General features: G+C 49.1%; 2 protein-coding genes across 3 annotated transcripts; both read left to right on the plus strand.

Annotated features, from left to right (window-relative positions):
• The first annotated feature begins 13662 nt into the window (after positions 1-13662).
• On the plus strand, positions 13663-17135 carry LOC131211796 (uncharacterized). 2 transcript variants are annotated; one of them, XM_058205416.1, is made up of 11 exons: positions 13663-13740; positions 13809-14013; positions 14078-14245; positions 14305-14399; positions 14455-14606; positions 14682-14865; positions 14931-15186; positions 15247-15518; positions 15586-16217; positions 16277-16604; positions 16669-17135. In XM_058205416.1, exons 1-11 carry the CDS (start codon positions 13683-13685, stop codon positions 16950-16952), a joined length of 2634 nt encoding a protein of 877 aa, XP_058061399.1. In that variant the 5' UTR covers positions 13663-13682; the 3' UTR covers positions 16953-17135. The 2 variants fall into 2 exon arrangements, with proteins under 2 accessions (XP_058061399.1, XP_058061400.1); XM_058205417.1 differs by lacking the exon at positions 16669-17135 and having other exon boundaries at positions 16263-16493.
• A 611-nt stretch (positions 17136-17746) lies between these two features.
• On the plus strand, positions 17747-21028 carry LOC131208172 (uncharacterized). Its single transcript, XM_058200822.1, has 10 exons — positions 17747-17774; positions 17839-18040; positions 18103-18270; positions 18343-18441; positions 18508-18658; positions 18727-18910; positions 19367-19423; positions 19610-20274; positions 20340-20670; positions 20748-21028. The coding sequence occupies exons 1-10, from the start codon at positions 17747-17749 to the stop codon at positions 21026-21028; spliced, it is 2166 nt and encodes a 721-aa protein (XP_058056805.1).
• The last annotated feature ends 48116 nt before the right edge of the window (positions 21029-69144 follow it).

Here is a 69144-nt window from a genome sequence, read left to right on the forward strand (position 1 = left end):
CCGGTTTTACGATCTGGCGGGCTCGGTCTCACGATTCGTTGTAACAAATTTTGGTGAGCTGCGAGAGGATGTATGAGCTCCGGTCCGTGGGGCTTGCGTGATGCTGCTAATTTTGCATACATGAATGTTTCCGACACCGCCCCCGGGGCGTGGTGGTCGATGAGCTTTCTTCCACGGCCACACAACGACATGCCGTTTTGTATGTTGGAAATGTTTAATTTGCACCCTCCCGTAATGAGCCTTGTTTAGTGGCCGCGCGTGGATTCGGGGGCACCCGGCCGGGTTCGGGGAAGGTATTTCTAATTATTATTTCAATCTTGCCCGTACCATTCCGCCTTCCGGCTGGGCGGCCTTTGTCTGCCACTGGCTCCGGCGTACCGGTTGTCGTATGCAAATGGGCCTGCGGGGAGCTACTGCCGAAAGGAGTGTGTCATAATTTTTAACATGGCATCAAAGGGTGTTGATTGCAGTTTTACTCGATTGAAGTTGTTTGAGGAGATATCCTTTCCTTGCTGTTACAATTTTCGAATGGTTACAACATCGAATGGTTCGCTTGTAAGTGTTTCGAAATCCTGCTCAGAGCGACTCAGTGTTGCAAAATGGCCGTTGCTTAGTTCACTGCATCCAGCTTTCCGTTTCTGTTGCTGTAGCGAAAAAATAACCCTAACTTTGCCATTAGACTCGTAATGGAAGTTATCGCTCAACATAAGCGTCTGCTTTCTACGCGAATGGATTATTTTCCCTTTCCTGGCTAATGGCTGCGTAACGGCCAAAGACGCCTGGTAAGTATCGTCCATGGAGAAAAAGTTAAAAAAAAACTAATTAAAATATTCAAGGTATAGAGCGTCGAGGAAACTCATTTTTTTCAAATAAGGATCTCGTCAGTGAGGTAAAGTAGCAAGAGGAGCGTGTTTTTGACGTAGGTTGATTGAGACGTGTAACTTCCTTTAATAAATTCCAACAGCCATCCGCTCTCCGTACCGTTTCCGTAGCGTTTTGCGTCGATTGAACCCCTGTTTTAGATGCACGAGCACTTTCAGTCGGTTTTAAAATTTTATACTATTTTGCTACCACGTTCCTTCAAGGTTAATTTACAGTCACAAAAATAAATCTTTAGGAGCTATTATGTTTGTGTCCTTCGAGCATGTGCTGTTTGCGTTACCGCGCTCCTGTAGAAACAGTTAATCTTGCAAAGTAACACATCGCCATCCTGCCGCAGTTCCGGAGTTCGAGTGGTCGTATGATTTGTAGCACTGCGACGGATCGGTTATGTTCGAACCCATCTTTCTCCATTTTCGGAATTGCTACCCCAAGCGCTGATCCTGCCGCCTGCCGAAACGCTATATCTTAATTAAACTAAGTCAACCGTTGGCTGCTCTGCTGCCAACGGTGGTGGGGAAACACCAGTTCCGGTTTGTCGGTTGGTGCAAAAATCCAATTTATTTCAACTTCTCAGCTCACTGTCGCTGCGAATTGGACCCTTGAAAACATCCCTCCCCGGGGAGGATTGCACCGGTCCCAGGCACACTCTGGAGCAGGACAATGATGGAAAATAATAGCCATGCAACAGTGGCCCTGCTGCTTCCGGTGGCGCCGGAGCAGTTTGTCTACCTAACGGACCTAGAGGATCGACAGCTTGCAAAACTGCTGAACCACCCTGGGAAAGTACCGACTTCGGGAAAGGACCCAAAGTCCGACAACAGCAAAAAAACTAATCCGACACCCGACGATTATCGTCAACCCTTCCCCGACTTCGATGAGGTCCCTCCAAGAGGTCCTTTCCTTCCTTAAACCTCCTTAACACTGTCTGCCGAGATGAGGGCTTTCCAAAGGTCCACAAAAGTGCATCGGCACTGTTTTGCACTCCCACTGGTACGTGGGTGCCGTGAAATTAAATGTGCTGTTTATTGTTTTTGGCACATCTTGCTGGCTGCCACACGGTCGCCCGGAGGGGTGTCGAATGTGATTTGATTGTTCCGTCGCGTCGTCCTTCGTCTCCCGGGCGAACCTTGGCCCTTGCCGGGGGTTTTGTTTTAGCCAAGGTTAAGGCGACGCATTCGAGTTGCATCGGATTGCAGTCTAACGTCGCCCTAGTTTTTAGCGCTTCAGGCGCCCTCCAGAAAGGCAAGAAGTTTCGCTGAAGGAAAGAATGGGAGAACTGGGAATGAGTGGAAGAAAGAACGGTGATCACGATTTCTGGGAACGACGTTTAATCGCACCGTCTCATCGACGTGATTTTCGTGCCCCGGGGCCCAACTGTGAGCCGTGACGAGGACAGGGGCTCGGAAAGTGCTACATCGATTGAAAACAACCGAAACTATTGACAATGTCGGCCTATCAGGGTCTGACGGTTGGAAAATTCTTTTCGTAGATTGGACATAAACCATTGTAGAAAAATAGTTTTAACTGAAAGGGCCTTCAATGATCTGACGATGATGTGTTACCATATTCCAAAAACATCCTTCAATACTGAAGGATCGCTTATTTTTGTCCCACGAAGTGGAAACGCTGGCAATGCCATGCAGAATTCGAACGCGACAGAGCAGTTATCGGGAAAATGGCGAAACTTTTGCTTTTCAAAAGCGCTCCGCGATTCTTTTGCCCTCCCCTTCGTTTATGATTCCCTGCACCAGAGGCGGTACCGATCGGAGCGGGTTTCTAATTTTCTACCCCTGGGAAAAAATGCTCCACGTTTCTGGCGAAACAAAACTCGAACGTCCCGGCATCGGGGGCCCTGTTCGATCCATGCCCCGGATTCGAATCCGGCAGCCCAATCGGTTAATCGACAAATAATCTTTGCGAATCGCTCGCATAGCTGCCGGCTGGCGGCCGGATTGGTAGGAGTTGTTGCACCGGTTCAGGTGATTCCGGTGGCCGGAAAAGGGGTACGGGAACTTGGGAAAAGTTCGTATTAAGAAAAGATTTTCCCACGCCCTTCGGCCCCGGGGAATCGGGTGGCTCGGATGAGAAAACCGTCATGCTCATCGTCGTCGTCGGAACGAACGTTGGATGCGTTCGGATTGAGTTTTAATTATTTTGTAGCCCACCGCCGGCAGGTACCTTTGCGGTGCTGTGTGCTCCACTATTGATCTAATGCTCACACTCGCCCGCTCGGTGCAACCTGCATGCTGCACTTGCACCGGCCCGGCCCGGAAGGTGCAGATGAAGTAATCAGCACAAAACTAACGATTCACCGGAGGGGATTGCCGGTGCGCTGGATTTAGGACAAACAATTACAGCCCCAGATCTTGGGCAAATCGTTGGCAAGTGCCGGGCCACGAGAAGATGCCCGGAGGTGGCGAAAGAAAAACTCCTGCAAGCGGCAAGTTTTTGGCAGTTTCTGGTGCAGTTTGGTACTTGCAGCCGGCAACAAGCGCCGGAAGTCCTCGGGCTGATGGGAATTGCTTCACGTGCAGCAGTTGTAACTTTTTCGGCACTGGCAAACCAGGGCGGGCCCACAGGGCGTCAGGGCACGCCAGGGTGGGCACCGAGGATACGAACATTCTTACAGCGACCCGGAGTGCACTCGGAGCCGAAGCGAGTGTGCGAGGCGCAATGTTGCGAGTTTTAATTAGAAATTTCCTGTACGCCGAAGCTCCTTTGAAACGTTAGTTTGTTTGTTTTGCGTCACCTCGTTTTGTTTTGGGACGGAGCAGCAAAAATAAAATACTCGACTGCATTTCCCATCGCGTTAATTCGTTGCACCAGCCGGAATGCACTCAGCTCGGGAAGTGGCATTTTCATTACCAAAGCTAACCGGGCCGGAGTCCTCGTACCGCAAAGGGTGACGCTAGACGATGAGAATGAGTAACAAAAGAAGTGATCCTAAAAGTGATGCATTGATTGATGTGTAACCTTCATGTAGCGTTTCAATTCCTTTCTTCACTCATGTACCGCCATTTATTGCGTCATGGTTGCTTGCTGCTGGCAAGCCATGGGATAAAGTGTTGGGAAACGCTTGTGTTAAAAGTGTTTGGAATTGACTGAAACCCGTGATAGTTATCAAACACTACTACGATATTGTAGGCGTGATAATGTTTGATAAACAACATACATTTGAAAAACAAATAAATCATCCAATCATCGTCCGAACTGATCATCCCATGAAAATACTTTATGCATAAATAAAAAAAATGTGTAAAACATGTGGAAATTATTTCTAACTGCGCCTCATGGGTGCCAAATACAATGGGAAGAGGGAATGGTTTTTATTTCGGTGAGTTCCAAATATAACTGAGGCACTTTTACAAAAATAAAAAATAAAAAAAGGACAAATATTTGAACGGATTGGCGGAAAGCTCATAACGCACACCGACCGATTAATGCTATATCCAGGAACGTATTGGGAGCCGGGCCATAATTCTTGCACCATTTACAAACCTGTTGCTTGAGCGAAATGGTGGCAATGTTACTAACACAGGCTGTGAATCTCATTTTATGATTGTCCACATGGAAAGGATTTCGTTCGGGGTATCGAACCGAGGCATTTATCAATTGCATTCCGCATCAATTTCGTGCATCGCTATCGGCTCAGTGTAATAGAGTGCAGCGAACTTGCAGCCCGTTGCAAGCAAATAAACTACCAGAAATAGACAATCCGATCGACTTTTTTATTACTCGCTGAATTCCAGTTGTTCAATCCTGTATTTCATTCCACAAAACCATCCCAATGTCCAGACTTCAGACTTCATTTGTGTCATCGGGAAAATTCCGACCACAAAACGGGCCCGACGTGAGAGCTGCGAGTGTAACAAGAACCTTCGGCCAGAAAGTTCTTCTTCAAAGTCGCACATCAGTCGTCAACGTCTCCGCGAGGAAAAACACATTCGACACCATTTCGGGGAGTTGGACTGTGTTGGACGTTTACGTTGACCCTAGCTACACTAAGATGGCCCCCCGCCGAGAGCAGGACCTGAAATGGCTAAAGCAAAAAGCTTTCGAACGTCGAACAAAACGATGTTTTGAAAGGATCGTCCACGGTGGAAAACTCACTGGACCAATGCTAATCTCAGTGGCCGGCCTGCGGCCAGGCCTTAGAACCTGGTGCTTGATGGTGATGATCGGTGGGGAGCTTGCGTGGCTTCTTGGCCCTTGGCATTAACAAAAAACACCCGCTGTCCGATTTGCACAAAATAGTGTAAAAGCAGACTTTTGCTCGGTCGAGTTAACGACCATCGGCCGGGGCTTCCCGTAGCCTGAGTGCTGGAGAGCCAGCATTAATATTCCTCACAGCGCCGGGGCTATCATCACTCGCTGCCCTTTGGGGATGGGGGTCGGCGCTGGATGTGGAAACCGTCGTGGGCGTTGAAAGACCGAAATCACTTTCGCTTGTTCATCAAAAAGCCTCCGGGGGTCGCCGGCTTCGCCCTGGAATCCTCGCCTCACCGGTGTGATTCGGTTGTTAGACAACTCCCGCTGGCCCACGGCGATGTCCGGTGGCGAAAAACAAAATCCTGCCCACCCGGCCGAACTCACTTTTTACCCGAATTCTTGCAGTCAGCCCGGATCGAATACCGTTGGCCCTGGGATTTGGGCTGCCGGCGTGCCGTCAACCGGTCCGAGTTAATCAATTACATCGAAAAAGGAAAGGAAATGCCCACCGTTGCCCGATTGATGTCGGGCGCCGCACGGGGATCGTTATGGCTCACTGTTGGGAAACTTCATCGCAGCCCCAGCGCCGCCGTCGTCGTGGTCGGCAGTATTTCGGCTGAATTATCCCGCCATTTACCAATCAGCTCATGCGCCGGCGAGTTTTTCCAAAGAGTTTTACACTGTTTACCGGCATTCCCGGCCAGGATCGGCCAGGCCGGGAGCGTTTGAGTAGAAACTTGTCGGCCACCCATTTGTAGGAAACCGGAAGCAACAAAGTTCAGTTCCGGAGCACCCGTTAAAAGTCCTTGCGGGGCTTGTACTTTGGTCGCCCCTGAACTGTTGTGAATCCTTTCGTAAGGGGAGGCGGTAGAAAAACGAAGGAACACAGATTAGGTTAGGGGACAAATTAAATTGATGATCCCGTTATATCCTCGGGCGTGCATCCCTGCCGCTCGTTGGGACCCCGATAAACTTACGGCTCAAGCTCTTTGCCGTATGTTGTTGCTCCGATGAGTGCGAAATCAAGGTGAGAGACGAGCCGAACGTTTCCGGTTTCCCAACTTGCTTTGCACGTGTTCGAGTGCCTTTTTTCGCGTCCCGTTCCGTCGGGCCACGGCACTACTGCTGCAGGCAGGACGGTGGCCGGATCTGACGCTTTCTGCGAATCGGAAGGAACTGATTATAACCTAATACCGGGCCGGTGCATCGTTTCGGGTAGGCTGGCCCCAGATAGCAAACCGCCCGGGGTAAGACAGGCAATAAAATCGTCGTATCCCGTTGCCGTTGTACGAAATTAAATAATGCGCTCCGGAAGGGCTATTTTGGGCTCTTCCGGATGTTTTTATCCCCCTCTTTTCGCTCGGTGTGAGCGGATTTGCATTTGATATTTTTAGGGGGCCGAGCGCTAGTTTTTCTCGGCACTGGCTTAGTGGGTTAACCGCAGGGTAAAGGAAAAACGAAAACCAACAGGGTACCCAACATTTAACTCTGCCTCGGGGATTATGTCTGCCCTGGCTTCCCATAAACAAAACCGGGTTGTTCGGAAACGATGTTGAGGGCCCGGCATGAAATCCGAGCAACAAGAGTTGCCGAGGCTTTCAAACCCTGCCCCTAAGAAGCCAACCTGGTGGGGTTCTCCTAATTTGTCCGACTCCCGGATAGATAAGAGTAGTGGTGTATTATGCAAACAATGCTGCATTTCTGATGTGGCTCGAGTGAGAGAGACAGAGTCTGTGTAGTTTGTTTTTGTTCCGAGAACGGTCCAGCTTAGGTGGGAATGGGAAGCCTGGAAAAACCCAAAAAACCTGACATCTGATATAGGGATGGCGTATCGCCGGGGGGACAGCATATTTCAGCCAGCAAACCTTTCTACTCGGAAGGAACTTCTCGGGAATGATGTATCGCACTCGTCTCAGCCTCTGTTTGAAGGGGCCTTGTTTTGGGCGCGGCACCTTCATTCACAAGAACTCGTGTGCTCCATCATGCGGCAAATTAATGTATCAATTTCTGTAAGTGCCGGTAAGTGATGCTCGAAATTTTTCATCCAAACCTGGGAGGCTTATCGAGGCAGAACACGGATGAAAGAATCATCATTCTGTCAGAATCAAGTTCTATGCTTTTTTGCAAACCCTTTTTCCTTCCTAATGCTATCTGACCCGGTTTTGCAATCATTGTCAGAACGCCGGTTTCACCGGAGACAGATTCTTCCACTCGAACCTAATGGTCCGTGCTGTAGCAATAAAGCTACAATTAATTTCCAATGACTGTCCGCCTTTGGTTACGCCCTAGCGCTGCGGTCTTTCTAGGCCCCCCTAGGCTTTGGGCGTGATTGCGAATTGCCGCAATGTCCAACTGTTTGGTAGGTTGTCCGTAAAACTAATGGCAACCGATTTACGATCCGAGGTCTCAACATTCCAATCTGCCTTCGCTCCAGCGACAGGCTGTGGTAACGCACGCTCCACAGATTGATTTTGATAGGTACATCGGAGCGGAGCGATGGTGCGTCAGGGGTTGAAATTAAGGTGGGTATAACCACGTTCACCTTATCATAAAAACAAACCCTACAGCAACAGCGTGAAGACGAAGCAATTAAGGCAACCGGGACCTAACCCTGCGTAGCCTTCGATCAATAGTGTCCAGCTTTTACTCGCTACAGTGACCGCGTCTCTTCCAATGCCAATGCTAGCTGTTTATTCGACCCAAAATTCAACCCCATTAGATAGCATCCATTTGGTGTAGGTACTACGTTACCATCGAGCAAGCATCTGATGGATGCGGCCATTTCGAGCAACATCGCCAAGATGGGTTTGGAAGTTCATATTTGTACTCGGGTTTCATCCCGAACGCAGCGGTACCGTAGTAAAAGTGATACCGTAAAAGACCGTTCTCGGCGTTGCTGAATGAAACGCGCAAGTATCTGCAGGATGTTTATGATGGACATCGTGGCTCTGTCTCAGTCATCAGGTATCCTGCAACGCACAGCGAGGGGTTAAAAGGTAAATGACTGCTATAAATTTTCATACAAATTAAACGAGACACCCAGACAATATCCCACCAAAACAACGGGCACATCCGGAGGTGACATCAAATCTAGTCGATGGATGCAGTCCTTCCGGGATGCTGCTTGGCGTTCGGGCAGCGAGAACCGAAAGTCCCGAAACTCCCACCGTTGGATCGATCGGTTGGCTGGTCGGTTGGTGACAAGAGCTTCCGAGAATGGATGGCGTTGGTTGCGTCTGCGGAGAACTGCGGAGCGAGAGTAGAAATAAATTGGAAAAAATGGTTTTATTCCACAGAAACGAGGAAGACGGTTCGTAGCCACTCTCACAGCAGCACTCACCGAAGGGTGGAGCATTCATGGCGGTGCCCTATTGCGAGTGCCACCGTTGATTAATTACGTTATGGAAATTTATGAAATATATTTAAATTTTTCATCCGTCAACTTTTACAAGGGAGTGAGTTATTCCGGAGCATTGAAACCACAACCAGTTGCCTGGTTGGCAGCGTTCCGAGTTGTCTGCGCAATAAATGGGTTCAGATTTTGGTTTAATGCAGGTGGCAGTAATCTACTGATAGGTCGGCCTGATTCAGACAAGGCGACGTGAGCTACCAAGTCATCGTTTTAAAAGCTTGGCTTAGCATTTCTGAGAAATTACTTGGCCACCAAACTAAAGTAGTTGAAGGTGGCACGCGAAACGGTAAGTGAAGCTACACCCATTATCGCCCTGGAGCGATTGCTGGATTGCTTACTTAATGGATTAATAATGCGTAACCCGAGCGAAACCGGGTGGCAAGCGTAGCTCATCGTTTGCGGTGAAATATGATGTCAACTCTTTGGCCAACTCTGTCCCCGGAGGCTTTGGACTTCGAAAGAAGTGGCAGCCATCGACGATAACCGCAGCTTCGCCTCTGTACTGCTACCGGCGACAATATAAATGATGCAATCAAGCGAGATTGCAGATGGAAATTAAAGCACCGCAATCAATCGCGATCACATGGATTGTCTTTTAATATCCGGTTTAAAGCGGTGCTTCAGTCGAAATGTATCCAAAGGCGCCGCATCTGGGCCAGTCAAGTATTCATTCATCGAAATATCGACACCAGATGGTGCTTGCGCAACGATCGTTCGTGCCGGCGGATGTTGCTAGCGCTGCCGAACAGCTGCCGAAGTAGTTTGCCTTTTTAATCGAACCAGCGATCGACATTTGCGATTTTATTTATTGCCCAACTTGGCTTGTTTTAGTAGCGCCGTTTCGGGTCACATGATCGCACGCTTGCCGAAACCTCATCCCGACCAGGAACTTTCAGGCGGACACACCGGACGAACGGAAACCGTTTCCCCGAATCTTGGCGGTGAACCCTGACCTGTCGTTTGGCGTGGAACCACCAGCCGGCTGAGGGCGTAAAGTATAAATGACGCAATCAGTGGGGAGCAAAAGTTAACCCTCGCACACACGCCTGGTCATTGCGTATGCAAATGCCGCAAAGTGGCGCTTTTGAGCTTTGACCTGCTCCAAAGCCGGGTCGCCACCCCCCCGGGGGGCTCAGTTCGGAAGTTATCGATGGAAATTTAATTCAGAAATCAATCACCAATATTGTTTCGATCGCTTTGCAGGACTCGCAGGACCCGTCGGGACCCGTCGGTGTCGGGAGGTTAGTTTTTGCGTTCCGTGTCTTCCGGTCGGCTTGGAGAATGAATGAGGCAAGCCACGGCGCGAGAAAAGCGTGCTCCTTGGCGGGCGGTTCGAGTGGAAATGGCCCTAGGAAGTGAAAACAAAGCTAATGGGCCGTCGCTTGCCGTCGGGTGGCTGGGCAATGAGGCTGCAGCGACGGTCTCAGCAGCCGCAGCCAGCCAGCTGGTGCCGGGGTGGCCTCTGGTGGCAGGACAATTTATTTTTCGCTCCATCTTATTGCTTGGCGACGCACAAGCCGTTCGGGACCGTCCGATCTGCCTGCCTCTCATCCCGGGCGATGAGATCAATTTGTTTCCGTTTTGTGGCTCCATCTTCGGGGACATCGATCGATTTTTTGAGTTCAGGGGAAGCATTTGCAGTGGCCACCGTGTGGAAGGTCTTCCCGACTTTTTTGATTGACTTTCTCCGTTCGACCAGGGGCCGGGAATTGGAAACAATTTGTTTTCGACGAAACTTTGGCCCTCCGCCGGGTGGGAGTCACCTCGGACGTGGTCAACGGAATGGAGTTGTCACGATGAAAATATTATTGTTTTCACTTCGCTTGCGCTCCGCTCCGGCCGATTCCGGGAGAGCTTTGATTAACTAAATTTGTCGTTCCGGGCGTACCGACCTGAAAGAGGGTAGCATTTGGGAGGCTTGGGTTTTGGTCATTACTTGCCCAAATTATTTCGAAAAAATTGAATGTAATCTCGTGTCATTCGCGTTTACGATTTCGTTTTGGAAACGTTTCTTGGGATTTTTAATTTGATTAAACTAAAGTGGACACGGAAACGATAATCTTCTTTTATTGCCGACTATTGACAGTTGGATTAAGGAACTTTTACGCTTTACACTTTCACTACATATGGGCTTCGGTTTATTTATATTAATTTCCGATTCCGCATTAGTTGTCCGTTTTAGAAGAAAATGATGAGTTAAGTTTCACCTACGTTTTATGATCAATAGTTGGAAAAATAGAGAGTTTGGTAATAAATATAAAATGTAGTCTTCTAATTTTTTATTTTTCGCCAGCAAAGCTGTCAAAGTATGGTGTCGGTTAAAATCGTGTTGCTTCTGAAGTTTGGATCGACTTCTTTGGGCATTGCTGTCAAAACCGAGTGGCATTGATCCGCAACGTGCGTCTCATTGGCCCACAGAACTAATTGGTCCCTTTTCAAAAGAGAACACATTATGAGATACTCGCTGAAGGATCCAACTTGGTGAACTTTCAAACTGTACTAGCGTTAGTCTACGCGGTGGTCGAAGGGAAGCCGAGCCGAGTATTCAAACTGGCGCCATGGATCGTAGCGAATGGTACGCAATTATTTACTCGCTCTTTGCAACGAGGGTCTCTGGCCGCGGAGGTGCTAGAGACATTTTCGCACCAAACGTCCCAGCGGGAGGGTGAAAGAAATTATGCTCAATGGTACAGATGAAAGCGAAAAATGGAAAATGGAATCTGGAAACTGTCGCGCCGGAAACTAGGGAGCCGGTTGGACTGCGTCCTGACGATGCCTTTTGGTGCCGAGGCGTGACTTTTCCCGAGCTTACCAGGAACCTAGCCGGGGCGGGGTGAAAGTTTTTCAACAATGTTTCTGGAAAAACAAGGCAAAGAAATTAATTGGCCAGCTTAGCGTCCATACTTTGTAGGGAGTAAGACATTTCTTTTTCTCCGGACCGGAAATGCGCAACTTATACTTCGGGCGAGGCACGTGATGATGGGAAGCTTTCGACCGTGGCACCGAACCATCAGCTCCATCAGTTTCTTCTGATGCTCATTAACCATTAAACGGTAACACGCTTCTTACGCTGGTCTGTCGTGGCTTACGGGGGCCCTCTTCGGTCCCTCTTCACTGTTTCATGGCCCCCTTGCTGCCACCGGGGCGCAGTGCGAGTGACAAAAGGATATCGTGATACGACCGAAGGACGGTTTGCTAGCTACGGTCCTGTGCTGTCGACCGAATGGTGGAACTGAAAGGGCGAGAAACGCAACGGAGCGCATCCGGTCCACAGAGTTCGTTCGGACACAGCATAGTGACTCCGGAGGTCAAATTGTGACCGCTTAGCATTTCATCAACTATCAAGTGCTGCTTGGGACGTTCTTGACTTGCGTGCTGACTGCAGAACACTTCCGGTCGGTTTGAAGTGCCACCGTGGGGCTTTTGAAGCCGATCGGCCATCCGAGCCCATGAATGTCGTTGTTTCTTCCAGTGTAGTTGCTTAATTCATGCCGTTTGTTTTACATTTAATTAGTTTAGCCTTAGTTTGTGATATTTTCTTGGTTTAATAAAACAACATGTTATACAGAAACTAGAACATTGGCAAAATTCTTGGCGTGGCTAAGAACTTTCCACCTCGGTTGACAGGACAACTATTCAAGTTCCATCGGGATTTTATTACAAATTAGTGTCTACAATTACCATACAGGAGATAACGATGTACTTGTGGTGTCGATCATCGAGACTCTTGTACCAAGAGATTTTACGGAATACACCGCCCTAAGTCTGTGAGGTTTCATTATTTAATCAAATCAATTATTTGTATTACATGTTATCGTTCCACTTTTCGAAATCTGCCGTACGGCAATCGATCGGAATCCAGTAAATCCAGTAAACCTTTCCATCTTACCAGCCAGCGCTTTGTGCAGCGACATCAATATCGATTCGTGCCTTCACCCAGATGGATTTGTTGTGGGTACCAAACGGATAATTGAGAAAGCCTATCGATTACTACTCGATATAGGGAACCCCAAGCAGTATCGGATAGATGCGTATGGGAAAGGCTTTAGTCAATCAAGATGAAGAAAGCGTACGCCATGCCGATTCGTTCCATTCGGCTTTGTATGGGGAAGGTTCGGTTGGAAATTAGGATTTCCGGTCGGTAACCCATTTTAAAATGGTAATGACGGGTTCACATGTTTCGTTCAGGAATAATGGGCAATTCTTTGTCGAACTTGCGCCTTGATCGTACCTTGCGTGATCAGTAAGTATAGCTTTGTTTCAAGCCACGCACAGTCACTTTAGAGAAGTACTCGATTACAGATGAAAACGAGGACTCGGATGCCTACCCAACGGCAAAGTACAGCGCAGATTGTAGCTGGTCGACTGGAGAGCTGAACTCGGCCCAACTGTGCGTAGACACGATCGTATCGAGCGGAGATCCCCTGCATTGGTCCGAGATTCGAGAGGACGGTAGCAGCATCCCCTTCCTGGTGGGGCTGATGAGCTACGGGTCACCCGAACAAGGATCCTTTTATGTGTACACTCGCATCTCCGCGGTTGTTGGGTGGATCAAAAGCATGCTGTAAAGCAAACCCGAAACAAATATTGCGAGGATCAACAAAAAACAAATAAATGTACTTGGCTGGGGGCCGATCGGTGTTGAACTGGTATTTAGTTCCTGCAACGCAAGACAATGATAACAGCTGGTTGGCTGTACAAGAAACATTGTTGATTATCATATTCGTATTCGTGCGCATCTCCTTCGTATTGCATAATTTGTTGGTCTAGTCTTGCCGGTTTGCTAATGCGATAGCGTAATCTATTGATGAAGGCCTTTCAAAGCTGTGTATAGTCCCACTTCGAGTCGAGTCTAGGCCTGTAGACTAAATGCAAACCTTCAAGTCTGGTTTGATTAACGAAGACAGCGAATGTGTATGCGAATGCCGCTTCACTTTCCACTGACGACGTTATGTAGGTGCATTCCCCGTTCCGACAAGTCTTATAAACGGGTTATCGATACGGAGCGTCTCAGTACTATTCTGTGATTCAACGAGATGCTCGTGTCCGCGTTGCTGCTGGCTCTTTTATTGCTCCCAGTTGGTAAGCTAGTCTCTAGTGCTAAGCTAGTATTAAATTACCACTTCGGGAATGTCCTTGAACTCCAGGTTATGGCCAACTGTTGGAACCGACTTTTCTCATGCAGGATGAGAATCCCAACGATGCGATATTACCGAATGAGCGGGAGTCCATTGACGGTATGTGCACTAATGGCAGTTGCTAGAATGGAACAACCGAGAATGTCTGACGCGTGTTCCCTCTTCAGATTGCCATTTTCGGTACTACGAATACGGAAAAACGGGGGCAATCAAGCCAACGTACGGAAGACCAACGTACCTGCGGGAGTTTGCACACATGGCCGCCATCGGTTGGACGCAGCCGGACAACCTGACCATCCTGTGGCAGTGCGGCGGCTCGCTGATATGGGAAAACTTCATCCTCACCGCAGCGCACTGTACGGCAGATGCCAAGTAAGCTTCCCGTAAAACGGTCAGCGCCGGCAGAGAACATCTGTATCGCTTTTGCTTTACGTAGCAACACGCAACCGGATGTGGCTAGATTCGGGGATCTTAACTTATTTGACGACTCGGATGATCAGTATGCCCAGCAGTTGAAGATTATCGAAGTGATCCGCCATCCTCAGCATCGGTTCAGTGCTCGGTACCACGATATAGCGTTGATGCGCTTGGAACGAAGGATTGAGTAAGTACGGCATGCTGTTGGCTAAGGGCGATCTCGGGTGATGATCTGTCACTTTGCAGACTTCATGACACGGTTGCTCCGGCATGCCTATGGACTGACGACGAGATACGATTCAAAGCGTTCGAGGCTACGGGTTGGGGTGCTACCGGGTTCGGTAAGATACTGTTCGGGCGTTCGGATCCATCAGTGTTTGAAGTTGAACTTTGCAGCCGAATCGCGTACGCCAATCCTCTTGAAGGTATCGCTGACCCCGGTGGAGCGGGAAAGTTGTACTTCGCACTACAGCGGCATTCGCGGGCTGCGCTCTGGCCTTCACGAGTATCAGATGTGTGCCGGAGACTCCAAGATGGACACATGCCCGGTAATTACTTGCCAAAGGGACCACATCGTTCAACAAGCGAAACTCGTGGACATTTTTACTTCATCTTCATCGTAGGGGGACTCTGGTGGACCGTTGCAAGTGAAGCTGCTTCACAACACACGCCTCACTCCGTTTATCGTTGGAGTCACATCTTTCGGGACTGCCTGTGGCTTTTCGGTACCGGGAGTATACAGCCGAGTGGCTCCCTACGTACCCTGGATACAGACAGTGCTGAGGGCTAGTGGTGAAGATGCCCAAGGTTAGCAGCGGGTCCGACTGGGCGTTTCATTATGTATTCACGGTTGGCACAAAACATACCCACAGATTGGCAGTTTGAACCCCATGCTTGTGCGCTGCGGTATGTGCATTTGCGAGAGTACGAACCCAGTGTGGTGCTGCACTCTAGTGGTGAAAATGAACAGCTTGATCTTGATGAAGCTCATCTGTTCGGCACATCGTCCGCTCAGGTGGTGTCGATCCACTGGAACGAGACGGTGGCTCCCGGCAACAGGGAATGTTACGGAGTCATCATTGATCGGAGTACGGTTGTAACACTTGCTCGGTGCACCCAAGCTAACGGGTATGACGAAGACGATGTTGAAGGTTCAACAGTATAACCACCACTAACCGCTGGTTGCAGTGTTCCTCCTTCGCATGTTACGCATCTGGGCAACGATAGCAACATAGTCACGCGCCACCATAGACACCCCGATTACAGAGAGCACTCGTTGCTGAATGACGTCGGAATACTGGAGTTAAAGGATCCTTTCGAATTCGCCTCAAGCTGGGACTTTTATCCGGCCTGTATCTGGAGCCGAAAGAACGGAATGGACGGAAAACTGACTGTATCGGGCCGAGGCCTTCGGGCACTCAATGAAATAGTTGAGAAGGAACCGGAGATAAACAATTCCAGTGAGTACACCATTCCGCCGTCATGGCGATTTTTGCCAGCCCTCATCAATCCATTTCTTTTTCGTAGCTTTGAAGAAAACGATAAATACCGTCGGAGTGGTAGTAACACAGAACGGTACCAATTGTACCATCCCCAGGCAGTATGCTACGAAGCTGCCGAACGGGCTGTCGGCGGAACATCTGTGTTTCGGAGCGGAGCCATTCCTGGTTCCGAAGACCTGTGATTTAGCTTACGGTGGACCGCTGCAGCGAGAGGTTTTTCGCTGGGGCCGTCGACTGATGTACGTGAATGCACTCAGTCTGCTCGGAAAGGACTGTGGGTTCGGTGAGTCTGCCGTGGCCGTCAAACTGTCGCACCACGTGGAGTGGCTGCAATCGGTTCTACTGCCGCCGCGAACGATCGAAAAGGCAGCCGAAACACGGCCGTTTGTTTTTCTAAATCCCGACCTAGAGGAAGGCGATGAATGTAGCACCCAGGACAGAAGTGCCGGAGTGTGCGTCAATGCACAGTACTGTCCTAAAGTGGCCCAAGGCTTCCGCCAGAATCGTGGGGTGACATTCTGTCAGAGTGGCTCACTGGTTTGCTGTCCGCACCGGTACATTCGTAACGGAACGAATGAAGAGTGGCAAGAGATAGATCGCTGTAATGTTGACCATCAGGGTGGCGAAGAAGACATGGACGAAGCCCCTTTACACATGGTAAGAAATGTAACTCTACGAGCTGATGACCTTTTGAATGTTTAGCCCCTTTTCCGCAGGTTTCCATTGTTTGGACCTACCCAGAATGGAATCGCGTTTGTGCGGGAACAATCATCTCATCGAGAACGTTGGTGACCGCTGCCAGTTGCTTAGACATGACCAAGCCTCCATCCTACGTTCACGTAAACCATCCTGATGCTGAAATAGAGCTACGGTTGGAGCCCGGTTCGGTGACGATCCACCCAGAGTTTGAAAACTCCACCAAACGGCACGACATTGCCCTGATCAGAACGAGAAGCGTAATCGACGGCCACTTTGGACGATCGCGTGCCTGTCTTTGGAGAAACACAACCCACACGCCATTTCTGTTGCAGCAATACGTATACCGTAAGTGAACAACCGATGTTTGCCCGAGAGCAAAAAGCAGTAACTTTCAGGCTCTTCTTTAAAGTCAACGATGCTGTGGAAACGACGGAGGCATTTTTCAAGTTCAACACTGACTGTCGGCGTGCGTTCGGAAGAGTTCCACAGGCCCACGAGCTTTGCCTTCATGTAGACGATCCGGATCACACATTTTTCGTGGACGAAGGAATGCCGGCGCTGTGGACGAAACCGGGCGCCAGTCAAGCATCATACCTGATAGGAATAGCGAGCCATCGGTCTACAGTCGAGCGCTCCGTATTCATCCACACCCGCGTCTCTTCATACATCGATTGGATTAAGGGGGAACTGTAGACTAATAAGTGAAACGTACCACCGTAGGATTATAGCGTAAATGGTGTTGCTAAATAAGAAAAAGGCAATACATATAAAAATGTATCTTTGTCTGTCTGTCCGTTCGTACCGGTATTTGTCCAAAACTGACACCTGACACCGAACAGCGAATAGGAAAGTTAAAGCGAAATTGTTATCCATAAAAATGTGTCGAATGAATCTTTCAAATAAAAGTTCAAGCATCGAAAAATATTAAGACGTTTTTGTTTTATAACCAAATGAAAAAGAGAAGCTTTATTCGATCCAGACCATGCCCAGGTCAGGCAGGGTCTCTACATCCGTTGACACTTTCTATTAAAAAAATAAACCAATACCGCGGGGTAATTCCAGTGACGGGAACTATTGATCCCATGCGACGTAAATTCCAAATGTTGTTGTTAATATTAGCATTTGTCAGATTAATGCTTCCTCCCGTTCCGTGCTTTGTTAGTCTGCACGGTTACCGCCGAGCAGGTAGTCTCCCCGGGTAAAACCGGTTGGCTTATGTGGCCGGTCGCCAGAAGGTCGCGGCCTGTTTCTTAAAGGGTACCGCTAGCAAACGGTATGTTTCAGTCTCTGTTTGTCAACGCGTCGCGATGCGTTTAACATTTCTCACATCGGTGTTACTGTGTTTTGGGTTGGGTACTGTGCCTTCCGTGTACCGACGAGAATTGCTTATGGTTTTATTTCACAGATTTATTAATATTTCTATTACAGTTTATTCTGATCTTTCGCCAATCCGCACGCAGCTGAACGAACGTCTGCAAGATGCGGTGATGCCGAATGAGCGCGAGTCGTTGGATGGTATGCTATTGCCGCTCTGAAACACTTTCAGCTAATAAAGCTTTCTAATGAATTCCGGCGAAAGACTGCCACTTCCGGCATTACAGCCAAGGAGGGAGTAGTGCGGTAGCACCTGCGTTCGGTGTTCCGGCGTATCTTCGAGAGTTTGCTCACCTGGGAGCGATCGGATGGCGGCAAGATGATGGCAGCATCCAGTGGAACTGTGGTGGATCATTGATCTGGGAGAACTACGTGCTTACGGCCGCACATTGCACAGCAGACTTGGAGTAAGTAAAAAGTATTGGGAAAGTCCATGATTCCTAAACGACTTGACGTCGATGTTTCGCAGCAATAAGCCCCCGGATGTGGTGCGTTTCGGAGACATTAATCTGTACAACGATACGGACGATGCGTACGCGCAACAGTTCAACATAGCGGAGGTCATCCGCCATCCGCAGCATAGGTACAGTGCCAAGTACCACGACATAGCGCTGCTGAAGTTGGAGAAGCATATTACGTAAGAGCGGAGTGAATGGCAAACGTATTGGTTTGGTGTTGTATCAACTTAATTTTCATTGGATCTTGGCAGGCTAAACGAGACCGTAGCACCGGCATGTCTATGGGATGAGGAGGAACTGCGATTCACTACGCTACAAGCGGCCGGTTGGGGAGCTACCGGGTATGGTGAGTGAACCAGCGTTCCTGTCTTGCCGGATATACCTTCTAACTGCTCGTTGCGAACTCCTGCAGGAAGCTCACAAACGCCAGTGCTGTTGAAAGTATCGCTAGGGCCAGTGGACACGGAACATTGCAATCAGTTCTATCGAGCTGGTGATCGTGGTTTGAAGGTTGGTCTTCAACCGTACCAGCTGTGTGCGGGCGACGTGAAAATGGACACTTGTCCGGTGGGCATTGCGTGTGAGAAGGTTATCCTGAGAACTGATTAATCAATAAACGTTCTGTTCCGTTGCAGGGAGATTCTGGAGGACCTCTGGAAGTGAAACTTCTGCACAACACCAAAGTAACACCTTTCATTGTGGGGGTAACGTCGTTCGGCAGCGCCTGTGGTCAGTCGACCCCGGGGGTTTATACGAAGGTCGCCGGCTACATTCCCTGGATACGGTCCGTTTTGGAGGTCCGAGGAGAAGAAGCTCCCGGTATGTAGGGTGACCATCGCTTTGAGACATTGCTAATCTGAAGTACTTTCGTTGCAGAGTGGAAATTTAAGCCCTATGCCTGTGCGGTCCGATACGTCACCCTGCGGGAGTACGAACCGGACGTGGTGGTCTCGAAGGACGAATTGACCGATTCGTTGGATCTGAGAAATATACACTTGCAAATCGAAGGGTCTCCGGCGACGGTTTCTTTCGGGTGGGATAAGGGCACCGAGGGAGCCGATAATTGCTACGGAGTTCTGATAGACACCGACACCGTTCTCACTCTTGCCCAGTGTACTGCTTTCAAAGGGTGGGTCTGTTTTCTTTCTTATTGGGACTCAGATTAAAGGTGAATTTCGATGCATTCCAGCAAACCGCCGACGCACATTATCAGCGAGGAACGAAACCAAAGGATGGACATCGCACATACCTATAACCATCCGGACTATCGGGCAGGATCACTGTACAACAACATTGCCATCGTGAAGCTGAGCGATCATTTCTTCTTCCATAGTTCGTTCATTCCGGCTTGCTTGTGGCATTACCACGAGCTACCAAACGATCGGTTCGAAATCACCGGCAGAGGACGCCGAGATCTCAATGAACTTTATGTATCGAAAACACCGATTATAGGTTATGTGCGGAGCGATATTTTCTGAGTGAAATGAGATTCAATGAACTTTTTTCTTCTGTTTCCAGACGCCGAGCGAACGTTGCTTCTATCAAGGGCAGATCAGCATCGTGGCGTCAATTGCTCGGTCCCGGAAAAGTATTTACTCCGTTTGCGTAACGGCCTACGCGAGGAGCACCTGTGCTACGGTAACGAACCGTTCTTGGTGCCAGAAACCTGCGACCTACTGTACGGCGGGGCCGTGCAACGACGCGTGTTTCGCTTGGAGAAGTACTTCCAGCACGTTTATGCGCTGAACCTGTTCGGACGCGACTGTGGCTACGGTCAGTCCGCTGTTGGCGTGCGCATTTCGAGCCATTTCGAGTGGCTAAGCAAAATGCTGCTTACCAATCGACCCAAGGATTCAGACAGTTCGGTGCTGTTTTATAATACCGATTTGTCGGTCGGGGATCACTGTCGACTGCCGGCAGGAGGATCCGGACTGTGCGTCGATGTGCGCAGGTGCCCGAAGGTGAAGTACGACTTTCAAATTCATCGTCAAGTTACGTTCTGTGGCAACTCATCGATCGTTTGCTGTCCGTACCATAATGTGCTGAACGTCACCGAACAATCGGTGGCCAGCCGAGAATTGGACGAATGTGAAGCCCGCTACAAAGGGGTACACCGAAAGACCTATCTATACTACGAACTGCTCGAAGCGGATAAAGGAGACGTCGATCAGTTTCCTCATGTGGTAGGACTGAAGTTTACAACTCGTTCAGCAGCTGATTTATGTTTTATCTCTTAAATTTGTTGCAGGTTTACATTGCCTGGCAATCGGACAACGGATCGTTCTACGATTGCGCTGGGACGCTGATCACCAAAAGTGTGGTTCTCTCGACTGCCAGCTGTCTTGAACGGGTCAACTCTAAGAAGGTTGTCGTGAAGTTGGGCTTTAACGCCACAGCACCCACCCTGTGGATCAAAGAAATCATTCTACATCCTCAGTTCGAGCCCAGCACTTATCGGAATGATATCGCCATTGCAAAGATAGCCGGAGAAGTCCAACCGGCAAGCGGGAAGATGCCGGCATGCCTTTGGCAGAACCAAACGCACACCCCGTTCCACTTGAAGCAGTTCATGTTAACGGGTGAGTTGGGCCTGTGAAATCGGCCACACAATGAATGTGGTCCACTAATACTCAACTGTATGCAACGATCTTCCCAGACACTCAGTACCTGAACAGCTACCCCATGTACAACAAGGACTGTGAGGTGTTTCGGCACTACGGCAACAGGAGCCTGGAACCGACGCAGCTCTGTTTGAGCCTGGAAGGCGAGGACCAGCCAATTGATCCCGGTGAGCCAGCGTTTTGGCAAAAAGAGTTCAACGACACAGAGGGTTCGGTGGTGCAGTATCTGGTCGGGATCGTCAGCTACGTGTTTCCTATACTAACTGTCCACACTCGGGTCGAGTCGTACGTCGACTGGATCAAAAGTATCATTTAGTCTTTATTGCGACAAAAAAGGACAGCATGACGGCATGAAGAAGCGAGCTTTTCTAACACACTGCTTCCACTGCACTGAAATGCGTAAGCAGCATCGCGGTCCTACTCGCGTCATTCGAAGAATTATAATTATAGGAAGAGTTCTATTATAAAGGAAGGTTAATTTAGTTAAGCATTTTCGCATTTCACCTTCTGTTTCACTGTATGACGTTGGAAACGGATACGTTGGGAGGTTACTAGGCCATCGGTCGGTTCGGCGGTTCGAGTCGCACAGGAATTCAAACACGCAGCCTAAAACAACGAACCTTCGCCATAGAGTACGTACAATAAAAAAAGAATTTTCTCTCATAGTTTTTGCGAAAGAGTTGTATAACACCAATCTATCTGGACAGTCACAACTCATATAAAAAGCAGTTACTTACAACCAACTGCAAACTAAGTGTTTTTTATGTGCATTGCTCATCACGCAGCGAAAGGGCGATACGGCCGATGGTTGTTGTACCGCCACCAAATCGTGATGTTGCCCGGATGTTTGGTTTGCCAAGCGAAGTACAACTGCTGGGCAGCCGTCCGGCACTTCCGGACTAACGCCTTCTTTCTGCTCAAACAAAGATGAGCGGAAGTTTACGAAGCTCAAACACAAGAATCCTTCCCGCGGACAGGATAAAGTTTTATTGGAATTTATGGTGCCGTAATGCGCGGGCATTTTGCCCGACCCGATGCCAATCGGAATAATATCATGTTCATGATACCGAAACGATCAGCGAGTTTACATGAGGCGGAACCTTGCTGCAGGCCTGTGAAGGCTTCCAATCGTCCAAAAGTGTGGAGCAAAAATGGGCACCGCGTGCGAGGGCAATGCCTGTCCGTGCATATCCTTACGGTTTGAATAGGGCGTCCTTGAATGTGTTTATCTGCCGTCCGGATGTCGTGACGGCTTCCGGTTGGTTCTGGGGCTTGTCTGAATAGGTTTATCGGCCGATTCCCGGCAATGGCTGTACGTCTTGTTGGCGGGCTTTATTGGGGGTCTAATTGATTTCTTGACCGTCTTCGCACAATGTTCTTGCAGCCATTGTCGATGTGTTGGGCCACTGTTAGTGAGGGGAGGCTCTCGCCGGGGCAATAAAACTGATGGGCAGCAGATCTCAGCCCATGTTGGCCAGTGTGCGAACAAATTGTTTAATTAAAAGAACAATAAACGGAAAGCGAAATTCAATCGGATAGTCTAATTAATTGAATGATTTACAGCGCACTAGGTCAACGCGATTACGGTGAATGATTGTTGGCTTGCATCTTGCCCGGTGTCAGGCCGGGGTTTTATTTGTTTTAAATCCAAAATGCTGGTTTCAAAATGAAATGGTGAATTTGGTGAACAGCTTACATTAGCATATTGCGTCGATTTGAATATTATCTTGATTTGAGTAGTGCTTGTGTTCATTGTTCTACCAACGTCGCTGGCATGATTTAATTCAAGCTCGCTCGGTCGGTTTACTTACTGAATGCGTGATTTTCTCTCGCCCGGCATAATTTGATGCGATTAGTAATAATTCGGCCTCGTCGGGTCGTCGTCTGTCAGCAGTCCACACGACAGGCATCCTCGTGAGCTACCGGCTCTAATCAAGTCGATTGAAGAGCGCCGCGAGCTTTCGGTTCGACGATATGATCACTCGCCCAGGATGAAGGCAAACAGTACTACGTTTTCCTTTGACCGACCTGCGCGGACCCGTGGCAGTCCTGCCCGTGTCAGACGTTGTTGCGTACGTCACCCGTACGCGGTCCTGTTTGCATGTTTGGAAATGGCAGCGTGCGCAAACGGAAATTAATGCCCGCAAAGCGAGGCAACCGGGCGGAACTCCGATGCCCGGGAGCCCTCGAAGGCGGCAGGGATTTCTTGAACTCGGCGCTTCGATCCGTTGCTTCGACCATTCCTGGATGGCGACCCGGAGCACATGCTTGTGAATTTGCGGATAATGGGAACAGGAAGGAAGCGAATGCCTTCTTCGCTCCCACCGCGCGCCTCCGGTAGTGAGATCGGTGGGCGCCGGAAGAATATTAGATAAAACAACAATCTCCTGCCGGTACGGTACTGGCTCCGTGGCGTAATTGCTTCGACCGCGTGGGCCACCACGGGGCGGCTCCCCTTCGGTACATGTCACGCTTGGTGTTGGCTTCATCGCGCCGTGGATTGAGAAGTTTGTGGTCGGAAGACAAACAAAACTATCAATGATGAGAACTGCTTCTGCTGTAGATCGCCTTGATCGCCTTGCGTTCATTTTCTCCAATGATTGAAGTTGGAAATTCAACTAAGATAGCACAGCGTGGTAAAGATAGTGTCTGCTTCTAATGCCTGGCGTGCAAGTAATTAAATTGCCCTGTAAACGAATCATCCACGGCTCTTCGTCATCTGGTATGAAGAAGGGCCACATTGGACATTTTTAGAAAAGCATTGGTTCGAGTTCTAAAAGTTACTTTTCTGTCGGGGAGCAGTAAACAATGTTCGGACATAACAACAATTTGAAATAGTAGTAGCAAAGTAGTAGTAGTAGCTTCTTCTTTTAGCAAATTTCTTAGATAAATTACACGTTGCTTATAAACATAACCACACGGAGGTGGAAATGAGCTTAAATTAAATGATCTTTTCAAATATCGAACAGCTTGAGTTGAAGACTCACCACTTTTTAAATAAGTTTTTAATATTTCCCAATTTTCTGCAAGCGTATTGCATCCCATTTCGTAAATGTCAAAGTTCTTACTAAATGTTTACAATTTTCAGAATGGAGTGCGACGTTTTAAAAGTTCAGTAATCGGTAGTTTAAAAAGTTAACGTTGCCTAATCGGAACAGCCCTCTGAAACGTCACTTGAAGTGACTTTTCAACCGAAGGCGAGTAAAACAAAATCACGGCTGGTGCTGGATGCCGGAATGATTGGCTTCGCCTTGGCGATGGCGATGCTGCTGAGTAGGCGCATCTATCAGTTGTACTTGAGCACATCGAGCATTACCATGATAACTCAATATCTTCCCCTGATTGCCGAAAAGGAACACTCCGCTGCCCGGAATCGCTTGGTGCGATGTTTTCTCCACACCCGATATCGTTTGGATAATTTTTTACTAGTTCAGCGATACGTCCATCAGAATACTGGCGCGTGATGGCGGGAAGGGAAGCGTCTTTGAAGTCGATTTTCCAGTGGCAACCCCAGGAGGTTCGCGTCGCTAACGACTAGAGGCATATACTGCCAACCCGACGGGGTCTTTAGAGTCGGGCGACACGTGCTAGTAAGAGTCGTTTCGTTTGTCGAGTTGAACAGTTTCCGGCATGGGCCGTAGGTAACGCCGTGGGCCAAAGTAGTGGTTGCCATACGTTATTCTTTTCTTTCGACACGCTCCCAACTGTTCAGCTGGCGTTTGCTTTAAAACAGCATACCTCAGCGACAACGCAAAAATTGCCACAATACCATCGCAGAGGTGGGTTCCGGCGCGAAGAGGACATGAATAAAATAATTCCCTCACCAATCGAGCGAAAGAGGATTATGCTTGCGTGTGTGGTGGGGATAACCAGCCTTGGGCACGGTTGCCGAAATCAGTTCATTTTATGGTTTTATATGATACTTTTGCACTCGTCTGCAAGGGATTCTGCTCTCCACGAGAGCAGACTTGGGCGTAGTGCTGGCCACACTGGATTCACCGTGACACCTCCGGGTGGAAATGGGCGACATTAAAAAATATATATCACGACCCACGGCACTGGCTTGCGTTATTTAATCAACGCATTAAGTGCTTTTCCTGTCCACGGCGACATCGATGGGGCGGGAAAATTAATGTTGAGCGAGTTCAGCCGCCAACAGAAACTGTTGGTAGCGTTACCGGCAAGGGCGGATACTGTGGACGGTGCCTTAAACAAATATTATTTTACGTCATCCTTTACAACGCCTACGGGTCGAGTTAATTGGTGATGAGCATGAGAAAAAAATTAAATATTTTCCTTTTCATGGCATGTAAAACGATGCATTTCCGGGTGGTTAATTGGAACTTTTGGAAGCCACGAATTGGCACAAAGTTTCGTGCTGTTCTACAGAAGTGAACGCAAAAATGAGATTGATTTCGTTTAAAAATACTTCCATGCTCGGAATTTAATACATATTTTAGCCCAGCATGGCGGTTTGATAACGGTAGCCAACATACGCAAACATGTCGAATTCCGATGCGGTTACAAGTGATTTTAAGGATGTTGTATCTACAGCTCCCGCGGGACGCCATTAAAGAGCTTGGTTGTTGTATGCCCGTATGCGATGATTTTCAATCTGTTTGTGACCTTTCCCGGGAAACTACTGAATCACCAACAGTGACATCGTGGTGAAAGATGGAATGTGGTGGAAGATGGTAGAGTAGCAAATCAGGGATGTTTGTCCATTTAATATGCTCATCATGGCAGATTTAAGATTTAAAATATTGCTAGAAAGCGCGGTTCCACTTGGCAGATTCCACTATAGTTCGGATTCAGATTGAAATGTGAAAAACCTACTCGTCAATAAGTGAGCTACTGAAACAATAGCTCCAAACAATTTGAAGGGTTTGCAACTGAAGTTGACCCATAACGTAAGTGTACTTTATAAAGTTTCCAGAGTTTGATGGCACCATATGTGATTCTAATTCGGATGCCATAATTCTTAAAGTTGCAGTGAAATCTACCATCAGGTTGATTCGGTGATTTATCCAATAGGTTTCTGTAAACAATTCTCCAATTCGGAACAATCCTTAACGGGCGGGTCATCCCCAGAGGCGTTTGTTTAAATAATTGATCAAAATCCATCGCCACAACGATGCCCCCGGTGGCCGGTCCTCATTTTCGCCAAATCGTTGCGAAGTGGCTTAATTATTAGACGGCAATCAACGGCCACGCTCCAGGACCGTCGGTTGTGGACCGTCAAACGGGGGGTGAAAGATAATTACCTCGCTGCCTTCGTCATCGTGCTAGGATGGTAAGCCGTTCTAGCACTGCTAGTTGGTCACGGGAGTTAAACGGCTCGGCGGTAGAAATGTAAGATTAGCAAGAAGGCCGCATTGGTGCGGACTATCGGAAGGCGTGTTCTTCCATGCCCGTCGAGATCGATTGTCACTGACATAGCAGCGGGGACGTACCATGCCTTCATGCCACCTGTTTTCTCGCTAGACGATGCTATCAACCACAGAGCGCTAAAGAAGATGGGACCAGTTTTATCATATAACTGACGATTACTGTCACTGCGCTGGACTAACCCAAACAAGGCCCGGCCGGAGTGGCGAAGGTGAGGAATGTCAATTGTGTTTTATAGGCCACGGGCCAGCAGCTGCAGGGTAAGGCCCTCGAATGGTTGATGATGGTCGCTCACACAACAAATGGCCATTCTCTGGGCCGATCCTGTGATGCTGACGGTGATTGCTGTTGTCGTCGGGCGAAACTGCTCAAGGGGTTTCTACTTGGTACGCCCCGCCACACTTACTATGGGTGTGTGTGTGTGCGGTTGTCCATAAGAGTCGTAAAAGAATCGGCGTGACAAGAGTTACAAAACCCCTGCCGACGCCGACGGAGTGACAACAAACTTGCTACAAACGGTGCAGTACGAAAGTTACGACCCAAACCCGCAGTTGAATGAAAGATGCTTGAATTTGTGAGGCAAGAGAATTTTGCAAACAGCATAAAGCATAAAGCAACAGCATAAAGGCTATTGTGACGTTCCTTTCGCTTCCCAAGCGATAGCATTGCGGATGAACAACTGATGGAGTGTCAATGGCGCGTGTCAATAAAATTTTGTTGATCGATGTAGCAGCTCAATCATAGTCAGTTCGTGTGGACATTAATATATCGATGATGTTATCACACTGTGTCATACTTTTCGTTTCTCTTACGCTAATCAAAAACGCTACGTTTATCGCTTTGGAAAGGAATTAAGGAGCGAATGTTATGAAGCACTACAGCATCCAGACGTATCCTTTATCTTTTAGCCCGCACCGTGGCCGACAGCGATCCGCACGTATGGAGATCTGCTGCGCAAGTACTACGTGGAACTGTCGAGTTTGTTGACTCAACTAGCCGAGTTTGTTGGGCGGCACTAGCAGTGACACTGCACTGAACCCACTGCTCGCCGAACAGCAACGCCGGAGAGCAGTCCGAAAGAAAGAAGAAACAAATCGGAGGCAATGCAATTCCCGAAAAACTTCCCTCATCGTTGCTTTCGGGGCGCCAACCATAAAGTCCTGTCCACGTTGGACCACGTTGACCATGGTATCGCGGTGCCCCAGCCCAGCAGGGGCAGTTGTTTTTATATCCTTGGATTTCTTTTATGTTTCTTCACACCGTGCGTTCGTCCAGCGTGGTCGTCGCGCCGCCTTGGCTAAGCTGTGGTTGGCGCAAATAAAAGCTCTGAGAGAAGCATCGCCCCCGAGCGGAGGATGATGAAAAGTTTTGTGGCTTACACTCCTCCCCGGCCTCACAGCCAAGCCGTGCAGAACGAGACTGCTCCTGGGTCCTGGGGCTGGAGTTGTTATTTCTTTTTTCGACGCCTCAACGTTTACAAACAACCCGTTTGCAGCGATTGCAACATGTACATCTTGTTTATTTTACGACATTCCAGTGTTGCGTGGATCGCTGTCGGGTGGAAAGTTCTGTTTTAGTAGCAAAACGTGGCTCCCGGGGTCCTGGGGTCCTTCAGTGAGGCGTGCTGCGAGCGATTCCTCCGGTGGCCCAAATCTGACCGTGGTGGCCGCAGCAGGCTGACTGGCGGTATCGGCTCTGGCTCATCTCCGGCACCCGCTACAAGCAAAGAGACTTTACCAGTGGATGATGATGATGATGATGATGAAGCGGGGTGATGGTATGGGTGGTGATGCATCAAAGGGGCTCCATACGGACCACGCTATCAGATGCGGAATTGCCGAAAGGCAGAGAGATAGAGCGAGGAAAAAAGGACGGGCGATAGAATCTACGGCCGTATGACGCCCAACGTGTGGTGAGCAGTGTTGGCGTTCAACGTGGGAGTATAATTGGGTAAACCGGTTTCAAGCCTAACCCAGCAAACTGCAGAACAGCGGAAATGTGGAACAATAGAACACATCTTATGCAACATTAGTGGATAATAACGAGTTTCCCACGGGAATCTAACAAAAGCGGCATTTATGGGAAAAAGTTTTTTTTAAATTTAATTCACTTGCAAAATGCATTATCGAAAACTTGGCTGCTGAAAAATGGAAATACTTATGACAAGGGATGGCTGCTGTAGGAGTGTCAAGGATCTTTTTTCAAATGCTATAACGGCATCTGTAATCGCTCGTGGCTTTACTGACGATTCAGTCACGTTGATCCTTTACAAACACTTACCCTGCACGGAATTGGGCGTGTAAATGGCTTCTTGGCTACTCCACGGTGTTGTGGCCTTTATCGATTCTTGAGCAACGCCACACTACAAAGTTCATTTTTCAACAAACCGTAATACTTATCTACAATATTTATGGTTGATATAGGATAAGAAAAGATAGTAAATTGCATCAGATTGGATCGTTGGTGAGCACATTTTGTACGCATGTAATAAATGCGTTACCTTAGGCTACCATTCACATCCCGGTGCTGAAGGCCTAACTATGTTCCACATCGGAAACCACCATCATTCACCGGCAAAGGAAGGACCGGCAAGCGGCCTTTCCTGGAACGCTCGGTAGGCCTCGTGCAGGGACCACGTTTTAAAGCAAATTGTACCGGACGATGGTACCGCCGTCATGGTCGTGGTCGTCGTCGTCGGAAAACTCATAACATGTCGGCCACGGTTAAGCACCGAAGCTCGTCCTGAAACTCGGGGTGGCTCGTGGGCGCCGTACCAGTAGCCAGGGCGAACGGCTGTCGATGGTCAAAGCCCCTCCCGCCACCTCGTCAGCGGGTGAAATTGTGGCACCGCCGGGTGCCACAATACAGCCGGCGGCCGTCATGGCTTGATAGTGGCTTTCCCGATGAAATAGTGAGCTCAACGCTTGTGAACGCTTCTGCCTAGCACGATGCGTGTAGTGAGCGCACAACTTAATAATATTGTTTGTTTTTATGACACTGTCGCTAATTTTACGGCATTACAGGCGTGCTCGGTGCTCCGTGGCGTTATCCACTATCAATAAGGTATAAATAGATTACTGCGTTGAGATAGCGGTGGCCTGCTATCTTCACTGGTTCCCGGAGCGGGTCACAGCGCATAATTTTATGCAATATTAGCATCACGCTCGCTCGGAGTGCGTGCGGTGAAACCCGCGCAAAATGGAGGACACTTTGTCCCCGAGTTTGGGGACCCGACCACAAACGCGTCCCTGCGCTGATGGCTTGTTCGTTAGTTTTGGTTCGTGTTTCGCCCCAAGTAAAGTAGGGCGAAGAATGAAAAGCAAACAAGTCGCTTTTTTGGGGCAGTCAGTGTGGGGCCGATTCGTCAGCTTCTTCCTTCGGCGACGGCCATCAAGCCGTCCCATCTTGGACACGGGTTTAACGTCAAACGTAAACAAAACCACGTTTGTCTGGCTCGTTTATGGCGCGCGTGAGTGTGCCGGCGGCCGTGAGTGCCGTGCCGAACGAATGAGTGATGACCGAACCGGATCCTGCGAACCCACACACTTCGGCCCGAGAGCTTCTCGGGCCCGAAGTTCCCGTTCGTCGAATCAGCTGGAGCATCCGTTTTGGGGGTGAGTTCCGTGCGCCCGCCCGACGCAGGAGCTTTGTACTGCGAGCAGTCACTCAGTTGCCCGTTGTCAAGCGTTCGCGACGGTTGCTGTGCTGTGAAGTGCTCCGGTGCATCATATAGCAAGCCGTTCGTAGCAACGTGTCGCGCAAAACGAAACCTCGCCAGAATCGCCACAGTCACCCAGTGAACGGGGAATGGTGATAGACGGCGAAGTGGTTTTCTTCTGTTAAATTTCGTGAATGAGCAACGGGATCGGAACGGAGTGGTGCGTCACGTCAGTCGGCATGACAATTTTTCTAATTATCCCGGTGTGTGAAAGGTGAGGCTAAAAAAGTACGCTCCGTGAAGGCCATTGCTTTTTGAATGAGCGGATGGCGTAGGCGCCGCTGTCGAGCGTAGGATTAAAGCGCGAATTCAATGTGTGCCGCGACAGGTTGGGTGATGGGCCGGGCGGAAGCCGACGAGTGCGCCGGTACGGTGAATAATGATCCCTACATGTCCTGGCCCGGTTGGCAGAGGATTATCTTGTTTCGTAAATGGTGACGCCTTTTCGGATACAAAAGCTCTGATAATGTAGCTTACCTGCGCCGTGCATATGGGAGTGTGTGGTGAACATAAAATTAGTATCGTTTACTTTTTTTCGCATCAACTCAAACTGCTGGCTGTGAATAATTGTTTCTGTTTTATCTGAGAGTCCAAATGCCGGCACATCGAGCATCGAAAGGTGTTGTAATCTCGGTGTTCGAGCTCTCCCCCCTCCACCGAAGCGATGGGATTTAAAGGACGATTAGAAATTCATGCCGTCGCATTGGGATGGCATTAAACATGGCCGCATCAGCCGCAAGGGTCGCCGTCGCTCTGCGCTGGGACATTAGAGTGCCGTCTCGATGTGTCGCTTAACTGCAGTCGGTCCTTGTGCGTGTTGCCATGGAGAGCATAACGTCCAGCAAATAATCTGCTGTGAGTGCGACGAGCATCGATAGCAAGAGAGAGAGAGAGAGAGCAATCGTTTTGTCGCATTTTGCATGTTCGCCGTTTATTGGCATTCTCCGGGGTTCTCGGTGCGCCAGTTGTAGTGTTCGACGATCGCTGTTGCAGCATTTCCTCCGTTCCGTTCCGGCTGCGTGCTTATTTTCTTCCGCATTTTTTTGTTATTGCAGTGCATAAACCGTGAAACCTGCAAACGTTAGCTGTCCGGTGCCAGATGGGGATTGATGCTGGCCGTCAGCGTCGTTTGGCGTAGGGGATGGTCACGGTGTGACACCGGAAGTACCGATATAGATCTGCTCGAAGGTGTGCCAGCGCACGCCATCGATCTTTAGTGCACAGCGGTAGTGATCCGAATCCGGTGAATGGTGAATTTTAATAGCAAACAACAGTGGATGATTAATTGAAATAATACAGTGACAGCAAAAAAGTAATATTAAAGCCGAGGACTCGCGGCAAGGATGAAGCACAAACCGGCCACACAGCGTGCGGTGCTGCTGCTGCTGTTGCCGTTGGCGTATAGTCGCCCCGGGGGCCTGACACTTGCGTGAATATACCTGGCCGTCCGGGAATCCGCTGCCCGCCGGTTTTTGCGGCTCACTGGCACGTCTGTTACGGTAATTGACAATTTGCGTTGCGGTCGGCAGAGCAGAGCCGTTGAGCTACTCCCTGGCGCGGCAAACATCCGGTTGACCGAAAGCCGGGGCAAAAGCCTGCGCCGACTGGATTTCGATACGCGAAAAAAGTGGAACCAGATACGAGCAGAGGTTGGAGTTCGGGTTTGTGTTTTTTTTCCGCACGGTCGGGGAAAATATTATCGATACACTCGGAGCAGCAGCTGGCCTCAGGTATGTTGAATCAACCGACTGTGCACACACAGGGCAATAATTCATAGGGCAACTGTTTTCACTGTTCGACAAATTCCGGATTGTTTCATTTCCGAAATAATAACCGGTGGTTTCCTCGTGGCAATCGGAATACACAGTGTAGGGGGCAGAAAATGAGTAAAAAACTCAGAAAAACTATGTTTTAATTTGTATGAATGTTCCCAGCCGAACGTTTGCTCGAAGCCTTTTCTAATGTTATCAAATTTTTTCAAACTTAGATGCTGTCACGCTTCGGAAATATCATATCAATTGCATTTCACGAAAAGGGTTTTCGAAATGTGTGTCCCAATGGGCAGATCGCTGGCATCAGTTGCAAGCGTAGACTGGTCGTAATGTACCCAACGTTTCATCGGGAAGGTACAACATTTCGGTGGAAACATCGAGTCCCCCCGGGGACTTCGAAATGGTGCTTGTTTGCGATGCATGTATCTCCGGTAATGGATTCTGGCCCAGCTCGCCAACACACAAAGTACTGTACGTCTTCGGTGAGCCAGCTGGTTGCAGAGTGTGTCCACCAGAATGGAACGACTAACTCGTCCCCGTAATCGCCTGTCACTGAACGTGACAAAATTTATTGATCACCACCACCGAACGCTTCGGCTAGCGTGCGTTGGATGAATTATGTAAAAATACTTCGCAAAACCATACACTTCGGATGCGGCCCGGACCGGACGGACCGGATCAGACTAAAGCGGGATTGGGGATTAATACAGATGGAAGCTCCGGAGATCCCCGGATCATGTGTTGGCAAGGTGATGAACCGTGTGCCTGGCGCTGCTATGCGATTGATAGCAACATGTGTGCGTCCAGCATGTTACAAGAATGGCAAAAATGGGAAGCGTTTTAAAAGGTGCCACACTGCGTGGCAAGTAAAACGGCTGCAGTAGCTTACCATGATAAACGATTCGTTTCGTTAGGGAATTGGATAACGCGTATAGCTTCAAAGGCTCATTTATACGTCACCAACAGTGACATCATTTGCATAAAACTGGGCTCTGGAAAAGCACACATAGAAATGTATTTGAACGTTTATTTACAATGCCGTGCACAATTGGTGCCACTCATCATAGCGCAGCTGTCAGAGTTAGAATAATTCCAGCGAGCCACTTTTGATCATACATTTTTCATGCAATGCCTGTTGGTCTTTTCAATTAATATTGACGTATTAATTTGCATAATTGTTCACTGCCAGATAGGCCCCGATTCTGTGCAGATGCAGCCCAGGTGGTCATTATCGCTGTGAAGCTTGCCTCGCCGAGAGTGTCCTGCAACATTGTGTTCCTCTTTTAATTGGTCGTGTGAATAATTTATGAACCAGTCATTTGCGTCTGTGATTCCCCTCGAGTGTACGCCGAGGCGTGTGGCCAGGTGTTTTATGTGCGAATGCCGGAGTTTCTGCGTTGTAGGATTTTTTTCGTTTACATCACTGTTTTAGCTTAATTACTGATGCAGGCAAACTAGAGTAGGTTCGTCTGTGGTCCGACAAGTTGACTGTCTCCCATCATTCGCACTGCACTGCCCGGTGCCGGATGGACAGGAAATAGGGACTTTTCCGAGTGTTTCGGCTGAAGTGGCCAACCCCGGGACACAGATTTCTCCCGGACTCCTGGGCCAGCCAGCCAGCGACGGAACGGTTAACCGCAAGCGAAAGAATCATAAATATTTATTGGAAAATTTAAGCCATCCGCTCGACGGTGCGATAGCGTTGGCGGATCCTTTGGCGAAATTGTGCCATTGACTCGGGCCGGGTCGGGTTGCTTGCTGGACGGCCATACGCCAGGAAGCGTTTATGGCGATGAAACCATAAAGTCGGTGGAAACTTTTCGCGCTGCGGGCGTGCCATCCGATCTTTATGACTCGGAAGTATTCTGATAGTCCCGGTCGCGGCGCGACAACGCGTATGAATCAAGTTTAGAGATGGCCCCATCAACCGATTGCCCGGTTGGACCGGACCGGTTGTGGGTGGGTTGGTTTTAAAAGAGTAATGAACTTGAGCTAACTGGCGCTCTCGGGGCCGCCAGAGGTGACAGCATAATCGTAAATAATAACACATTTTCATGCTGCGTAACAAATTGATTTTGCCCCAAACACCAAACACTCTCCCATTAACTCGAACGATAACGATGCGTTTTTGATTACTCGTTTTACGAGGCCCGGGCAATAAAGATAATCAACTTTTGATTTATTTCTAAATGAAGAGCCCCCAATTGTGCCCGGCCTCGAGGGTTTGGCGAAAGAAATATTGCAAATTAAATTGGACGCGAGTGTTGCACCCAGTTCCCCTGGCATGGTGCTAATGGTGCTCGAGCGTGAAGAGTGGCTGATCCATTTGCCGGCAGCTGGCTAATGATCAAATATTAGGCATTTCACTTTCACCTAGACACTCACTTATGGCAACCAAACGAGCACCTGCATACGATACGCGATGGGCCCGATGGTTGGTGGCAGCTGAGATGAAATGCTCGCTGAATTAATAATGCGCCCCGGGCGAATCTGACTCGCTCGTGTCGTTGGTGGGTGATGGTTTTAATTTTCACATTTGCCGCTTTCTTTTTCCTGCCCGTTGCGACACCAACCTGGAAGCCCATCGTCGCGTCCTCTCGTCCCGGAGCGAGTCCCGGTGGAAATCTTAAAAGGTAAAATGGATCCACCTAATCAAATTTGGTCCGCGGAACCTTTCGCCAGAAGGGAAAAGGGACAAAGAAAAACAACCCCAAAACCGTGCCGGTGGCGTTGGCATTTGGTGGCACCGAGCCAAGAGAGTGTTAAATTTTGAAACCAATTCTGGAGCGAAAAGCACCGGGCGCCTCCATTGCGTCCGGAGTGCCACCAGGCGCCTCCACCGGTGTAGCCAGCCGCTGTCGGGGACACTTTGCGTTCGCGTTCCCGACACGAGCACCGACCCGAAACGGGTGTACTTTACACTTTAGATAATGCAGACAAAGTATATCCGCTTGCGTTTTTATCACCTCGTCATACTCATTCGGCCGCGCATCAATTTCGGGCAGCATTAACATTGCACTTCATCGAGTTTATGGAGCGCGTGGGTGGCCAGAGTCGGAACTGTTATGATTGCCCGTGGCAGCAGGTTCGCGAACCAGCACACCGGGGTTTATCGTCGATTTTTACGATTACGAGCTAGCGTGTTGCGCGTGTCGGTTGAAGCGATCGAAGATGTCTTCATTCCGGCGGGGTTCCGTTTTACCGGTGAAGACGTTTCGATTTGGCCTTTTTTTCTGTCTCTCCCTACATTGTAACAACGGCCAGCAATGAAAGAAACGTGCGACGCTTTATTTCTAAGCCCCGCCGAAGGGATGATGAATGCCGTGCCGTGGCACGGTACCAAGGCCGGGCTTCAATTACGTCGCATTCTTCGGTGGCGTGTTTTTTGTCGGCGCACTCCGTCGGAAAAAAATTTATTGTTTCGTTTGATGATGCTTCTAGCCCGGACGCGCCATCTTAGCAATGTGCTGCTCCATTTACACCGACGCGCTCGTTTCTTGGTGGGCACGAAATGAAATTTTCTTCCCTCTGCCGGCGATCGTGCCGGTGAGGCCGAGCTAGCCGGAGGCCTCTTTCACACCGTCTGGCTGGGGCGTGGGGCTTAGTAGGGAGTGGTCCGCTTTTTGTTTTGCCACCCACATCACTCGAAACGTTTCATGCGTTCACAAAATGTGCCCGCGGAAAATGCTTTACATTCCTTGTTGCTGTTGCTGCTGCTGCTGGGGCCGTCACATTTGACAGGCATGTGAAGCATTTCGTCAACAACAACAAGGCAAAGTACTAACGAATAGGGCCCGGTTTGAGGGTTCTAAGGTGAAATGTGGGCAGTGGGGTCTTGAGTGTGTTCCCGTTTTTTTTGGTTTGCTTTTCCTTCACTTAACGCTGGGCACCGGGCCACTCCGGGTGCCGCGTTGTCGTCGTTAATATTAATAGCGTGTTTATAAATTGAGTTTTAAGCAAAGCGTGACATTCCGTGTGTCCGGTGGCCGCCGGTCCTTCGTTTACGCTTTCCACCCGATTATGCTTCACCCACCGTAGCCCGGCCATTTCACGCCAGCTTTTGCTCCTTTCGGATGCCGTTTCATGTTTTGTCGGGTCGCGTCGCGTCCTTCGCCCACTTGACCGTTGCTTCCGGGGTTTTTCGCAGAGCTCACCGCAAACCGTCAAACCATCGCACGGCACGTAGCGGGAAATGAGATTAGCGATTAGCTTATGGCACTCGGTTCGGTTGAGGGGTCGGTATAAAAATTGTCCCATTCAAGGACTAAGAAACGATTCACGTTTCGCGGAACTGGCATCAATTTGCTTAGAAACACCGGACAACGTTTCAAATGGCGAGCGAGGCGTGTGTCCTTCGAGACGTGCAAAACGACGTGAAACACCCATAGCGGTCGGTCGGTCGGTAGTGGCATGTCGGAAATCGATATCGTGACTTGAAACTTTCACCACTTACTGGGTGGCTTTTACCGGACCGGAAATGGATCGTCTACTGCGGTGGCTCAAGGCCAATCGTAGGGGTGGGTCCGGGCCTGGTTGGAATTTCCTTTCCCCCTTTCTTGCCACATTCATCGTTTGTCAAGCAAATCGAAGAATGTGATTCACACTCTTTCCCTGCCAGCGCCAGGGCTCGCAGCTAGTACTTTGGTGGGAACCTGAAGTTATGTTAGGGTTTGTCGCAAACATTAGCACCGTCGGTGGAGGTGAGCGAATCGTAAGGAACCGTATGTACGACCCGTGTTTGTTGCGGTCGGGGAACCTCAATGGAGCAGAGCGAGAGAGAATTTAAATTCTGCCACAACGAGTTTCTCTTTCAGCACGGGAAGGTTTTGGTGCCACCGGGCACAGGCGGGACCAAGGACATCTTGGGTCCGCCGCGCTTCGGTGGTTTGTCGATTGCAGTTCGGTGATGCTCGGTTGTCGAAAGTGTCATAAAACCATGGGCACCATTTTTCGGTACCACCCAACCGATACTCTTCAGAGCAGGCTCAAGGTTGGATGGTGCTTCTCCGTTTCTTTTTCACCGGAAAGAGCTCTGTCTGCCGGTAAATGCTGCGCTGCGCGGGTGTGCAGCTGATAAGCGACACGAAGTAGAGTGCTGTACGTGGTCGTTTGGTGCCGAGGTTTGTGCCGTTGAGGTAACGCAGTTTGCTCCAGTGTGTCTTCTGGGTAATTTTGGGCCCGCCTGATTGGAATATTCCGGGACTGGCGCTCCGCAAGGGTTTGTTGAATTGGGTGAGCCTTGGTTTCGCTGTTTATGACCGAAATGAGGTTCAACGTCAGCGTGGGGCGTGTTTGGTTTGGCAGTGGTTTATTTGGAGACCGAGAAAAACAGTATGAAAAGTTCCCGAATGTGTCAGCAAACATGCCGCACACTGTGTGGGCGATGCTTTACAGCTGACATTTCACTGACATTAATCGAAGGACCACAAAGGTTTTTGGTGGAGAGAATTTTGCGGTCGCAGTTTTTCGCAGTGTCCGGCTAAAGGCCGTTCCGTTCAGCGTTTGGTTTGCTGAATTATTTATGCGATCCCGCTCGTTAATTACAAAGATTGTGCACCTGATTATCACGTTGATTAACGGCAGCCTGCGGGAATGTTGGCAGATGTTTTCGCTCCGGCCCCGCTGCCTTGCGGTTGTGCTTTACGGGTCCTCGCCCTGATCGATCATCGACCGGAGCCTTGAAGTGCCGCTGAGCAGAGCTAAGCTTTTCGTGAAAAGAGGAGTCATCGATGATTGCTTCGGTCGTCCGCCAACCGACGGAGTAGTTATTTTCGAGGGCTCATCTGGGCGACATCTTGATGTAAATGAACTCACCTGCGGCAAGGCAGACTTGTCTTGGCTGGGGGAAGATAGAACTGTATTAAAAGTTTGGCCATTGAAACGAACCACACGTCCCAGGCGGCAGTTGAGAACAGACGTCTGGGTGTGTGCCTCTGAGGCCGAGAAAGTCAACCGACACCGACTTCGGGCGCCGCCGGCAGACTCACCAGGTGTGAAATGTGTACCACTTATAAGGTTTTCCGTTGATTGAAATAAGTCTTGCGCGAGCGTTCGTGGCAACTTCTGTGGCTGGCAAGCGCCTTTGTGTCCGACCACACTACGTACGACGTTGGCTGACTGTGGCAAGGAGCCACTTCAGTGGTATAATTTTTCTCCGTTTTGCAGCACCGGATGCCGGTCAATCAAAGCTTAATTAAACTCGCTTTCTTACGCGAAGTGAAGCGAATGTCGCCGAAAGCACTTGAGTGGCCGAAAGCGTGCACGGTGTAATGGAATTTCAGTGGTCCTCCATCCGAAGACCGATCCTTGCCCACCTGTTTGCCATTAGCATTTTCATTCGCTACAGCTTTGGGCAAAGCGTTTTTTGATTCTCAAAAAGGTAAAAACCCACCAATACTTTCTAGTTAAGTGGTGCACTTGGTAGCACGGTGCGCTATAATTTGTTCCGTAAATCTAACACTCAAAGATGCCAAGATAGCGGTTTATGCGAAAAGGAAACCCCCCGGAAACGGCCCTAGAGGGTAGGTAAAAAAATGGAAAATAAATGCAAATCAATTCACTACCGTCAAAGTTGCGCGCTTCTGCCGGTTGCGGTGGGTCCGTCCTTTGGTTGTTGTATGCCCCGAAAGGCTTCACCTTCCGGGGTCGGAACCAATAATTAGAAGTCTCCCGCCCAAGGTTAATCTGCTTTCAGGGCTGGGTGGTGCAGCACCGGGCTCGGGAAAATTATACATAAACATTATACTCCACGTCGCGGTGCTTCATAAAGCACCGCGGCCGATCCGTGGCCGAAACCCCCGTTGGCTCCGACCAAGCATGTCGGCTTAGGTGCCGGCCGCCAGGATGAAGATGTTGAGTGGCGAAAATAAAAAAGCAAAGTACCGCCCCCAGTACCCTGATACGGGCTGGACAAAAGCGTCAGCCATGAACTATCACTCGTCCCACGGAGGCGGCCCCGAAAAGGATGCTTCGCTCGCTTAACATAATCGGCTTTGAAGCGGCCCTGAAAAGAAATAGTTGAATGGAAGTGAAGGAGGTTTTGCTCTCTTTCGCTCCCAATCTCCTGCGGTGCGGCTCGACCGGGTGGTCGTTTAAGTGAGGCCCGGGGACCGGGTCAGCGCAGTGCGGTGCGCGGAAAAAGTGATTATGTGAAATTAAATTTTGTGTCAGCAAATATGCTAAGTTTGCTGTTCGGCTACGCTGTTGGAGGTTGTTGCATAATCGGTTCGCTTTGAAGAACCCGCCGGGTGGGGCTCGCGATGCTGTGGCGTTGCACCGAGCAACCTGTTATGCACAGGAACGGGTCTTAAGGCAATTTGGTTGGATCCCGTTTTCGCCGAGAAATTGGATCTGATAAATGCGTTCCTTTGACGATGCCGTTGATACACATTTTAAAGCAGAAGAGGCTCTGCTCCGGAACAAACCAATAATTATTTACATTTACAATGATTTTCCATGCTTTTCCAAACGTTTCATCCGACGCCCGGCCCGGAATCAATTATATTGCTGGCTCATTTTGCAAACGGAAGTTTCGGTCAGAAAGGTCCACTCATTTTCAACCTCCGAATGGGGCCGTTCCGTGCAGTGGTGAAATGTTGGCCGGACCGGGTAGTAAAATAAAACTTTCCCAAAACGGTCGCTGATGGTAATGATATTAAAAGTGAAAGAGTCACACAAAAAACAACACCAACAGCAAGCGCAGAAAAAAGTCACTTCTGGCGCGTTTGGTAAGTTTCAAGCTTCACCGACCACCGGTGGCCATTGCGAATGCTTCCGGTAATGACCGAGCATCAAGTGATGGGACTGTTTGGAAGAAAAGGAAGCGAAATTCTTTCCCAAACAACCCTAAACGGTAACCCAGTGCCCGGGTGCGGCGTGAACAGCCGAGCAAAAGTAAGCAGAGTGAATGTGGACATAAACGAAGAAGCAACATTAAACACAGGAAAAAAAAAAATCAACAACCAGTAAAGGTTTATTTGAGTTAAGCTGCAGTAATTGCGGGAACAAATTCAAAGTGGAGGGCACCGATGTTGCGCCCTCCTTCCCATTTCAGACGAATCCAACGAAAAGGCTGCGGTTTTTCCAAAAGTTTTCCAGTAAAACTGTAACTGAGAAGGTCGAGGCCGGGTCTGGTGTACTACCGGTTCCGGTTTCAAACACCGGGGTTCACAGGCATTTGTGGGCAATTTGTTTTGTGCAAATTAGTAAATATGTGGGTCGGTGGCGCTTTTTTTGTTTCGCTTGTTGCTGCCAAAGCGTTTGAGGTGACCCAGGCACCTTCACCGCGGATCGTATCGTATGGAGAAAAAGAAAAGGCTCCGTTCGAAAACTCCATTCCGTTGGCCGCTTTTGGAGGGCACGGCAAACACACGGCATTTGATGTTAATTTAATTTTCAAGCACTTCCGGTTGGCTGATGGCACCCTTAACCGTGAGCGCTCGTTTGATTTTTGGAAACAGTTTTTTCCTTGCCCAGTGCACCCGCATATATGTTGCTGGTTGCTTTGCACTTGATCATTTTGCTCCGACCGTGGGAAGGTGGGAATCAGCAAATCCAACCATTGGACAGGGTTTGGGTGTGGTTTGCCCCTAAACCTACCCAATGGATTCGGTTCGGTGCAATAAAATGCATCATAAATTTCCCAATATCTTCACCCAAATGAATCATATCGCCCGAAATGGACCGGACCGCCGGAAGTCTTGATTTGCGTTCGCGTCTCGCGCGCGTAAGGAGCCGAGCAGCTCGTTGATTGTGTGCCGTTCCATCCAGCATTTCGTGAACGGGGAAACCGAGGGCAAGGAAACTGCACGATTCGTTATGCGCTGCACCACGGGCGGTGTCAGTGCAACACGTCTGAAGTCGGAATAGGAACGAAAAGAACACAAAACGAAACTCTGCTGCTTCGTGAGAGGGCTTCCGGGCATTTGTTTTCCACCCGGTTGGACATTCCAGCCATTCGGCCAATGTTTTTCGTGGCGCGGGACGGTGGAACTGAAGAGACCGCCGGTGGGGCCCCTTGGGTAATGGGTTACAGCAAAAGTTATTGCCAGCCCTAAACTGGGCCCAACCAAAATAATGCCTGCGATGGTAAGCCATTTATCGTGTGGATTTGCGGATTTTCCATTGCCCTTCGGCGGTGCGACGGTGCGGTCAGTTTCGCGGTCCGTTGTCTCTGCAATTATTATCAGTGTAATTTGAAGTGCTCCAAAAACCAACCGCAACAATGTGTGAATTATTTAATCAGTTTCGGAATGATGCAACCGCGGAACAAGCAGCAACATGCATTATGCGGATAAATCCTGTCGGTTTTGTTGCGCGCCTTTCCGGTCGTTTTTCAACAACGAAAGGAACTACTTCACTTTGTTCAGCCATTGCGCCCGTTTCATCTTTCAAAAGAGCCTCCTTCTTGCTCTCTATTGCTTCGGACGAAACACTTCACAGTACAGTGCATCTGTATGTGGCCGCTTCGCTTCGGTATTCCGACGAGTCGCCGCCATGATGAAAACTACTTCTGGGAGCAACTGCTCGGCTCGGGAAAGCACCGGAGTTGGTTGCCAACTCCCTATCACCCAACTACTTGTCGGCCGGGGTGGTAGAATCGGGTGGCCGGAAGTAGTTGGCGCCTGACTGTTCCGCGGTCGTTGCCCGACCGGTTCGACCCCTCGGAGACGAGGGTTCTTCGAATGAAGCGGCGATGGATCGAAGTTTTCGTTTCGGCGAGGATCTTTTGCCAACTGAAGGAATGCCATTATTTGGGTCGGAATGCCATTGGGTTCTTTGAACGGGGTGGTACTCTCTGTGGGCGTTCCTTTAATGAAAATTGTTTTAAATAAAGGTCGGGACGGAATGGGACCATGTAGTGCGTCGTTCGTTTGCCGTGCTTTCAGTTTTAATTACACATCCGTCGGCAATATATCGATTGGGCGTGATAATATTTATTGACTGTGGCATTCCTCACAATAGCGGACGTGCCCTTACGTCGGACCATGGGACCGCTTTTGACCTTCCGTATTCCTATGAACGGGTGAGCACTTAATTTACACGAAACACGTTTTGCGATTGTCTGGAAAAAATGAACATTTCCCCGAACCGGGGCAGAGCAGACAATTTGCTAGCGCTGCTCACCCAGATTCCGATTGAGATGAATGGCTGCATTACTGGGCCGTAGTCTGCCCCGAGGCTGTTTTTGGCATGTTTCTGGTTCGAGCTTCCGGCACGGCAATTCGGTTCGTTTTCCCAATTTGATGTTCTAGGAAAACGTCAAACGGCGTTGATGAGGGAAGCTTCACTTGAGGAATGTGTTTCGCTCTCTTTTGCCCCATCAAAAGGGTTTGGCTTGTTATGTGTACGGATTTCCATTTCTCGGTAGGCTTTTTCGTTTTATGAATCGTTGAGCTGCGATTTTCCCTGGATTTGATAAGTAGTGGGCGAAGGCACACTCATTATAAGACTTCAGCGGGCTTCAATGCAATGTCGATGGAATACCGTTGAAGGAATGGAAAACTTTCGGACTGCAGTACAACTATCTACAATCTCGATCGGTCCCATTCCGGTGAGAAGTTTCGATAAGCCACGCTCGCACTTGACGATGCCAAGCGATCGGAAAAACTTTCGATTCGAAATTATTTCTTCTACAAACTAATTGAGTACGAAAATCCGATAAAACTCTCCGTTCGGTGCTGGACCTTCGTACTGGTTTTTTTAACGTCTCAATTAGGACTGTGAGCCAATAAGTTCCAAAGTTCGGAAGTTATCAACTTTCGTGACAATGAAGCAAGGGCCGCAAAAATGTAATGACCTCCGTGGGGCACGGACTTGCAGTCGGAGGCAGTCAAACGCAGCGATGCCAGCGGAAGAGAAGTTATGGCTGTGCAAAGCTATCCATTTGGAACAGTAAATTGGCCCGAAAGTAAGCGAAAACACTTGACTTGGAATGTTTTGTAAACTATGCTCATCTCGGGGCATCGGAAACAATGGAAAGACTTGCTGCTGTAAAATGCAGATAATGGAGTAATGCTTTCGACAGCACTGGAATATGCTGTGAGGAGCAGCTCAGTAAGACACGAACAATGTTGCCTTCGCTTGGCATGACATAACCTTCAAATGAACTCGCTCGTAGCGAGTGGTAGTAGTTGGTGGTGCAAACCGAGACAACAGGCTCCATGGGAGAACGACGATTGAGCTCCGGATGACGTTGGTTCACCTGAAATATTCAAAACTGCAACCCGCCCGAGGAATGCTTATTTTAATGGGACCGTTTAAATGAGAAGAGCACAGATGGCACAGATCCGTCCGTGGGTGTGAGGGGTGTTATTTAATCTCGGAAAGTGCGGTTTACGGTTGGCCTCGCAGAACCGGTTATCAATTGGGGGTTCCCCGGAAGGAATCGCTGTAAAGTGGCAGCGTCGCTCGAGCAGGAATTTTTGCCCGGTAGTCAGTGCGCCAAGCCAGGCGTGAGGCTGCGTAAAGGCGTCTATAATTGTCTTCCAAGAAATGTGGGAAACATGGGGCCACGTCGGGATTTCAGCCTGGATGGAATTCCCGGGTGCCGACATGATGACGGCATAAATTTATTGCTTGCATGGCATGCAAGGGAACAAGTTTGTGACACACGATTAAAATCGTTGGACGATCACCCGACCCGGATGCGTTGGCATTCTTGCGCGCTGATTAAACACGGCCCGGAACACGGATTAATATCGTTCAAAAATTCTTCCGAAATTGCACAGACCGACTAGCGACCGCTTTGGTGCATATCAGCGTCGCATAATCGATCCTGCCAGGTCGTACCCGGTCCTTTTGATCCTTGCGCCCGATCGGGTGAGTTTTGTTTTCAACATAAATTAATATGTTCACCGTCCTCAATCTTCGCCACGGAAGACGGCGTGTCCTGTCAGAGGTGATAGGTGCATGTACCGGGCACATCATACCGTCACAGGATCGTAATATCCTACCGTGGCCACGGCACCCTGGAATTAGTTTTATGTTTAACGTACTCCATCGTCGTCATCGTCTTCGAAGATGCTGCTGCTCCAAAGGGAACCTTTAATGGTTCTACTCGTCCCGAGGTCGCGTGGCCGCAGAACTGGATCGCGGTATGAAGTTTTCCCTTAATTTTCCACCAAAAACCATCGCCCGGCAACGGCTGCACGGTACTTGGCGCTTAATTTTCGCGCTAAGCGAACAAACAATTTCTCCGTGTCCTGATTTGCCCGGGCACGCTGTGGCTTACGGTTCCATTGCACCAACCCGAGGGGCTACGGGGAACACATAGCCACGTTGGCGGGTCGTTGCAGTTCGGTGGGGGCGATGATTGAAACTTAATCGCTGCGGCACGAACAGAATTTGCGGTCGACAGCGGCGTCCAAACCGCGTTGCCGAAGTCGGGTTGGTCGGTGCTGGTTCGGTGGTAAGCTTTATTAAAGTAGCGATCTGTTCGAGTTTGCCGTAGCGCGCGTGGCTTATGAGTTAACCCTCCAAGTGGTGTTAAACTCGAAATGGTATCCATTCCGTTAGATCATGGACCTCCGAAAGTGAGCGAAGATTTTCGGGAATTTTCCAAAAATCCATGACAAAGTCCGTAGCATCGCTGTGTGGGCTACAAAATGCGTTTTTGATGCTCTCAACGGCTTGACAATGTTGGGAACTGATTTATTTACTCGCACGTGTCGCACAGCATACGGTGCGCTGCGCTAATAAATCTTTCATTCGGTCCCTCAACCTCTCTCTCTCTCTCTCTCTCTCTCTGTAGAGCAACAACAATTGGCAACATAAGGTGTACGATTTATCATGCCCGTTGTGCCGGACGGAGCTTGTTTGCTGCACATACACAGAAACTTGCGACAACAAAGGGGAATCAAGTTTGTGATCGCAAGCAAAACACGGGGCACTGTCCAAAGAACAAACGGAAACGACAGAATGCGGCCGTTCGTCCCCGAGCCCAAGCTCGGTGGCAGCGGGTAGGGCGGCCAGCAATAGAAATGAAACATTAAAATCCTAGTTAATGAAGCTGAGCGGAAGTGCTGTGCGAGTTCCGGCACCGGCAGCGTCTTACCGCTCTGCTCTCTTTCGTCCACGAAGGCAAAGTTTTCGGAGAAATTATTCTAAGACTGTAAGTCCTCCGCGTGGCATGTGTGCGCTGCTTGGCGCCACCATATGTGATCACAGTTGCGGGCGAGCAGGGAGATCTTTTTAATCTTTTTCCGGCATGCCGGAAGAAGGAATGTTGGCCCTTTCTGGGCCAATCTCTGTGGTGGCAACGCGGCGCTACTTACCAAGTTACGAAGAGAGTTGCAAAGTTTTATCGGAGATAAATTAAAGCTGCTCGACGAGCCACGCGTAAGCTGTTTCGTCGCCGGGAAAGGAATCTTGGTCCCCTTTTTTTTGCGGGTCTGCCCATCATCGGCCCGTAACTCTTGGTACCGTTTTCATTACATGGCTGGCAAAGGAACGAGTCCGCCATAGTTTCTGGCAGGATCGAGGACGAAAAAGAAAGGATTTTTCGTTTACATTCTAGAAAAATGGTAGTTAATTGATTTTGTTGATAAATTTCCACACACTAAGGTGTTATTCTTGAAAAATGTATTGGCTTTTTAAATTTAGTTTTCATAATTTATGTTTCGAGAGGGAGAATTAGAATGATGCTGCCAAATTTCAGTTTAATCTATGGATTATTTATTTATTTATTTTTTAATTAAAATATGGGACATTCTCTGTGCTTCTCTCTGTTTAATTCTCTGTGTTTAATCTACGGATTATTTATTTATTTATTTTTTATTTAAAATATGGGACATTCTCTGTGCTTAAACAGAAATCAAACTCTCAATGTATCGATGACGGTTGCAGCATCCTATGTGGTATGAGGATCACCCATTTTCAAGCCACGTAGGGGTCACGGTTGGAAGGTTCTCCGGAGCACTATCATCATACGTCACCGCAGGAACCTCACCGGAATTTTGGGTTAAGTTGTGTGAACACATTTTCACCTCTCTCTCTCTCTTTCTCTGTCTTGCTCCTTCTCAACATTCCTCATGGGGGACTCACTGCTGGGACGGGGCGCAGCGCTAGACAAGGGATTTTGAGGTTAACTGTCGCTGTCACCATCGACAACCGGCCTGATGTACTGTTGACAACGGACCTCCCCCCGTGCCACCAGACCCATTTGCATGCGTTGTCGGGCGACCGTGGAGGAACCCGGGCCCTTCATAAAGCATGTATCAAACCATCACAGGCTCTGGTGTGACTTCCGGTGGCTCACTGTTGGTCGTCGGCCCCTGCCGGAACGAGGTGCCAAATTTACGAGATTGTCTCCTGGGTCGCACAGGACCCCGTGCCGTGCGGGCCACAGTGACAATCCATTTTTTATCCACCAACGAGCCGCCAGGGTCCTGGACCTCCGGGAGTCGTTTCGTCGCACGTGCGGCAGCCGACGAAGGATGGATTCTCGGCAAGGATTACGCGACACGCAAAAGCTATTCGGGGTCCTCCTCCGTCCCCCCGCAACACGCCGCTGGACGCCGGAATGTGGCGGTGAAAAATGTTTTGTTTTCCCCAACCTCACACTCAAGCGCTCTTTTTCTCTCTCTCTCTCTCTCTCTCTGTGGCTTAGGAATGTTTCACAATTTAGAGCGGGTGCCTTTTTTGTTTCCGCCGTTACTTTGGCGCTGGCGGAAGGCCGTGGATCCGGCGTGCCAAATCCGTGACGCGCTGGCGTGTGCGGAGCCATCTTTTATTGCGTGTAGTCTTGCGGTAAAGTGCGGCACCTTCGTCTCCGGCATCCGGCTGAACGCTTTCGGCAGGTGGTATTTTTATTGCCCCCGGGGAACGTGGCTCCGTGGCGCGTGTGTGAAAAGTGAAAAGAGGCGCCGACCGTCTAGCGCTAGGACAGGGACTTTTCTAATTTTTCATGGAAACTTTTCAACCATCACACATACGTGTGCCTGTGTGTCTGTGTCGGTGGGCGAAAGAAAGAAGTGAAAGTAGCTAATTAAGAAAAGATTTATGTCTGTCGCACGTCGCCGGAACTTTCCGTTTTATTAAGCTCCACTTTGATGAACTGCACGTAATCGGTGGACGATGAGGGAATGTGAGGCGCGTTTTGTTGATAGGAAAAAAAAGTCCCACTTGCCAAATTTGCTAATTCCGAGCGAGCTAATTAGGTTTATGTTGCTTTAATCTGCACCGGCACCGGCAGCCAGCGGAGTGGAGCGCAGCCCTGTGTTGATTCCCCATAATTTGGCGAAGTTTTTTCGAATAAAATTATGTTCGAACGTTGAAAGACTCGAGCGAATTGAAATTAAAAGACCACTTCTCGGTGGAACTGAATTAAAACAAAGTTGTGGTTTGTGTCGGGTACAGGGATCGCTCTCGGGTGAAATGTCCTTGCTCTTGTGCGGTACATTCACGGCACGAGCCCATTTATGATGTTGACATCTTCTATTGCATTCCTGGGACAAAAGTTGATATTGGCATGCTGATCGATTCGTCACGAAAGTGTTCTTTGTTTATTGGGAATCATTTTGAGTTATGTACATATTTGTCATCGTTATCCCTCATTCGATGCCACTTTGGGTGATTGGTTGTTACAATCACTGAGTGCACGCAGTGGATAGTCATCGAAAAATGATCAATATCTACCTCCTGAAAGGGCACACAATAAACTTTATTGTAAACCATAATTAGAAAGGTTTGATTAACATTTTGAAAAATACAGGCTCCGAATGATTTGTCAAACCCAATTCCAGAGAGAGTGCATCAGTTAAGGCTTTCCAGTTGACTCAACGGAGCCCGTGCTTGCCCGTGATGAGAAAGCATTTATATACCTGCTTATAAATCTTGATTTTTGCCGTTAAATTGAATTGACCGACAGCATCGGGAATTGTGTCGTGAAAATGGCGCCGGTAATCGTGAAGAAACTGGCCCGAGATTTATTGTATCCGGCAACCCCATCCGGTCAGTTCCGGTCCGAAACATGCTCCGGTTTTACCAACCCACCGCCACCCGGCGATGGTACATTGAAACATAAGATGCATTGCCGGTGTAAAATACGGCCCCACACGTGTTTATCACCACGTGACACGACATCGGTGATGGACGGGCTTTTATGCAAACCCGGTCACTGGCTCACCTCACCGTTTTCACGGATCGGCTGTAGGGATTGAAACGAAAAAAAAACCGGACAGCCACCCGGTGTTGCTCCGGGAAGGCAAAAAACAAGGCGGACGGCGTTCGGTGAGCAGGAAATTTAACGAAAAAAGGATACCCCCTAGCGGACGGTGTCATTAAATCACGGCCGGCGCTCGTGGCGCCCCTCGTGGTGTGGACCCATGGGGGGAAGCCAAGAAACCCACTGGGCGAACGGGGCGAGGAACAGGCCACCGTTCGGCCAACCGGTGGCTAACACAACTGCTTCGCTTTCCGTGCTATTTATGTTCCCGTGGCGCCGGGTTTCGGATTGGGTTGGAGTTTGAATCTGTTTTTTTGCTGTTGCTCCTGCGGCCTTCTGCTTCCTCGAAAGACAGAGAGAGGGGGGTGGGTTTGGCGAAATGGACGAGGTGGTAACGGTGACCTGGCGGCTATAATTCTCGGCCGAGCCGGGGGTGCGCGTGCTCGCGCTGATAAATAGCCGTACATTATTTATTCGATTCCCAACATGAAACCGTCGGTGTCGGTTGCTGCGGCGCCGCGCGACCGGAGTATCCGGTTTTACGACTTTTCTCCGACTTCGACACCGTGCCGGGCCGCGTTGGGGGTGACTTTGCGAAACTCGATTCAACTTTCCGCAAGGAAGCGATGCATCGGACTTCGCTTCACCCGCAGTGCAGCCGGACTGCAGCTCGAGGCACGCCACGGTTCGTTCGTTTGCAGGCGCCGATTGAGTGGCTCCTGCCGCTTAGAATGTTGCTTCCGGTCGTACTGGCCTTGGCCACTCGACGCTTATCGCCGATGGGCCCTGCTGGTGTTTCCGGTGGTGCCGGAGATAAGCGTCGGTCGGGTTGGCGCAGGATAGCTACATCCGCCGGCAATGGAGCCAGCCAACTGTCTCAGTCGCTCATGGCAGGTCCTGGCATAACCGTATTCGGTCGGTGGGTGGTTGGGATCGAAATTAAACTACCCCATCGACGGAATCGCTACATAAACAGCAACTGACCGAAACTGACAGTTGCGAGCGGACAGCCCCAAGGTCAGAAGGTGCTCCACACGCGCCAAGGATCCCGTCCGCTTGAGTGTGCTTTAAAATGGACGCAAAATAGAGGCGTTGTCCTTGGGCCTCGTTTCGAAACTAATCCTACTTTAGGCATCCGCCCCGGAACTACGAAACCCACCATCATGTTGGGAGCGCACCTCACAATCTGGGGCGGGAAGCGGAGAAAACAAAAATAAATGACATCCTTTTTGACGTCATCATTAGTGGGGTCGGCAACTGAATGCGTTGCCAAGGCCTCGCTTCTGAGAAAGCCCTCGCTCCTATGTGGCCCCGTCCTAAGAATCCAACCAGGCCTGTTGGGTCCGGGATCTACCGGGGTGTCCCGCAAAAGGCCCGGTGCGTCAATGCGTAGTGGTCTTAAAAAGTGGGGTTTAAGTACTCCACTGCTACTACCGCTGCTGCCAACAAATTATTTCTGGCCCATAGACTCCCGGTGCCACGAGGAGCTACTGTGGCCATCCTTCGGAAGCGTGCGTGTGTAAGTGGGGTTGTTTAAAATGCGAAATCTTGTACCATCGCCGGGAAATAAAATGACGGAAATGGATTTAAAAAAATGGTTTTAATATCCTCTTCTCTATTGGGGTCCTGTGGTGGTTCTGCGTGGAAAATCCGAGCGAACCCCATTTTGCGACCACTGTTTGTGGGCATTACGAGCTCCCTTCCGCTGGCGGGCCTGTCTGCCCAAAAACTCTACAGTCCGAATGAGCGTAATCCTTGGGCCGTGGTCCCCAATTTCCGATCCGTATCGATTTGGCTCTAATTTCCTGGATTTTCTCCAGATCCGCTGGGCATTCGGCACTCTGCTTCGGTCATCCTTTGCGCCGAGGGGCGCGGAAAGAAGAAGAATAATGGCCGCCCGATAATACTATTCATTTCAGTGCGCCTTGCCCGTGGCCTGCGCACCGGGGTGCTCCATTGTTTTATGCGCCAAGGGCAAGTTTTAAATTCATGTTTTGTGCGCCAAATTATTCGCGCATCGACGGAAGAGACGGAAAAGTTGAAACGTGGCCGTACCTTCATCAGCGGGGCACCGGAAGGAAAAACCCTTGGCAGCCGTTACAACGATGGTTTTATTATTCTTCAAGTGTTGGTTTTTATTATTTTGCCCCGGTTTTTTGTTCTCTTTGTCCCTCTCGGTCGGTTGTACTCCGGTTCGTCTGATCATATTATTCAAAAGCTGCCGATTGGTGGCTACCTTTTTCTCTGTACCAACCACGGACCATCAGTCACAGAGAAAGGGTCCCCATCGAAGGGTGTGCGGTGGAAAATTGAAAATTGAAATTTATTCCTTCAGCCTGACCGTCCCACGTTGTTCGCTGTCGGTACGCTTTTTGTCCGGTCCCGGCGATCCGTGTTCTTGCCGTGCCTGGATGCGGAAAGCAAACTCAAGGATTCACCTTGAAAAAATATAAACCAACCAGCAGGAAGTTGGGCAAAAAAAAAACCCCGGTGAGATCCGAGATAGAGCTGTAGGGAGATTATTTTGCATTCCGTTCCCCATCGGAAAGTAGGAGTCCAAACGGGGGAAAAAAGGAGATCCTTCGCAAGACAGCACAGGCGCGAGCAATGCAGTCGTAACATTTGCACAATGGCAACCGGGGACTACAGCGGTGCAGTTGCCGGGCAGAGAATTTGTCTTGCCCGAGTGCCGATGTTGAGAGATGCTGTTGATAACGCCACCAAGGGAAGGGACGCGAGCACACACGCTGACACAGCGAGGGATTATTAATGACCATTGTGTGGCAGATGCGATCCGACAGCTCCTGGGCTCTCCCCGGGGGCTCCTCGGTCCGGGCTTCATCTCGGATTTGGGCTCCAGCGCGCTGCACTCGGTGGCACTCGGCATTCGACCGTATGTGGCAGCTTCCCATTAGCATCCGCGGACACTACCATCACCAGCTCCTCGCTTCACTTCCTTCCCCGTCCCGTACTGCCGCGTCTCTCCCGGTTCATAACGGCCGCGCGAACGTGCATTGTCGGCCCTCCGGCTTCGCACTTCCGGACATTAACATATCCTTCTGCCGGCCGCCTGCAGATGGTGTAGGAAGCGTTGCATTAGGATAAACAGACGTCAGGGTGTTTACATGGCCCAGCGCAGGGACCGACCGACCGGGGCGTCCTGTCAGCCCAGTCAGCCCACCCGGCCAGATCTTCATCCGGAGCATTGTCGGTTTTCCTCCGCACTGAGCACTCGAAATGGCACTCGGGAGAAGAAGGATGGATGGTTAGCCTTTCTTCCGGTGTGTCTGTGAGTGAGTTCCGTTACGAGCGCTCCCGGAAATGGATATTGTCAGCCTGTATGCAGAGACACTCTCCCGTGCAAGACAAAAACGCAAGAAGTGTCGCCGCCTCTCCGAGCCAGGTGTGAAGCCCATAGGCCTGTCAATTCAGTTACATTCAGACCAACCCTTGTCGTTCGGTGTTCCCGGCGAAGAAATGCGAACATCCGGCTGCAGTTGCTGTTGTTCTTGGCAGGTGTCCATGGAAATGGCAACCGGGAGCCACCCAAGAGCCTCCAAGAACCGTAACTCTCGGATTTGATAGACCCGGCAGCGTTCGATGCATTATTGAGCTGTCTAGCCAGCCGCCTGATGGGAACGTTGAAATGCTGACACTTCCATGTTCCAGGCCCAGCCATAACATCGACGAAGAAAATTGCAATCTTCTACGAGCCAAGGAGGAGGTTCGGTGCCAAATTGCGGACCTTGTGGTCAGCGCACAGAAGGAAGTCAAAATGGCAGCACTTACCAGATCAGGGACCCTGGACTTCGTTGGACTTCCGTTGCGCTGTCCATAACTCAACCAGCAATAGCGATCCGGTGGCATGCAATCTCGGCGTATTGATTTACAGGTCTCCCCGGGGCAGGAATTGAAAGACCGCCTGCCCGTCGTACCTCCCAAATCCGGTCCGGTCGGGAAAATGGAGAATAGATTCTTGCGCCCTTGCCACGCCAATGGTGTTGGTATTGATAATGCTTAACCACCCGTCGGCCCAAGTCCGCCACGAAGGCCCGGAGAAGCCTAGTGACGTAAAGGGATAAGCTGTGGCTCCGTGTGAGACCTGAGGTTTCCATTTCACCACGGGACGCTGGTTCGGTGGAGTAGGTCTTGCACTTGAAATGCGAGGCTCCGGCCACGGGCTCAAAAGTGAAATCCGGACCAAGAGTTCCGGGGTTTGTGCGATTCACCGAAGAAGTGAAAATCGATCGAACCCAGACCATCACGGGATGGTCTTTTTCCCATTCGGGGAATCCTTGGTTGGGTTCTTTTCTTTCTCTCTCACTCTGTGTATTTCAGACGTCCGCCCAGCCCAAGCCAAGTGTACTAGCCTCTTGGAGCCGAGAAGTACACCAGGCTGGAGCCATTTTGTGTTCCAGTTGTCGTCCCGTCCAACTTCCAGCGGGGCTGCCGAGTGTCCCGGGGAAGATAATGATTTTCCACGGTTTGTTGGCTTTACGACTTCGGAAGGCCGGCTGGGTGGCTGGCTGGGCGTGCCGCCCCCCGTGGAGCTTACGAAGCTCCACCGCTTTCTTCGAAGCGTGGAAGCGATTCCTGTTCGGATTTCCGCCGATTTCCCGCCACCGAGAGGCGGGAAACCCAATGGAAATCTATCATCTCTGGGAGCGCCCAAATGACAGCGAGCGTACTCTACAACAAGGCGATATGTAATTGATATCGTGTTATTTGACTTGCTGCCACGGCTCCCCAAGGAGATCAAGTTTCTCCGTACGAGGGTTTTTTCGGAGCTGCTTGGCCATAACCGCAGCCGCCCGTTGATTTCGGGGTCGGGTATGAATCATCCGATCTCATCGTCTTTTGATTTCCAGTTTCGCCACGCTTCGTGGCCCTGGTGCTGAGTGACAGCAAGTGGCTACGTGAGAACGTCGCCCAACGTTCGTCTTGGTTTCGTTTTATTTCGTTGTTCACTGCGCGACTTTCACGAAGACGCGAGGTCCGCGTTTTTTTGACTTCGCTCTTTCGCTTCCTCGCACTTTTATCTGAAGGCTCCGAGTTGGCGAAAATGGACAGCGAGAGGCCTGCAAACGTCGTCGTTGTTGCTGTCGTTGTTAAATGACGCTAATCGTGACAGCGAGCGCTCCCAACTCCTCCGGACCACTGTGGCCACCGGCATCCGGTTTCGGCGGAGAGATGAATGGCCACCGGTCTCTGCTTCCGGTCGGCGTGGTTGTTGGTTGACGTGACAGCATACGGTGACTCCTAGAGGAAGTTACAACAACAACCACCACACAGTGGGTGTATGTTTGGGACGTCAGCCTGGCCGAATGTTTTGGAAGGGCGTCAAGTATACGCCACGCTCGCACTTTTCACTTCGTGCGGCTTCTGCAAGTCTGCAGTTTATTTTTATCCAAAGCGGTTTTTGATTTGCTCGCCATACCGTGTGGTGGCCACAGTCGGACAGCCGCAGACAGGCAGGACGTCTGCCGCGTTCGGTGATCAAGAAAATTGCGATAAAGGCGACAGGTTGCTACCGCCATCTTCGAGTTAGTTGCTGCCTTCTTTCCGGCCAGCCAGTTCCAACATATTGCCAGGGTTTTCGGATGCTTTAAATGTTCAACTTGGGGCCTGTTTTTCGATCTCTTAGCTCCCTAGCTCTTTGTTGCTAAGCGAATTCTAAGAACATTCCGGATCCGGGGGGATAGAATCTCTCCTTCCGTGATTGGTAACTTGAGAAGACGTGGCTTTGTCTACTATTGTTTTGGGTCGACCAAAACGCCCTATTAAATCAACGGATACGATGAAACCATTAGCGAACGAAGCGTTCGAAGAATTCTGTATCCGCCGTGTAGAAGGTAGGTTCAGTTTTCCACTCTATCCATCCGTTTCCATCTTCCTTTGGAACCCAATATATTGCATAAGATTATGTTTCTAACTTTAGTTATTCAAAGTTGAAATATTGTTTACAAAGTGCTTAATATGCAAAACTAAATGAAGGCTCATTTGGCGAAACCCCTCTCATGAATGGGTCACTAATGGGTCCAGCAGGAAGGCGCAGGAGCTCCATGATCGGGTCCGCAAACCGTTCACAGCTCGGAAGCAATCGCAATTAACAATAACACAAATTAGCTTCAAATCAGCGCAAAGCAGAGACCGTCCCGGCAGACGGCGGTCTCCGCATTCACAACGTGTAACGTGCAATCTCGACAACGGTTCTTGCTATGCTGGCAGCATTCGGCGCTATGCTGGCAGCATGTTCAGCTGGCATCGTGGTCGATCAAATTGGAATCACAAATTGAGTTACATCAATGTTTGTGGTCGGCCAATTTCCCGGACAACCGGTCGCGTGATGTTGGTGGTGAGTAACTTCGTGTGATGTATGCTCACCGCATTTCGATTGTTTCTTGCGCGTTGCATTAAGTGGCCTTGCGAGGCCAAATATAACTCGCCTTCTTGGGCAAGCGTCTTGGATTCAAAATTAAAACCCTGCAAATTGCAAATGGTCTCTCGCGGGTGGTGGATGAATTGTGAACCGTCCCCAGGAGTCGAATTAATGCCGAACGTGAGTAGAAGACTGTACAATTAGCAACAGAACCTAGAACTGTCTGCAAAAAGACCGTCAAACCGTTTGACCCAGGACCGGTGGGGGATACACGTTTTTTGGACGTGCGATCAAAATGGCTGCCGTTGTAAAATCCCTCCGACACGCTTCCAATGGGTCCGAGCGCAATAAATGGGTGCCATAAATGCCGTTACCCGGGCCCAGGTCGAGCACTTAGTGTGGAATTAATTACTTTAACACGTTATGGTTAATGTGTTTTTTTTTGCGCCACTATAATCCCGTCCTTAAAATGGGGCCACTCTTTCCCTTGTTAACAAATACGCCTTTCCAGTAGTGTGGAGCCATTTCTCGGGGATTACCGTTTTATTGACCGGGTGCCCGGGTGGGTCGAGCACAAAATGGGACCGAGTTTTATGAAAGATTATATCACGATGGAATTTCATTATGGCGACCGTTTAACGCCGGCCGTCGGTCCATTAGCGACCGCTTCTTCTCCGGCGGACCGTGGCCGGAAACTCCTGTTACCGGAAGCGCACCACCGCACTGGGCACCACCGGGCACCGTTGATTCACCTGACCCGTGTAGGGGGTCACGTTTTAATGGAAATCTACGTTTCTCGCAACTTTCTTTCGAAACTCTCTCACCCGCCGTGTTGCTGGTGTTGTTGTTTGGCTTTTCCCCGGGAAAACAGCAGCCGCCCGGTGTTCTGCGTGTCTGCGCGTTGGGTGCGTGTCTTGGAAGAAAATGAACGTGCAAAGTTTTGCGAAACTAGTTAAGGGTCCGTGCGGTGGGGCACGTGCACATTGTCCAGGCCTACGCGCTTATGATCAGCCGTCCAAGGGAGTATCTTTTGATTTCTTCAACGCACTTCAACTTCAACCGGGAACTTTACCAGTTCCGACCGGCCGAACCACGGAGTGCAGTTACGACGACGATGGGGGATTTTGTTCGTCAGCGTTTTTGTGTTCATCATTCTCGTGCCGGAGACCGGAGCGAAAGAGTAAACGGACGTGTTGTGCATTTTAAGTCGCCGCTGGTCGATCGAAGCCTGGTCAGTGACGATGGCCATCGTCCAGCGGCGCATTGTGGACTCGTCGCTGGTGCAACATCGGTCAAAATTCACCATTTTTCCAGCCGATCAGAGACCCTTTTGAAGAATTTTATTAGTTGATACTTAATATCGCGCGATTCAAGAAAATTTTTAAATCCTTTTGCTCTGAAGCAGCTGCTAAAGGCGGCCACCATTCCGGCTGACCACCCGTACAACCCATTCTGCGGAAATGGAACGTTTTGCGATTGAAGCCTCGAGCGAGCAATGTGGACTGTGGCGTGCAAGGAACGGCCTACTCGGCCGGTCCGTAAAGCCGCTGGTTTTTGCCGTCCACCAGTCCACAGATACGGTGCTGGGCTTTTGCGTTGTCGGCAAATGTGTTCCCTCGCCTCACATGGTGCTGAGCGGCGCTTTTTTTTTACTTCCCCCGCACTGGCTCAGCATAAACCTGGCTCGCATCTTATTTCGTCTGAGAACCGTAATGAAATCTGTGCCCGGGGCCGGCGTCTCGGAAAAGAAAAAACGAGAGGCGCAAACGTGTCGATTGCCGATGGCCCAAAGTTGTGGACGGATAAGTTGTGGAGTAGGTCTTCGGTAGCGCTGCGTTTCCAGAAGAGATTATTGTGGTGCGATTGTGGTTTCGGCGTGGCGTCGGTGGTGAAGTGGCAGTGGCGGCGTACGAAGTGCGTTATCTGCGTTCGTTAGAGGGCTTTGATTTATGTTGATTTTTCATTAGGCTTTTTGATGAGTTTATGAGCAACTCCCGGGCGGTCAGTCTTTCGGTGGCAGTGTGACGTTATCCTCGAATCACTGAACAATAAGAAAGAGAAAGCGACTATCAGGCTTAGAAACAAACCGTGGTTACCGTAAAAGTGTGACAGTCCAGGCGGTGGCACAAACAGCAATCTCTGCTCTTTAAAGTGCGCGGTTTTTGGGCACAAATTTGACGCGGACAATTTTCCTTCGTCACGACTTTAACCGGCCGCGCTAGTCAACATTAATCAGGATCGAACCGTGGAGCAGCTGCTACCAACGACAACATTTGGCCACATATTTGCGGGGAAGCAAATGATAACAAAATGAGTGGCGGATCAAAACAAGACGCTTCGTCGCCCGTTCCGGAAGCGTCTGTGATGGCGGTGGTGGTGGAAAATCAAATTTAAAATGATCGTACTTGACTATCGTGCGCTATTTACGTGACAGAAAATTGATTATAAAATAAATCGCCTCTGGTCGCCACTTTCACGAGACCGGTCGGCGTTCGCGAAGTATCGTCGTTGATTATTTTATCGGGCTAAATTTTCAAACCCTCCTCTAGCAAAAGGTTTCTGGTGGCCGGGAAATGATTGGCAGGCAGGCAGGCAGACAGTCAGTGTTTCTGGTGGCGAACGAAAGTTTACTTGATGATAAAATCAGTTTATGTTTCTTGCGACAAAACCGGGTTGAAGGTGTTCACAGCGGGCGTGTCACAGAAAGAAAGTGGTCTATGGTTTTGCAACGAAACGATTGCAACGATAACTGAAGAGGTTAAAAGCAATAAGGCATCGAAGGTACAAAGATGCCTCTTCGATTGGAGGAACATGGATAAATTAGAGCGTCGAAGATAATTTTTTATCCAAAACCACAAGATAAAATTCTGTACACATAAAAAATAACACCGATTAATAATGCATGTATTTATATTGAGATACCTTTGAATGAATTTACTCAGTTCGAGCATTAAAGCATAGCAATTATAGAATCCTAAAGAGCTTTGAGACCATTATTTGCTCAATTTTCCATTCTCAATTCTTGGAGTTCCTAAATCATCCTGCATCCTAAGTACCGATATTTATAAGTAAGTACATCATGTCTTGTAACGAAACAAAGTGGTTCGTGAGTGGAAAATAGCAAACAAAACTTCGGAATCGAAAAAGTTTTCATTTTGATGTTGGCCATTTGAAACTTCACCCAATGTTTCTATTTAGTTTGAACAGCCTAGGAGAAATCAACTGACTTCAAACTGTGCACGATGTTGGGCCAACAATCAATGATTCAGTAGCTTTGACATTGTCGAGCCGTATGGCCATAAGGCATCAGCGATCACTTTGTTTCACTCGACGCCCAACGGTCTGGCCTCACCTGCACCACTTCGACGCACTTTCAGCTAATGTCGGTGCAGAATTTACACATCAGCATTAGCTGCAGATGAATTACCCTGATGCATGCTCGTGTCCTCGGTTCGTTGCACAATTAGCGCAATCTGTAGCGCAAGAAGCGCGAACTCGAGATCATATTCATCAAACAGGCCGTACGAGATGAAAGGTGCGAGCCCGAGCGCTGTCTTCCGAAAACCTCCCGATAAGCCTCGATGACACTTGCGATGGAATCAATTTGTCTTAGTGCCCCGGAAAGCAACCCGATGGAGGACGAAAGCCGGTACCCGGTTTGCGGCAAACCCGCTGCCGCAGTCTCCTAGGGCTACTCGAGAACCCCATCAAATTCAACCACAAACTGTACATCGCAAATGTTCACGAAATATTGATGATCGCTGGCTGACTCGGCCGACGCAACTCAAAACCCACCACCACGTTTGCGTTTGGCGCGTTCATTACTCACGTCGGCAGAATAATTCATACGGAAGATGCCGGAGGCGACCGAAAACAAACTTTGCGCACGCACCGGCATACATCATGTCTTATGCTCTTTTCAAGATTTGGTTCCCACTTCGGCTCCCCCCCCCCGGCGGGTCCATGGCCAACCCTCCCGGTTCGCAACCGGGGGGTGAGCTACGCCACCCGCGGGAAGTAAATTATGCAACGCGTGTCGGGAAAAGCTCATTTGGGCTGATTTGTAGCCGATTTGCCAGCCATTTGCCCAAGGCAAGCAGGGTTGAAGTGGCTCGGTCGAAAGGCTTCTCACGAGCGTGCGCCACTCCCATTAGTGCTTCCGTGTGCTCGAACTCGAACGGTCGCTAACGTACAGGGGGGTTGATGTGAATCATTTTTACATCTCACAACCTGTGTAAGCTCCACTTTCCGGGCCCCCCGGTCATTGATCGATCTACGATACACGCCGTTTGAACCGGTGGACCGACACCCGGCTAATCTAATCACCGGCCGGGCCGAGGCTCACGACCTTTGGGAAAGGTAAAAGCGGAAACAATTGTTACCGTGGTGTGGTTGCGGAAAATGAAAATTATTCATCGACGTGTGGGGCGCATACATTTTCCGCCGCGAATCGCTTTCCATTGCGATCGCGTGGAGCATAAATCATGCCGGGAGCGAGCCTCGCAACATCGGCGTGTTGGCGTGTCGGCGTGAACATTCGTTCCAGCTGCGGAAAAGTGATTGATCGGAGTGTGGCCAAAGGGGAACCTTGAGACTAATCGTTTATCGAGTGATCAATTATGTGACTATGGAAAACGGGACGAGCTGGTTTTTGTTTCCATTTGAGAATGGTTCGTTTTAATAGGGAATTCGATTGTCCCAACTCATTTCTACAGCCAATCTTAACTGGAAGCAATGCCCATGGTTAAGCCCAAGGTTGGTTCTATTTTTTAATCAGTCCCTCGTAAATTATTCTCATGCTTGGGTCTCAATCGATCGTTATGGTGTCGGTGGCACAATTTAGGGCCATTCTGTCTGGGCTCCGTTGCCCAAAAACCTGTTTGGGTGTTTTTCCCCATTTCCTTGAATAATGTCCTCCCGGCACAGCATATTTTATCCGAACAAAGCGGGATCCGAACCGGTGAAAGGACTTCCTGGCATCAGTTCGGTGGTGTCTTTTTTCATCCGGCCCAGCCGCAACACCATAAACTACTTAGCAGCGATGGTACCGAACCGATGGATGGGTCGAACGCATCGACCGCTGCCACTCGGTCGCTTTAATGACCGACCTGGTTGCAGTTTATAAGCACATAAATGTTATTAATTGTTAAACTGTATCGCCCCCCTTCCGGGGCTACCCGTGACCACGGACACGCAAACGGGCACACAAAAATCCTCGTCATTGGCTGGTACGACGTGCGCCACCGGAAGTCGCAACCGGAACGGTGAAAAACTGTTGTTGGCACGGAACCCTCTCGCCTTCGAAAAACGGCGGTCTAGAGCTACCATAATACTCGAATTTATAGGTCGACTTACGTTGACCGGGAACGGGTCGGTCTGGGTTGCTCCGTACTGCCGTCCGTTTAAAGGATGGTTCTACTGTTCTAGTCGTTAGTAACGGACGGTGTGTTGAATGTTTCAACGTGCGATCGTTTTTCGACCTCCGAGACGAAGGGCTGCCTTCCAAGCAGCGGCTTATTTTGTGTCCCAAACTCAGACACTGTGGCCAACCTGTGTATGTGATTTGAAGCAAATGTGTATTGTAAACTTATTTCACTTACAGTTTTTATGGTACTGTGACGAGAACTACGAGATACGAGAACTTATATTTTTGGCTTTCGAAACTAACCCAAACTCAGTTTAGTTACAGAGATTGGTTCCCGTTTGGCGTTTCCCATATTGGCTTTGAAATATTGAATTACTTGCCTTGTCCTGCAAGTAATGTGCACGCGTGCCTGACGAGCCACAATAGGATGTGCTCTAATCAACACGACGAGTAACGATGTCTGCTGTGAAATGCATCAGCATAATAGGTTTCGATGGCGATCTGCTGCAAGAGGCCACACTTCACTCGAAAGTGAATATTGTTCGCCGTTCGACAAAGGCCAACGGTTGCAGGTTACAACATTCCACCCACGGTGCCTCAAACTATGATCTACGGTGCATGAACTTTGCTACACTTCACTCAAAATCGAAACCTCACACCGTACATCAAATTTAATTGGCTTAGTCGGAAACACCCAACGGCTTATGGAATTTGGCCCTTTTCAAAAGCGTATTCGGCACCATCGGCAAAGTGTTTCGCTAATAGATAAGTTTACGAGCCTTCACTTTTGATAAAATTATGTTTTCCAATTTTTGTTGACAACTCCTGGTGTTTTGTATTTTATGCATTCTCGCTCTTTTATAACATTAAGTTATAAAAGAATGCGACACGCGATAGCGACATTTCTTTTGCTGTGTTTCCGGCGTTCCTCCTAAGGCAATGTTCGATTCGATCAAAACATTTCTCTCTTCTGTGCATGATTGTGTTCCCGTTCAACGAGAACCTCGTCTAGTTAGCAGAATAGCAGCCGGCAAACGCGTCACGTCACCAAAGGCCCGGTGAGTCTGATTTTGGGGTCGAAGCCGGCAAGAAAACAATGGCCACCGTAACCCTTTTTCACGGTCCTGAGCTCAGCAAACAGCTTGTTTTGCTGGGGGGCTTTGTTTGCGTTCCAGTAAGCCAGGCACCGGCACCGGGACTTTTACGCCTGTTCTTGTGCCAGCATCGGCAAACGTCGACTTTGGGGTACAGGAAGCCAGCTCTATCCTCTTATTTTTCTGCTCCTTTCTCGTTGGCCTTGGTAGCGTTCCGCCAAAGTTTCTGCCCTTTATTGTGCGTTTCTTTTCTTCCTATTTTTCCTTTTCTCTTCACGCACACTTTACGATCCTCTTCCGATTCTATCGATAGCGGAGTAGAGAGGGGCAGCCGGGATTTCGTCACCCCCACGGCTAGCGGGTTGATCCGTGTATTGTTGCCAAACTGTCCGCCCGTTGGCCGGAAGGGCACTTAGCCGTACGGGGGGCATAAATCATTTTTTGAGACCATCTGAAAGGTCACGCGCACTTTCCGGCGACTGGGCCACAGAGCACACCAATCATCGTGGGCCGGCAGTAACCGATTTGATACACTTATGCCCCTGGCCCGAGGTTTATCGTGTAGCCGGACCAGCGATGCTGGTCATTTATCTAAGTGCCGCAATTCGCGTGTGTAGATTTATGATCCCGCCACACTCATTCAGTTCGCGAATCTCAATCCTTCCGCGGAATGCACACTCGGCGAGACATGATTTCCGCTTTCCGTGAATCAGTTATCAGGAGTTGCGTGTGTATGTGTGGGCGTGTGAAACTTGGTTTCTGGCCGACGTCTTAACGATCCCAATCCATCGGTGCCGTTTCCGTTCCGTTTCCGCCGACCGGTGGAGGCGCATGGTGTCTCACGCGAATGGAGACGCCTGGTCGATGGTAGGACTGAAGGCGTTCGCTGTAAAATTGTGCCACACCGTGCGTCGAGTTTGGCTTTGGTGGAGGTGTTTGCACCGAATTGAAGGTCGCCGCCCGGTTGTTGGTATTGAAATTTATTCATGGAGAAAATTGGAAACATAGAAAGATTTATGTAAACCTGTAAGCGCTTTCACGAGGCTTTTAGCGATTGGTTTGACAATCATCTTCCACCGACACCTTGTAGGTGGCCTTTTTGCTCACATCCCGTTCACAGACACATACACAGGGCACAAGATGAATCGTCCCGCACGCACTGAATTGAGTGGAGAGGATAAATTTCGATTGTAAATATTAAACGGAAACGCTTCGGCCTGATTGCCAGGGTGTGGTGACAATATGACAATAAATTTTTGGTCCTTTTGATCCGGCCTATACACGAACGTGAACAGTCATGCCAAAGTGTGTCAACACTGTCTGGGGAGTGAACCGTGTTTTTGCAAACGGCACCGACGAAGCGTCTGATTTATGGAAGTCTTTTCTGTTTACTTTAGATATTTCATTTCGTGTGTGTATCTAACACCATTTCAATGCCAATATTGTGTTTATTTATGATACCGCGGGCTATCGACGGTCTCACACTCGTTATCGAGTTATTAAAGGCACATCAAGAGGATTCTGTGTCACGCACCAACTGTTCAAAACGTTAGCTTTCCATTCCCGTTTTGATTGTATTGGTAAATTGTGTTTGCCGACCTGTTGTCAACGAATAGAATTTCGTTACCGAGGATACGGTTGTGATTTTACACATTTTCTTCTCTTCGTTGCAATTTGTCCCGAAAATCGATCAATTTCTTTGTAGTGCACAGGTCAAATACAGAACAGTGTCGAAGTTCAAGTGTTGCATTTTACATACCGATGTGTTTCGATACTCTCTATCACCATCAACATGGTGTCGTTCCGCTGACGCTTGGCTGTCAACATGAATCCGATCCGTCGCTCTAAAATGCCATCTAGAACTTTTGGAGCCACAGTCAGCCACTTTTGAATATTTCGTGAGACAGCATTTCGAGCACGCCGGCTGCAAAAAAAGCATAAAATGCTGCGAAACGAAACACGGAAGCTGTAAAGTGAGAATGTCGTTTGCTTTCCAAACGGTTTCGGTTCTCACAGAGACACGGTCCCTGTTCACAGTTGACGAGAGTGCCTCAGTGCATCAGTCGCCAGCTCTGTTCGTTCGTGCATCGCATTGGGCCATGCATTTCCCGCTGCGCTTCACACCGGGGCCCTTGGGTTTGAATTTTTACCAATCACTGCTACTGAAAGAAGGTGCAGATGCATCATCAGCAAGGAGAGAAATCAATTTAACTTTTTCTTCTGAACTCTCCTGCGGTGCTCGTATCTTTGAAGTTTTTCGGTCGCTTCGTTCAGCAGCACATTTCTAGCACGTCTTGAAGAGGAGCTCAAGTTTTTTTTTTCTAGCTCAGTTTTGGAAAATGAAAATATAAGCCGGAAAAAGGTTTTTTATCAAGGAGCTAATGTGAATTTGATCAAAATTCTATCAGAAAACAAGAATTAAAGCATAAAAACCCTTCCATTCGGGCATCGGGGTTTTTCCTCCGTTTGAACTGTACTACAGATAGTGCATGAGAAGCGATGCTTGATGGATATCCTTGCACCGAGCAGTGATAAAGTGCACTGAAAGGAGTAATCGATGCTATTCGCAGAGAGGATCGACAGTTTGGCTCGTCTCTACCGAGTGCCACTTCACGTTCTCGCCGTTCTCTTTTTTTGCCCTCTGTCTGAAGTGTTCTTATGGAACACTGTGGCGTTGAATGTTGTGCCTTATTTGCATTTCCAAGGTTCGACCGTGCCACTTTTCCCATCGTCGTATTATGACTTGCGAAATGATTCCCATTTGTTTGGCTGAAACCATAATCCAATAATCATCCCCGATGGCTGCTTTCATGGCGTTGGTAAAGCTGCTGAATAACGGGGGACTTTGTTAGGCACTTTGCTGCCTTTTGAAATTTGTTTACTCATCATCACCTCACCAGCAGACATTTTTTATCGACAGATCGAAAGAGAGAGAGAGAGAGAGAGAGAGAGAGAGAGAGAGAGAGAGAGAGAGAGAAAGCGATAGCTGAAAGTTATTTTAATCGCTTTTCACTGAACAGTTCGATTATAGCAATTACAAGGAGGTAACGCTATTAAAAATACTCACAAACGGAAACTGGCCGAATTAAGAACCAACTTAATGTTTCGTACTCAAGTTCACGCCCAAGGGTTCGAACTGACGTATTTTGCACAGAAATCGATTGATCGATGCATCGAGACGGATGATCTGCGATGACGGAAGATACCATTAATACCACAAATCGCCTTCGTGAAACTTTTCACCCTTGATATTCGTGAAACCTAATGAAGCGGAGTTTGACAAGTTGTTGGAAAATAATATCAGGGAAAGCAAATCAATAGAATGGTGCAACAGTGTTCCCTAGAGTTCGGCTTCTACTCCGTTGGATCCGTCCGTTGGAGGTGCCGCTCTGTAACTTACAAAGTCCTAGCAACAGTTCCGGTGCTCGGCCCCGATGGTCGATTCCTTCAGAGTAAGCCGTTCAGCTGGAAGCTCGTTTTGTGGACGGTGCTGCAGACCGCGTTTACTTTGCGGCTTGTGGCAATAGAATTTTCAATTTCCTTTTTCATTAAACATTCGGTTCCGCATGCTACATGCGGTTTGATTGGGAAGGCGAGCCGAGCCTGACCAGACATCTAACGAACGAGTGTTTGCGTTTGGCTGGTTTTTGATTTTTCTCCTTTTTCTCTTAGACGCGCAGAAGTACCTTCGGGGTTTAGCTTTTCTCCGTTCTTCGCTGGGTTCTGTTTGCTTCCCGCTAACGTTCCGTGGCTTGCAATTTTTATATTTCCCCGTAGCAAATGCATATCGCCGTGTTTGTTTTTCTACTTTTCTTTGGATTTCTTCTTTTTTCTGCGCTTCGTATCTGTGGTCAGCTGCCAACCGTAGCGTCTGGAAGTTGCCTTATGCTTTTATGCAAATACGCGACTCGTTTATTCGGTTCCACAGTGAGATGTTTTCAAGAATTGTTATGCAAAAGCACCTGATGATACGAACGGGGTATGCGCAATGTTTCAACCCGACCCCGGAGCATATTCATTGTTTGGATTGTTCAGCGAGCGTAGGTTGCTGCTTGGCCAAGGTTGTGCTGGAAACATTGCGAAATAAAATGCGATGTCATTTGGGAAGTATTTTCATAATTAAGGTAGTTACGTTTAGGCTCTGTGAGTCTTTTTTGGCGAAAGATTTTATTTGAGTAACAGAAAACGATGACACATCCCGTTTCTTCACGGCTGCACATTTTGTATCAAGGCTACGAACGAAAGATACTCGTTTTCTCTCCTGCCTTGCGAGATAATCTTTATGAAATAGAAGGCCCGCAGGCCATGATAAACTGCAGCGTCCGCTTTCATCGATGCGACACGCATCACTGACAGAGATCTTCACATCTCGATGGTTAATCGAAGTGATTTTATTTGCCGTCATCGCCAATGTGTCGGCCGACTTTCTTCTACATTGTTGAGGCGAAATGTGCAAAAGAAGACGTTCAGTGTTGGCCAACCGTTGCCGGCGCTCGGTTTGCCCAAGGTCGTGAAAGAATAATAATTGCAGCATCAGCCGGAATCATAAACTCTCATTATTAGCCAGCAGATACGCTTCGTGACGATGCGCAGCAATATCTAACCATGAATTAGGGTGTCTGCTTTGGCGGTTGTTTCATGTGGTCGTGAAGCATAGACGCTCGAAAGGGTAGATAAGTTGGGCGTGCCTCGTTGCCAAGACAAACGGTAATTTTGTTAACCTTGGTCTGGTGAGCAGTTCCTTACCAGTTGAAGGACAAGCATATGAAGGCTTGCTGAAATAAGCTGTATCGCACCGAAATAAAAAATGAAGTTGCTGTTCGGAATACCAATGTGTGGCCTTTCTTAGGGTTGTTGCCATGACAATGGACCGATGCGGAAGACCTATTGAATGAGGATCCTTTGACTGTACGCAATTGTTTCCAATTTAGATTTTAAACGTGAGTCACTTTACTCCAATACGGTGCTGCTTAAAATAAGGTTCACTCGCGGTTTCTTACCAACACGCAATACCTGCGTTATCCCGGCTAGCATGGTAAGTAATGGCCAACGCGACAATTCTTGGAAGGGATGATTGCGGCATTATTCACCATGGTTGCTGCGGATTTTATTTCCCGCACAAGAGCATATCACTTAAGGCTGCTGGCGAGATCCCACGAGAAGGTTTTTGCGGACCAGCGAGCGAGAACAAAAAAAAACCACAGACCGGTATATAAATCCGAAATGGACCTGTAGGCGATTTGATGGACCGGTTGCCGGCTTCATTGGCTTGGGCGTCCCAGGGGATCCTAATTCTGCTGGTACGGAACCAGCAAATGCTTTTATGCTGCCGCGCGAAACGAGAGCAACTGTGACCGTGTATAAATTAATTTTCGGCATCTTCTGGCTACTTCGCACACTGAGCAATGAGATGTGACGTTGAAACGAGAAAAAGTGAAGAAATTTTTTGCCATTATCCACAGACCGAGCTTTAATGTTGGTTTCTTGGTTGGTTGGAAACAATGTTTCTAAACAAAGTCAATAAACTGGTACTTTATTCAATATTTATATCTCAAACATAAAAATACTAAGAATTTAACTACCGCATGGCACAACCAAACATGACACTCTCTAACGATCACTCTTCCAGCGGTATTATCAAAGTTTACCATCACCATACATTTAAATTAGGATTAGACTTTGCGTAACGAGATTGTTATCTCATCTCAAGTCCACTTTACAATTTCTCGTAGCAAGTGCAATAAACAGCATGTTCTGCCTTGCTCATGTGACGCATCTTTACACGTTCCTGTCGATCTCGCTCCTACATCACTTTTGTTGAAGTCGTACATGCTTTAACATTTTCCTCATGGGCACTTTCGTCGTCTCGAGATGCTCAGATTCCTATTTAAAACGTATTACATGCTGAGTGCATTAAATTGTCTGTATCATTGTAATTAATTTTCCAACATCCTCTTCGCAGCATAGTGTGCCACAACGTTCGATACGGTGCACGTACGCATCCTCTGTCGTAGCATGTCGGACCTTATGCAAGATATACGGTTCACCGGGTGAGCTAGCCAGAGGTCTCTAAACCTGGTTGATTGCAGAAGTGCACTTGCGAAGTAAGTTAATGCTTTCGCAAGACAGTACACGCTTTCGCACGGTGCTTATCGCCTCCCGATTGGCCTCCCGAAGACGTTTCTGGTCGGCGCTCGGAAAGCTCTCAATTTATTTAGCTGCTCATCGGCGGCGAGAATAATCAGTGCATAGATTATGTTGTGTAGCTTGATTTTAATTAGCCACTGTGCCGGCTCAATACGTTCACCGATCGGAGGCAGATTATGTGCTAACGAACGGTAACGGTAGTGCCAAACCCAAGACGCGGTAGCAAACATTTCGGGAAGCAAGCTACAGCATGCTTTTGATCTTCGAAATTGCCTCGGCTCTGTGCGGTGTTTGGACAAAGCAGAAATAACGCAATGAATTCGCCTTGAAATTCGAAGAAGGCGCGCGCGGGCGCCACTCGTCGGTTCGAAAGATACTGTTTGCAAGGATTGCAACCGGTTCGCTGGCACCGCAACGGAAAGGCTTTTGCGTTGATCAAAGAGAAGCCGTGGCTGGTTTTCTTCCCTACACTTATATCGTCTTTGGGTCACGCGTCGATCGGCGAGAACGAGGTTAACTCGTGCCCTCGGGCGGAAAGTGAAAAGTTTTCCTTCCCATTTCTCGGGGCCCCGGGAGTAGCGCAAATTTTTCACCCGCCAAAAAGTTTCACTCGTTCGCGGTAAAGAACTAGAGAAACAGTTCCACACGATTCGGCTGCAGATCCGGCTGGAAATTGTACCCAGCTTTTGGGATGGTTGTGTCACGATGAATGTTTGATTGCATTTTTCCTCGCTGCGGTTACGCTGTAGAGTGGAGTTGACTGTGGAAATAAGAGACACGCGAAACTTTGAACTCATCGGGAATGTGAGACGGTAATCGATGGATGAGTCTTCTCGTTCGTTATTTCTACTCTTCAATGAAGCCATTTTGTGCCAAGACGAATGGATTGCTAAATTGAACGAAGTTAATGGTTTGAGATATTGATGCTTTTGGTTTAAAAAGAGACAGAAAGGGTGAGACAGTTCGGATCGCATGCATTTATAAATTATGATTATAAGCATTCCGATCTTATACGGAAGCATTGTCGACACACTGTATATTCAAACGTACATATATTTTCACAAATAACTAAAAACTACACAAACAAAAACTAAAATACAGAACATTTTCCCTATCTGTTCGAAAAGTTTGATAATTCTAAGCTCCAATTTTGATGCAGAATTTATTGGGACTATTTATAGGGTCGCACTATTGTTTTATTTCAACTATTTCTTTTATCATTGATTCAATTATCGCAATTTCAACCAGATACATTTATTCCACCAAAATAATATAAATGTTTGTCATTATTTATCGCCTGATACAATTTCTATGTCCTCTTTTCATTCTAAACGCACAATAATTAGTTATTTAATTAAAGCTAAAAGAACGAATACAATGCCACGGAGCGTCGCGATGGCTGTACCGCGGCCGTGAACAAATTGAATTGTTTGATTAATTTTGCACTCGTCCTTGCGATTTTGCACGGAACCTCTCCCGGTTCCGTGAAGGTTGCTCTTCATGATGTAATATCCGGCTAACCGGCGTTATAAATAGTCCCGAAGGGAAGCAAAATAGATTCACGATCCACCCGCCAACGCTAGGCCACGCCGTTTCGCAAACCGCCAGCCGTGATCGTGACGATTATTTTCAATCGACCACCGCCGTCCCACCCGACTGTCCGTCGAAAGTGAATCCCCACTTTTTGGCCGGTAACCCAAAATTGGCGGTTAGAAGTTTGCGTCGCCCGTCAGTGGCTAGATCGAGTATACGGTCACCACGCTCGCGCTATGCTCTGTGACCTCTCCGCCGACAGGATAGGATGGGAAGCTACACCCGGTGCAGCCTCGGGTTGCCAGCAGTTCAGCGGGCGTTACGTGAGCGACGACGAGCACGCATCGCGAAGCATACCAACTGCATCGCAAATGAGAAACCCACATACACATTGCAGGTCGTGCAAAATTGGTGGCCCCGTTCCGCCGGCGGCCACCCGGAACCGCTAATGAGTTTCCGGTGTGAATGTAAAATGTGCGGGCGCGGTGAAAACCTGCGGCAAGCGGCGAACGTTGACAGACGGCCGGGGGGTGGCAGGTGAGGCGAGGTGAAATTGGTGAAAATTTGAAGATGGGCCCCACGTGCGGGACAGCGCGTCGAAGTTTTGCCACGGAAACTTCCGGCAAATCGTCGCGCCACGCTTGGCGTGACCTGCAACCCGCTCGTCATCGGTCCCGCTGCACGACCCTTTTCCCCGGGATGGATGGTGCTTGGGGAGTTTTTGGTCTGCGCGTGACGTTTGTCCGTCCGCCTACTGCCCTCGCTGCTGATGCCAGATGCTGATGGAAATTGTGCTGCAATAAATCATTCAACAGTTTTCCATCGTTCCCGTCGTCGGTAGTTTGTCGGGCGCTTGCATGACAGTCGAGTG

This window comes from Anopheles bellator, chromosome 2, assembly GCF_943735745.2.
Source record: "Anopheles bellator chromosome 2, idAnoBellAS_SP24_06.2, whole genome shotgun sequence".
Lineage (NCBI taxonomy): Eukaryota > Metazoa > Arthropoda > Insecta > Diptera > Culicidae > Anopheles > Anopheles bellator.

Excerpts from the sequence above, each read along its gene's own strand:
- LOC131211796 (XM_058205416.1), top strand. The coding sequence starts at position 13,683 with ATGCAGGATGAGAATCCCAACGATGCGATATTACCGAATGAGCGGGAG. Across the intron at positions 14,400-14,454 it reads TTGGGGTGCTACCGGGTTCG|CCGAATCGCGTACGCCAATC; the intron begins GTAAGATACTGT and ends TGAACTTTGCAG. Across the intron at positions 16,218-16,276 it reads ACGAAGCCCCTTTACACATG|GTTTCCATTGTTTGGACCTA; the intron begins GTAAGAAATGTA and ends CCTTTTCCGCAG.
- LOC131208172 (XM_058200822.1), top strand. The coding sequence starts at position 17,747 with ATGCCGAATGAGCGCGAGTCGTTGGATG. Across the intron at positions 18,041-18,102 it reads CATTGCACAGCAGACTTGGA|CAATAAGCCCCCGGATGTGG; the intron begins GTAAGTAAAAAG and ends GATGTTTCGCAG. Across the intron at positions 18,659-18,726 it reads TGAAAATGGACACTTGTCCG|GGAGATTCTGGAGGACCTCT; the intron begins GTGGGCATTGCG and ends GTTCCGTTGCAG.